We start from the raw sequence: 72,089 nt of genomic DNA, 5'->3' as shown, positions 1-72,089 counted from the left end.
CTCATGATGGTTGTTGTAGCTGCGTGTTGAAAATTTTGACACGAATACTGATCTTTGCTCATCTTTTTTTGTTTTTACTGATAATAGATGTTGTCTTTGAAGTTTGTCCGCTCTTTCTGCAGCGGCCTTCAGAATGGGTTCCGGATATCCTCTGTTTTTGAATTTAGTTAGAGTTTCTAGTTTGTGTTTCTTGTATGATTCTTCAGTTGAGGCAATTCTTTTTATTCTAACCAGTTGCGAAAATGGAAGGTGTTTTTTCAGTGGTGGTTGGTGGAAACTTTTGTAATGTAAAAGATTATTTCTGTCTGTACTTTTCGTGAAGACACTTGTGGTTAATTGACCTTCCTCATTCGATATAGCCACATCCAAGAATGTGATTGTATTTTTGTTAATAGTATATGTAAATTGTATTCGCTCATTGATCTCATTCAGCTGTTGTAATGCTTCTTTTAAGCTCTCTGTACTCCCCTTCCATAAGACAAAAATGTCGTCAATAAAGCGTTTATACAGAATTACATTGTTCTGCCACATTTGACGACTTAGTATGTTGTCCAGTTCAAATCTATACATAAATGTATTTGCGTACGTTGGTGCCGCACAATTTCCCATGGATGTTCCAGAGCATTGTACATAGTACTTGTTTTTCCATGTGAAGTAGCTATGAAATAAGGTGAAATGAATTAGTTCCATGATGAATATTTTTAGATGTTCACTTTTTTCTTCGTTCACCAGAAAACTTTCCACAGCTCTCATTCCCAGGTCATGTGGGATCGATGTGTATAGGGATTTTACGTCCACTGTTGCCATGATCATATCTTTTGTAAAATTACCCTTCTCCTCCTCCAAGATGGTCAAAAAGTGGGTGGTATCTTTTATGTAAGTTGAGGATTTTTGTACAATGTTTTGTAGATGTTTATCTATGAATTTTCCTATGGGTTCATGTATAGACCCTATAGTTGATACTATTGGACGTAGTGGCGATTTTGTTGCATGTTTGTGAATCTTGGGTGTCATATAAATATATGGCACAGAAGGATTGATGTTTATCAGATATTCTTTATCTTTTTGATTGATAATACCTTGTTCTAGAGCCTTTTCTAGGATATTCACCAAAATTTTCATAAATTCCTTTGTGGGGTCAATTTCCATTTCCATGTATGTATCCTGGTCTTTTACATGAATTTCCACCTGGTTTTCATAGTATTCCGTGTCCATGATAATGAGGGCGCCCCCTTTATCTGCTTGTCTTATAGTTATTTCTTGATTGTTAGCTAGTTTTTGTAAGGTTTGTCTCTCTTTTTCAGTAAGGTTTGTCTGCTTGGATTTGGGTTTCTTGAAAATTTCTTCTATCTCTTTCATTACTACTTTTTCGAAGGCATCCAATACCTTGTGGCTCACTGGGGCAATAAATTTGCTTTTTGTTTTTAATCCCATCATTATATCTTCCTTTGGTTCTGTTATTGTTGGTTTTTCCACAATATTCGTGAAAAAATGTCGCAGTCTTAGTGATCTCAAAAATTTGTACATGCATATTTTTGTTTCCAGTAGATTGGAATGGTATGTGGGTACATATGATGACCCTTTTTGTAACACGTGCATTTCATCAGAAGTCATGGTGTGTTTAGATATGTTAATTACTAAGGTTTCTGACTCCTTGTGTTTTTGGCTATAGTTTCCGCTGGTATTTGTTTTTTTGCCCCTCCTGGTTCTGTTTGGGGTCCTGTAGCCTTCTCTAAAAAAGGAGCTGGTGTTGTTGTGGTTTCTGTGTTAGATGTTGAGGGCATTGATTTATCTGAAATATTTGATTGTTGACTCTGTGGCGTTGTTCGTTGTCTCCTATTCTCAAATGGTGTCTTTCTTTGTTGTGCGTCGTCTGATGATGTTTCATCTGAGGATCTATCATAGTTTGGTTTCTGTTGTCTCCTTTTAGCGTAGATATCAGCCCATGTGTACACTTCTCCCAAACGATAATCAGTGGTGTCTCTTTTGAATTTTCTTAATTTACGATCGTTGATCTCTCTCGTGTATTCCTCCACTTTTTTATTTGTGTCTGTGAGAATTTGGTCCCATTCCTCTTTGGTTGTCATTTTACTCAAGTCATCTTTTAGCAAGTTTATTTCTTTTGTTAGATCTTCCAATAGTTTAGCCAATTCTTCCACTATGAACAAAATAAGGTCTAGCGAACATTTATTCAAAATTGCAAACCATCTTTCAGTGAACCTGGCATTGTTTTTACATAATGTTGATTTTAGTGATATCCTTAGACCACGCGGAATCCGTTGCGTTTTGTGGTATTTTATGAGCGTACTTGCGTGCAGTTTTTGGTTGATGATCTTTTTAGACATGTAGAGTAATTGTTTGATGTTTGCCTCTTTTGATCCTGTACCTTGACATATTTCCTCAGCGTCCTCTATTAGTGCATATATTCTGTCTGTGTCATCTTTGCTAAAAGCCAATGTTACAGCTCGTTGTTCTGTAGTGTGAGCGATATCTTCAAATTGCATGTTTATGGTGCTGAGAGACCACTTGCTCAGTCAAGATAAATGAAAAAACCACTGTGGGTGTGGCTCTGCACTCCTTGGTTTATTCTGATGGTTATTTAGTTCATTCAATTTCAACAATGTGGTTGGTGCTAAATGTGATGCTCCCTCTGAGCATGGGAGGTGCTATGAATTACAACACGCGTTGCTTGAACCCAAGCTTCACCTTCACATAGCACTCACTGATCCTTCGTTCAATGAAAAATACATTTCTTCACATATTATTCATGGTATTGTCTTTTTATTATTCTTCTTTTGGTTTATCATTTTTAGGTAATTATTTCATCATTACCCTCCTTTGTTTCATTCATGTATTCATTTCATATTTTTATGTACATATGCCCAATGCATTTCAAGCAATAAATGCCCTTCCTCAGGGGACTTCGTTCTGAAAGAATAACAATATGTCGGTACATTCTCAAATATCACCCACTGTATACAAATAAAGCATGAATAATCTCTAACTTTCCTTGATTCTCAAACCTTATACCCCTGTGATAAAAACAATGATCTCTACATTGTGACACGCATTTTTTCAGTTTACATTGCCAAGGCGCATGCATATGTGCACTCCCTTTAACTAGTGTCATCACTGACCTTCTCTTTAAAGTTCTTGTGACGTACGCATCTGAAAGTAAATGACCGAGTGTTCGTATTACTCACACTGTCCAGTTCATAAAATAACGCGTTTAAATCTATAACGCGTTTAAATCTATGTGTTTAAATCTAATATTCGCCTCTTCAAAATCTTACCGGGTACTTCGCGTTCCAGCGTTTATCGCGGTTCCTTATCCCTGCCGGGTTTGTGTGTGTTTGGCGTGCGACGCTCTATCATTAGTACTCTATGGTGCCGCCGCGTAATCACGTGGTGTGTGACTGGGAGAGTAGGCGAACTAGAAAACGGACGTGTTTTGTTTACATCTGGTACCTTAGCGGCTAACGAGTGTGTAAAGCTCCATGTTAATGCGAAAAACGCAGTGTAACTGTGAAAGCTACAAAATTTAGATCAACATAAATATAAATATTGAGACAAAAATTGAGGTGGTAACAAGACCATAGTTATAAACAATTATAAACAATTATGAACAATTTGTAAAACCATAACAAAAAGTGCATTGATATCTACTACATGTCATCCAGTCACATCAACTTCCTGTACAATTTGTATTCATGTTAAGCAGTCTATATGAAGCAGCTGAGTTCCATCCGTTCATTTAGTCCTTTTGGATGTAATGTACATAAAAAATTCATCCAGAGGTGAAGCTTGGGTTCAAGCAACGCGTGTTGTAATTCATAGTACCTCCCATGCTCAGAGGGAGCATCACATTTAGCACCAACCACATTGTTGAAATTGAATGAACTAAATAACCATCAGAATAAACCAAGGAGTGCAGAGCCACACCCACAGTGGTTGTTGAACACTCGTCAGATGAGTTACAACAACCTGTGTTGATTGAGGGACATTGCTGCTACTTTCTTGCGATGAGCCAACATTACTGGTCGATGGTGATTGAACAACTAGACTAAGTGCCTCTGCAGCACTCAAGGGCTTGGACTTAAGTTGGCGTGGTGGTGGTGGCACTGAGCCCATGGAGCGGGGGTGCTGCTCCCAGCTTGGTCCCCAGCAGATCCCGCTGCTGCTGCAGGCGTACTTTTCTTTTTATTCCCAAAAAATGTAGTGGGCGGCACACCAGTCTCCTTGGTAACTTGCTTCTTCTGCTCCTTACTTGCTAGAGGAGCTGCGGGGAACTTTTTTTGGGGCCATGTTCTTCAGATGTCAGAACAGCAGGCCGCAGTTGCACGAGTTGCAGAGTTGTGTTGTCTGTGGCCACACGTGACGTCGCGTGACATTATGCTGCACACACACGCTGCAGGACTTCCTCCTGGCACTGGTGGTTCTCTTGTGCACCTAAAAGCAATGGAAGATAGAGGAACATCAGTTATACACCCCAAAAAGTCGAAAAACACATACAAATCACCACAATCCCATACCATCCATGCCCTCAATGATGTTTAAATTCAAGACACCCCACAGAAAGACTAGGCCCATGCACCACTCACTACCCCTGGGCAAAAGGCCCCAACAGCAGCCAAAAACATCAAAAAACACACAAAGATCAGCACAATCCCATGCCATCCATGCCCTCAATGATGTTTAAATTCAAGACACCCCACAGAAAGACTAGGCCCATGCACCACTCACTACCCCTGGGCATAAAGGATGAAAGCTAAGTAAAATGGGTGCAGGCCTGAGAACACTGCCTGCCTTCAAAATGGCCCCTTGCCCCCCAGCACAGGGCCAGGGCCTGCCTGTACCAGCACTCAAAATGGCCCCCATCCACATGGCCTGTCCCAACAATACCCCCCAAAAGTCAAAAAACACATAAAAATCACCACAATCCCATGCCATCCATGCCCTCAATGATGTTTAAACTCAAGACACCCCACAGAAAGACGAGGCCCATGCACCACCCACTACCCCTGGGCAAAAGGCCCCAACAGCAGCCAAAAAAATCGAAAAACACACAAAAATCAGCACAATCCCATGCCATCCTTGCCCTCAATGATGTTTAAATTCAAGACACCCCACAGAAAGACTAGGCCCATGCACCACTCACTACCCCTGGGCAAAAGGCCCCAACAGCAGCCAAAAAAATAGAAAAACACAGAAAAATCAGCACAATCCCATGCCATCCTAGCCCTCCATGATGTTTACATTAAAGAGACCCCACAGAAAGACTCAGTCCATGCACCACTCACTACCCCTCGGCAAAAGGCCGCAACAGCAGCCAAAAAAATCGAAAAACACACAAAAATCAGCACAATCCCATGCCATCCATGCCCTCCATGATGTTTACATTAAAGAGACCCCACAGAAAGACTCAGTCCCTGCACCACTCACTACCCCTGGGCAAAAGGCCCCAACAACAGCCCAAAAATCGAAAATTCCAAAATTGTGGTTGCAGCAACTGTAATGCCCCAAACAAACTTACTTGTGAAATTTCTAATCCAAAAGTGATCCAAAGAAAGTCAAAAAGGCCTCAAATCCAAATATCCAGCAGCATCCACAAAAAGTAATCCTTCCAGGTCAAGATCCGAATGAAAGTGACCAGCACATGAAGAAAGCACTGGGAGTTGCCTGCTGGACAGGAACAGGAAGTTGGAGACTGTTGGGCACTTCCTTCCTCCCACCCCCCCCCAAAATGGACTCCTTGCAAAAAAAAGTGTAGGCAAATGTCAACCTGAGGAGTTATTCTGATAAAAATCTTAATTTTCAGAAGGTTTATGCTGCTTGCTGGTGGATTTCTTGTGCAGAATTGCTAATTTTGCAATTTCGCGAGTGCAAGATTGTTGCTGCCCGCCGCATCTATGTGTTCGCAATTGAGAACTCCCGCGATGCGTGATCACGGCGTACTCGCGTAGACAAACTCTCGCTGTGCAAGGTGGCAAGCCGCGATGACATAATCGCGGTCGCCAAACTCCCACGGGATCCCGCAGCAAGATCCAAAATGGCGCAGCACATGCAAAATATCGAGAAAAACAACTCTGCAAACGCTGAATGACGGTAAGTGAACGCCGCGCACCGCAATATTGTATCACCAAACAAAAAAAATCTGCTGCGTGCGAATTTGCGGATTTTCCGCAAATTCGCGAGAGTTCGGGGATTGCGAATTTACCGAAAATCCACAAATTCCGCGAGCGGAACGGATTTTACGCCCATGCTTAATCAGCATGGCCCTTATGTAACAGCAGAACAGCAAGGTTCAACTAAAGCAATTCTGGTGGACACCGGTGTGACAAAAAGCTCAATCTCTCGAAATATGGGCCCTCGGGCGGCTCTGTCTGGCCATAATACTGTTTCGTAGGTTTTTCTGTTATATCGATTATAAGCCCCATTTCAAACCCCTTGCGTTGACTATTGGTCCTTTTACTTTGGATTCACCATTTCTGTCGATATCTAATTGTCATGAGAATTTGATGGGTTTGTATTTATTGAAGAAATTGCATGCTACGATGTATTGTTCCCCGGCAGGTGTCTATATGACAATGGGTCCAGATGTAGCTCGTGCTAAACAGTGTTTGTCCAAAGATGGGCCCTTCCTGTTGAATTTAAGGATTTGTCACCTACTTTGTGATACAAATGTGGGACTGTTGCAGATACCACCAGTTTCAATACAAGTCATTATACTTTTATTCGACACATGTATCATAAAAAGTACAAACATGAAATACACACATAATTATAAAAACAGTTCATTATTTACAAAAAGACATATAAGAGTTATGTGGAAAAATTGACTTGATGAGCATTTTTTAAAATCTTAGTCCTAATGATCCAGGCACATGATACGAACTTTGCAACCCCACAAATAGTAACCGTAGAAGAGGTGTCGGAGATAAGAATACGCAAAGCTGATTTGTAATCTCTAACACCAAGATTCTTTAGTACTGGTTTTAACCATTTCTTCCTAGGTAAGATATATGCCTTACAGGCAAAGAAAAAGTGGCCCAATGATTCCTCGGAATTTGTACACCCTGGACACATTGTATCCTCTTCCCTCCTATTGTTCCATCTAGATGTAAAAGTTTTGAGGGGCAATGTACCATGTCTAAATTTAAGATATAAAGTCCTTTCCCGAGGAATCTGAATGAAGTCCAAAAACAGTTCCAGTTTTAGGGTGCATTTATGGGTCAAAAAAGTCTCGGTCAAATGGCCCCAGTTTGGGTTCTGAAGCGCCTTGGTCTCTATCCAATCCCAATATAATTTTTCACTACTTGTTTTGGTGGAGGTGATTGGGATACCCAAGCGTTGCTTAAACCCACACTTGCTACAAGCTTTTTTAATGCATTTAACCATCTGATTTTGCCAGAGGTGTTTAATTTTAGTATTTCATCTAGCACAAGGGCCTAATTAGCTATTTCGGGGGTCCTCCTCAAACGAACCCAATATAAGAGGGGACGGAGCTGGAGGATATCCCCAATAGACTTTCTACCCAGGTCTAAAAATAAATGTTTAAGTGGGGTAGAGGATGGAAGCGACACCAAGTCCCTCATAAACTTGTTCTCTGATCGGACAAGGTCGTTGGTATTCTCATTGCCCCACAGTTCCGAGCCATAAACAGCTGAGGCAATTGCTTTACCCTCGTAGACTGATAAGGCAGGGGCAACTGGCCTGCTTATAGAGAGGCGTTGGTTTTTTAAAATAGTGCCGGAGACCCTTTTAAGATTTAAAATCATTTTACATATATGGGGTTCCCATTTCAAATGGTTATTAATCCTAACACCAAGATAGTCAAACTCATCGACCACCTCTAAAGGAGATCCATTCAAGGTCAAGTGGATATTCCTATATTTCCTCTTAGCGGTCATGACCATTAGTTTAGTTTTGGTCGTGTTTATTGTAAGTCCCCGTTCCTGACAAAAAACACTAAACTGATCAAGAAGGGTTTGGAGACCTGTGGGGGTTTTTGATAAGAGGAGGGTGTCGTCGGCAAAGAGGAGGGATGGTGTTTTCTCCCCAGCCACGATGGGGGCATCGGCCGGTGTATCTTGCAGATGTTTCACAACCCCATTTATAAAGAGGGTAAATAAAGTAGGGGCCATCACACACCCCTGCCACACCCCTCTGTTGACAGGTATACTCTTAGTGAGTTGCCCCTGCGCCCCCCAGCGTATCTTTGCATATGTACCCTCATGGAGTTTGATGATAAGATTTAGCAGGTAAGATGGGAAACCCATATCCAGTAGGACATTCCAAAGTTTAACACGGGGTATTACATCAAAAGCCGTTTTGAGGTCAATAAAAGCCAGGTAAAGGCTCCCTCTGGCTATTGACACTGTTTTCCAGAAAACTGCACAGAATCTGAAGACTTGGTCAATGGCCCCAACATTGTTTCTGAATCCGGCCTGAAAGTGGGACAGAATGTTTCCTTCCATAAGCCAGCCCTCAATCCTATTTACAATTACCCTGCCAACTACTTTTTTAATTAACATCAATTAGACTAATTGGTCTGTAGTTGGCAGGGTCCTCTCTCTCACCCTTTTTAAAAACGGTAACAACTTCAGCACCCTTCCATGAGTCCGGTACCTGGTGGCCTAAATGAATAAGGTTCAAAACATTTACAATAAAATCAGCCCAAACCAGTGGGTTAGACATCAATAAATCACCCGGTATTCCATCCGGGCCAGGTGCCTTACCCGGTTTTATTTTAAGGATTGCCTCTTGCACCTCACGGGGCGAAAACAGTACATCAGTAGAGCCATCATTCCCATGGACCGTACAATCAGTACCTAGTATAGGGGATACTGGCGCAGCTTCTAAGGAGCCCACGCCATATAAATTTGAGAAGTGGGAATACCATTGGGACTCAGTTATATGGTTTGGTATGGGCTCAGCGCCTCGTCTATCCATGACGTTGATCAGTTTCCAAAATGCAGTGGCATTTTTCCCATGAGCCGCTTCCTTTAGAGCCTGCCAATGTTCCTCTTCCCAATCTTTTTTGGCTTTCATAATACTAGTGCGATACTCATTTCTAGCTAATCTAGCAGCTCGGGCATCCTTATTTTTAATAGCTAGTGAAATTGCTTTCCTTTTCTCTCTACAGGAGGCAGTGTACCAAGGGTTCCCCTTTTTTTGCGTGCATTTAAACAAATGACATCCCTTGGTTTTTTTTTTAGAAAAACGTGCTGATCTCCCCTATTAAGTCTTTATACTTAATTGCCAGCACCGACCCCTGAAGCTGGAGTGCAATTTGGTTCACTGGGGCCAGGGCAGATGAGGCAGCCAAAACTAGAACCCTAATATTCTCAAGTGTCCCCTCATTGCACCTAACCACATTCCATTTAATCCTGCGATTACAGTTAGAGGGGACTAGTTCTTTGGTAATCCGCTCATTGTGAACCTCCTCACCACTGTTGTCTCCCCAGAACATACCCATGCAAAGGGGATTATGGTCGCTATCAATCCTCTGGCTGACCTCCATATCAACCAGATTAGCCCATGACCCTACATCCAAAAGGATGTAGTCAATCCGTGACGGGGAACCTAATCGATTGAAGGTCATAGCGCCCATACGATCGGATGTGGTGCGGCCATTTAAGGCACATAGGTCATGTGCAGACACCAGAGCATTCTACTGTATGGTTCGAGCCGACCATTTCTTAATTGGGGCCAGAGATAAGGATGGAATTAACTGATTTCCTGGCTTATTATAACAGCCCAAAAATTCATCCTCATCAAGAGGCTCGAATGTACAATTAAAATCACCTCCCACTAATACTGAGGATTTAGGAGGGAGGGCAGAAAGCGTGTTGTCTAACAACTCCAGTGTTGGAGACAATTGGCCCCCTGGGAGCCCCCTGGCATAAATACAAAAAAGTTCAAAAGCATTCCTGGCAGACTGCCTTTTAACAGTTATATGTAGAATATCGTTACAGGGGACATAATTCACAGTAATTTTACAGTTCAAATCTATCCTGATCCAAATAAGTAAGCCACGCGATGGGCGCCCCCTCCCAAACTGTGTTGCAGGGACAAAAAACGTAGAATAGCCCTGTTTGTGTTCTGGCTCTACACACCAGGTTTCCTGGAACATGCAAATATGGAAATCATCTACAAAGTTGTTCCATTCCGGGTCAGGCAAGTTTTTCTTTAAGCCGGCTATGTTCCAGGACAAGATTTTAACAAGGGAAGGGGACAGCATAGGTGTATCCATGGCGGCCTGAGAATCAACATCCCCTGACAAGGGGTCTGGAATAGTGCTACCCTGGTCCGGTACTTCCTCCATAGTAGGAACGATAGAACCACTATCTACAGTGGAAAGAACCCCACAACCCCCGCCAACTTCAATGCACTGGGGTGATGGTCAGTCTACTTCTTCCAACCCACTAAATCGATTATAACAAGGGAATAAAGGGTAATTGAGCTGTGGGCCCCACCCTTCTCCATTAAAATGTGTATCCCCCTTCCACTGGTGCCCCCTCCTCCTATGGACTAAGTTCCATCCTTCCTCTACAGGCATTCCCCATTGTTGTGGATTCTGGTATGTACCACCTCTACCCAAGCCTTTCCTAGTTGTCCTCATCCAACTCCATCTAACATCCTCATGGCCCTCCTGCATATAAAAAAAAGCCAGGGGTTTGGCTGCTACCACTGACTTACTATCACAGGGAGGAGTTGAACATATAAATTCTACAAGTCGTGGGTCCTCAAACGTGATAACGACACAATCACCCTTTATACTTTTCTTCTTCCCACCTACCCAAGGTGCCCGTTCGACCATAAGTATGTTCTTGTTTAGGCCGGGTGGTGGAGGGTAATTTTTGTCAAGCCAGTGGCATATTTTATTTTTAATCGCCCAAAAGGGCTCAGAAGTGGATATTGGCAGCTCAGGAATCCCTGTCAGAACAACCACATACGGACAAGCATCTGGCGGTAAATTGATGTTACGTCGCGATGTGGTTTTTCTGGACTGAGACTGTGGAATAATGGGGGCTGGGTTGTTAGGAGTCTTTTTGGTAACTGCCTTTCTATTCGCTGCACTTGGACCTGTAGAAGTGGAGGGTTTGGTTTTATTCACTGTTTTGGTTGCTGGGAGGGAAGGAGCTGGGAGGATAATTGCGGGTGCTGGAGCACTCCCCGTAGGTGGATTTGTGACATTAATCCCAGTGTTAATAACAGGCGGTGAAACCACCGGAATAGAGGGGCCAGGGGTAGTCAGCCTAGGGTCTTGTAGCGCAAGAATAGTAGCTAATTGATGTTCTATGTTGGAAAGCCTATTCTCCAGGGGCGAAAGCAAGGATTTTAACAAACTAGACATAGATTCCATTAAGGAGTCAAGCCCGTCTCCTGAGTTAGTTAGTGAGTCATTGCTTCCACTCACATCCAGAAGACTGGCCAGACTGCTATCAGGAGTTATATCGTCCGGAACCCCTAGAGATAACAAATGGGGGGTAGAATCTAAGGGGTCAGACTCAGTTTGAACAGTGGGTGCCTGGACAGTCACATCATTTGCTGTCGCCACACCTGTATTGTCCCCCCCGGAGTTGGAACCCATAGACCCTTGTGAAGAAATGGCGGGATTGTCCATAGGAGGATTTGTTGGGTTCACATCAGTTGAAGTTAACGTAATGATGTCTGGCCCAACCGTAGTGGAAGAGTCAATAACATCATGATTAACTATCGCGGGTACACGGGGGATATTAGAGGGTAGTATGCTCGTGACAGGGGCATTAGTAGAAATTAGTGGTTGACTGCTGGCGGGAGTAGAATCATTAATGGAGTTCCCAGCAGAAGTAACAACAGGGTTTGACAAACTTGGCGGCGGGGAATGCATCATTGCAATGTTGCCCAATGAAGATCTTTTTGCGTGAGCAAGGTCCAATGATACTCTCCTTTCCATGATAGAAATGCCCTCGTCTATAAAAGAGTGTGTTCGAGAAATAAAATTATCTAGGGTGCCAATTACTTTTTTAGTTTTATCGTTTCCAGCTCTCTGGCTCCTAGTTTTACGAGTAGACATCTCTGGGAAGTTAAAAAAGGAAACAAGCTATAGTAAAATATCACAACAAATGACCCAAGGATAACTGTAAACACAAGGAGAGCAAAATAGACCACCCGGAGGAAAAGTGACCCCATTAGGTTCAATCAGAAAGGCAACTGTAGCAATCAATACGAACCAATGATACAGAGGACTAATAAGGGTGCGCCCAGACCAGGCACTGCAGGCCACGGAGGGCCACAGAGGGCCCGCCCTTTGCCCGGGCTTAGCCCCGGGCGCTCCCGCGCAGCGAGCAGCTTCCAAGTTTATAGTCCGGAACCTATAGGGCGGGGTGGGGCGGGGCGGTCAGGGAGAGCGGGGCCAGGTGACACGGCCAGAGACACCGGGACTCCTGGGAAAGCGAGTCCCGGGTCGCGCTCGCAGCCCTGCCGCCTCACCGTCTCACAGAACCACACAGGAGCAGCTGGGCGTAAGATCCACCGACGAGTCAGGTAGGTGAGCGGCGAAGCGGGACCCGCGCAGCGGGTACCGCGAGTTCTTGGTGGTGGGTCCTGAAGAAAACAGAAACGCCGTCTTCCGAGTCAGATTTCTGCAAAGGAGTGTCCCACTGCCGAGAGATCCTTCCCTCCTTTTCACCTGGGGCAGCTGGGGGCGGGGCGGTCAGGGAGAGCGGGGCCAGGTGACACGGCCAGAGACACCGGGACTCCTGGGAAAGCGAGTCCCGGGTCGCGCTCGCAGCCCTGCCGCCTCACCGTCTCACAGAACCCCACAGGAGCAGCTGGGCGTAAGATCCACCGACGAGTCAGGTAGGTGAGCGGCGAAGCGGGACCCGCGCAGCGGGTACTGCGAGTTCTTGGTGGTGGGTCCTGAAGAAAACAGAAACGCCGTCTTCCGAGTCAGATTTCTGCAAAGGAGTTTCAATACATGTTAAGGATGGGGCTATTTTGCCTCATATTCCCCAGTATAAAATACCACAGGCAGGTGAGCGAGCCTTGATGCAAATTATTCAGGACTTGATTAAGAAGACAGTGGTAGAGGAGACATCTGCCAATATTTGTAGTAGTACTATTCTTCCTATTCTTAAAAGGAAACCTTCAGGTTTTCCTGATGATCAGGAAGACGTTTATCATTTTGTGATTGATTTGTGTGAAGTTAATTCAATATTGGTTCCCCAGTTTCCTGTGGTTCTGAACATTACTACTCTTTTGACAATGATTCCTTCTACTGCTAAATCTTTCTCTGTCATTGACTTGAAAAATGCATTGTTTCGTATCCCTAGTCATCCAGATAGTAGGTATTTGTTTGGGTTTACATTAGCTGGTAGGAGCTTTATGTTCTGTCGAGTCCCTCAGGGCTATACTGAGAGTCCAGGTATTTATAGTCAGGCTTTAAAGAGTCAATTTGATTCCCTTTCACTTCCTACAGGTAATGTATTGGTACAGTATGTTGACGACTTTATTATCAATTCTGATACTGAGCAGAACAGTATTGTCTGTAGGAGGTCCCCTATTTAGGTCACCTACTGTCGAAGGAGGTTAGGAGGCTGACCCCATAGAGCGTATTAGTACCAATTGAAAAATGCTCATCCCACAGACTCAGAAAGATGTGCGCACTTTTATAGCTATCAATTCCACAGGCAGGTGATACCTACCTACTCCTTACTACCCAAACCCTTGCTTGCTCTAACCACTAAAGACTTGAATAAGCCCCTGCCTTGGATGCCTGAAAGTCAGTAGGTTTTTGAGCATTTGAAAACTGCACTTTGCTCAGCTCCAATACTTGACATCCCTGATTATACTAAATTGTCTGTATTGTTCATCCATGAGGTGGCTGGTTGTGCACTTTCTATTTTAAAAAATACATTTGGAGAAAAGCAACAGCTGTGCGCTTATTTCTCTGCTGTCCTTGACACTGTTGCACAAGCCCTCTCTAGTTGTCTAAGAGCAGTCGCGGCCATCTCAATAAGACAATCAGCTGAACTCATACTTCATACTGATCTCACAGTCATGTTACCCCATGCTGTGGACACGCTTTTGAACAAAACAAAGACACAGCACCTCACCAGTGCATGTCTGACTGGCTATGAATTAACATTGTTTGCAAAACACATCACGATTAAAAGATGTGCCACTCTGAATCCAGCCACATTACTGCCCCTCCCTTCCGAGACTGATGAAATTGATAAACATGATTGTATCTTCCGGAGGAAAAAAGAGACAACTGGATGGGTAGACTTCGCTGATGTTATCTTATCTGACGCACACGGAGAACTATATGTTGATGACTCTTGCTTTAAATTACCAGATGGCACTACAACTGCTGTGTATGCTATCACCTCGCTGCATACAGTAGTTGAGACATCACGAGTTCCCTATCAATTACCCCAAGATGCTGAACTTGTTGCCTTAATACGAGCTTGCGAATTGAGTGAGGGACTGGTTGTTAATATTTATACTGACAGCCAGTACGCCTTTGGGGTCGCACAAAATTTTGGGTGACTCTGGACAGAGACAAAGATTCTTACTTCGCATGGCACCAAGAGAAAACATGGGCACCTCATATTGAGGGTTTTGTCTGCTTTGACGCTTCTTAAGAGATTGGCTATAGTAAAGTGTAGTGCCCATCGGAAAGTCACTTTTTGCTTGAATCCAGTGGCAAAGTGAGCAAGGGACTCACCTCTGAGTGTACCCTGCCACACTTATGGCGGCCAAAAGTGGTACAAAAGGGGGCACACGGTCAGACTGATTTGCATATAGCCATGTCTAAACTGGGGTGGCAGAGTGGGCTAAAGAACGGTGATGGATTAAACCCAGATCTTTTCACTGGGTGTGAGTGTTTGATTGGTTCAGATGCTCCGTCCATTACCACCCCCCTTTGTACCGCTTTTGGCCGCCATAAGTGTGGCAGGGTATGCTCAGACGTGAGTCCCTTGCTCACTTTGCCACTGGATTCAAGCAAGCCGGGCTGAAGACGATGGAATGCCAGAAACCGGTCCTCAGAAGCTGGTTTCCAGTCCAGGGAAGGCATGGCTTGGCAGTTCGGGCTGGACTGTTCCCATGAGGCACAGGGTCAGACTGATTTGCATATAGCTATGTCTGAACTTGGGTGGCAGAGTGGGCTAAAGAACGGTGATGGATTAAACCCAGATCTTTTGACTGGGTGTGAGTGTTTGATTGGTTCAGATGCTCCGTCCATTACCACCCCCTTTTGTACCGCTTTTGGCTGCCATAAGTGTGGCAGGGTATGCTCAGACGTGAGTCCCTTGCTCACTTTGCCACTGGATTCAAGCAAGCCGGGCTGAAGACGGCTGGAATGCCAGAAACCGGTCCTCGGAAGCTGGTTTCCGGTCCAGGGAAGGCATGGCTTGGCAGTTCGGGCTGGACTGTTCCCATGAGGCACAGGGTCGGACTGATTTGCATATAGCCATGTCTGAACTGGGGTGGCAGAGTGGGCTAAAGAACGGTGATAGACTAAACCCAGATCTTTTGACTGGGTGTGAGTGTTTGATTGGTTCAGATGCTCCGTCCATTACCATCCCCTTTTGTACCGCTTTTGGCCGCCATAAGTGTGGCAGGGTATGCTCAGACGGGAGTCCCTTGCTCACTTTGCCACTGGATTCAAGCAAGCCGGGCTGAAGACGGCTGGAATGCCAGAAACCGGTCCTCGGAAGCTGGTTTCCGGTCCAGGGAAGGCATGGCTTGGCAGTTCGGGCTGGACTGTTCCCATGAGGCACAGGGTCAGACTGATTTGCATATAGCCATGTCTGAACTGGGGTGGCAGAGTGGGCTAAAGAACGGTGATGGGTGTGAGTGTTTGATTGGTTCAGATGCTCCGTCCATTACCACCCCCTTTTGTACCGCTTTTGGCAGCCATAAGTGTGGGAGGGTATGCTCAGACGTGAGTCCCTTGCTCACTTTGCCACTGGATTCAAGCAAGCCGGGCTGAAGACAGCTGGAATGCCAGAAACGGGTCCTCGGAAGCTGGTTTCTGGTCCAGGGAAGGCATGGCTTGGCAGTTCGGGCTGGACTATTCCCATGAGGCACAGGGTCAGACTGATTTGCATATAGCCATGTCTGAACTGGGGTGGCAGAGTGGGCTAAAGAACGGTGATGGGTGTGAGTGTTTGATTGGTTCAGATGCTCCGTCCATTACCACCCCCTTTAGTACCGCTTTTGGCCGCCATAAGTGTGGGAGGGTATGCTCAGACGTGAGTCCCTTGCTCACTTTGCCACTGGATTCAAGCAAGCCGGGCTGAAGACAGCTGGAATGCCAGAAACCGGTCCTCGGAAGCTGGTTTCTGGTCCAGGGAAGGCATGGCTTGGCAGTTCGGGCTGGACTATTCCCATGAGGCACAGGGTCAGACTGATTTGCATATAGCCATGTCTGAACTGGGGTGGCAGAGTGGGATAAAGAACGGTGATGGATTAAACCCAGATCTTTTGACTGGCTGTGAGTGTTTGATTGGTTCAGATGCTCCGTCCATTACCACCCCCTTTTGTACCGCTTTTGGCCGCCATAAGTGTGGCAGAGTATGCTCAGACATGAGTCCCTTGCTCACTTTGCCACTGGATTCAAGCAAGCTGGGCTGAAGACGGCTTGAATGCCAGAAACCAGTCCTCGGAAGCTGGTTTCCGGTCAGGGAAGGCATGGCTTGGCGGTTCGGGCTGGACTATTCCCATGAGGCACAGGGTCAGACTGATTTGCATATAGCCATGTCTGAACTGGGGTGGCAGAGTGGGCTAAAGAACGGTGATGGATTAAACCCAGATCTTTTGACTGGCTGTGAGTGTTTGATTGGTTCAGATGCTCCGTCCATTACCACCCCCTTTTGTACCGCTTTTGGCCGCCATAAGTGTGGCAGGGTATGCTCAGACGTGAGTCCCTTGCTCACTTTGCCACTGGATTCAAGCAAGCCGGGCTGAAGACAGCTGGAATGCCAGAAACCGGTTCTCGGAAGCTGGTTTCCGGTCCAGGGAAGGCATGGCTTGGCAGTTCGGGCTGGACTGTTCCCATGAGGCACAGGGTCAGACTGATTTGCATATAGCCATGTCTGAACTGGGGTGGCAGAGTGGGATAAAGAACGGTGATGGATTAAACCCAGATCTTTTGACTGGGTTTGAATGTTTGATTGGTTCAGATGCTCCGTCCATTACCATCCCCTTTTGTACCGCTTTTGGCCGCCATAAGTGTGGCAGGGTATGCTCAGACGTTAGTCCCTTGCTCACTTTGCCACTGGATTCAAGCAAGCTGGGCTAAAGACGGCTGGAATGCCAGAAACCGGTCCTCGGAAGCTGGTTTCCGGTCCAGGGAACGCATGGCTTGGCAGTTCCGGCTAGACTGTTCCCATGAGGCACAGGGTCAAACTGATTTGCATAAAGCCGTGTCTGAACTGGGGTGGCAGAGTGGGCTAAAGAACGGTTATGGATTGAACCCAGATCTTTTGACTGGGTGTGAGTGTTTGATTGGTTCAGATGCTCCGTCCATTACCACCCCCTTTTGTACCGCTTTTGGCCGCCATAAATGTGGGAGGGTATGCTCAGACGTGAGTCCCTTGCTCACTTTGCCACTGGATTCAAGCAAGCCGGGCTGAAGACAGCTGGAATGCCAGAAACCGGTCCTCAGAAGCTGGTTTCAGGTCCAGGGACGGCAGGGCTTGGCAGTTCGGGCTGGACTGTTCCCATGAGGCACAGGGTCAGACTGATTTGCATATAGCCTTATCTGAACTGGGGTGGCAGAGTGGGCTAAAGAACGGTGATGGATTAAACCCAGATATTTTGACTGGTTGTGAGTGTTTGATTGGTTCAGATGCTCCGTCCATTACCACCCCCTTTTGTACCGCTTTTTGCCGCCATAAATGTGGCAGGGTATGCTCAGACATGAGTCCCTTGCTCACTTTGCCACTGGATTCAAGCAAGCTGGGCTGAAGACGGCTGGAATGCCAGAAACCAGTCCTCGGAAGCTGGTTTCCGGTCCAGGGAAGGCATGGCTTGGCAGTTCGGGCTGGACTATTCCCATGAGGCACAGGGTCAGACTGATTTGCATATAGCCATGTCTGAACTGGGGTGGCAGAGTGGGCTAAATAACGGTGATGGATTAAACCCAGAACTTTTGACTGGGTGTGAGTGTTTGATTGGTTCAGATGCTCCGTCCATTACCACCCCCTTTTGTACCGCTTTTTGCCGCCATAAGTGTGGCAGGGTATACTCAGACGTGAGTCCCTTGCTCACTTTGCCACTGGATTCAAGCAAGCCGGGCTGAAGACGGCTGGAATGCCAGAAACCGGTCCTCGGAAGCTGGTTTCCGGTCCAGGGAAGGCATGGCTTGGCAGTTCAGACTGGACTGTTCCCATGAGGCACAGGGTCAGACTGATTTGCATATAGCCATGTCTGAACTGGGGTGGCAGCGTGGGCTCAAGAACGGTGATGGATTAAACCCAGATCTCTTGACTGAGTGTGGGTGTTTGATTGGTTCAGATGCCCCGTCCTTTACCACCCCCTTTTGTACCACTCACCCATTAGGGTCTGAAGGTGCTTGGGGGATAAGAAGCCCAGTTCAGTCGACGAGCCAGGTCTTGAGCATCTTCCTGAACATGTTCGGGGAGGGGGCAAGTCTGATATCAATTGGGAGCTCGTTCCAGGTCTTGGCCATGATGTAAGCAAAGGTTCTTCCACCTGTTCTGGCTCTGTGGATTCGTGGGGTTTCGGCAAGGGTGAGGTCGGCAGAACGAACGTTTCTCTTAGGTACATGGAAGGAGATTCACTCATTTAGGTATTGGGGTCCGGTGTTGTGGAGGCATTTGTAGGCGTGGGTGAGTATCTTGAAAGTGACTCTCTTCTCAATGTGGAGCCAGAGGAGGTTCCATAGGTGTTGGGTGGTGTGTTTGTGTCGAGGAATGCCAAGGACGAGTCTGGCTGCAGGGTTCTGAATGGTCTGGAGCTTGCGGAGCAGAGACTGGTTGAACCCAGCATAGAGGGCGTTTCGAAGTCCAGTCTGCTGGTTATGAGTGCATGGGTGACGGCCTTCCTTGATTCGGGGGTGATCCACTTGAAAGCCTTTCGGAGGATGCAGAGGGTGTTGAAGCATCTGTAGGAGACGGCGTTCACCTGTTGGGTCATGGAGAGGGAGGAGTTTTCTTTCCTCTTTACTATTCCTTTTCCCAAAAATGAAAATATGGAGTGCTCTTAGATATGTATTCATGATTTGTTGATTTATGTGCCTTATTCCTTATCACACAAAGTTATTTAGCTCATGCTAAAAGGAGGGTCTGTTGAACTAAAAATCATGTTTTTGCATTGCTTTGTATAAGTTAGCATTGACGGCACCATTTTGTGTATGGGCGCCATTTTTGGTCATAATCAAAACCTATCCTTGGCCACGTCCAAGAAACAACTGTCTCTTCATTATGTTTCTTCGGAGCTGAGTTTTGCTACACTAAGGCTTGTACTTTACTTATTAGCGCATACATTTCTCATAAGATACAGGCCTTCTCCAACTAGTCTGAAGACGGGCACGCATGCAGTGGCCTTGGACTCTGTAACTTTGTAAGATATTAGTACTGATATTGTTTTTTTTTCTTTTCTCTCTTGTTTGTATTGCTTTGCAGCACCTGCCTGGAAAATTCCACTATGGGCGTGTTCTAGCCCAGTTACGCAATTTACTAAATGTATCTCTATGCTTGTGGAATGTAGTCCCTCTGCAGCACTCCTAGTGATTGGGCAGACAGGGCTCCGCTCCGAGTGTACTTTGAACTTTGAATAAACAGTTACTGATTTGTATTCTCTACTGCCTGACCGACTCTTCATTTGGTATGGAAGGCTGGGAGGTGGTCGTGAGTGACCCTGGTGACCCTAATCGGTAAGCTGTTGACCTGTTTCTTCACTATTTTGCCCTAAATGGGTAGTAATGAAGTGGGGCAGATCAAGATGAGGCTTCTTAAGCAGGGGCTTTACAATGGCGTGTTTCCACTTTTTGGGTACTATCCCAGTGCTCAGAGATAATGAGATTAGGTCTGTCATTGTGGAGAGGACAGGATCCCCACCATGGAGAAGTGTGTAAGGGGGGCTGGATCAAGTTGGAACCTGATTTAATGTTCTTCAGGAGAAGACTCGCATGTTCTTTGCTTAGGACCAAAAAGGTGTCCAGTACTGGGGCAGATTACATGCCAGGATGGACTAGACTGGAGTGCTGGCCTGTCCTACCAGAGGCATCCTGCCTAGTTTCGGGGGCCACCCCTTTGGCTCAGGTGAAATTTGTTATATATGTTTTCCACTTTGTTTTTGAAGAAAGTGGCTAACTCATTGCCTCTTTCCTTGGAGGATTGGTGCGTGGGGATACTCTGTTCAATCGTGGTAAGGGGCTTCATGATTTTAAATAGCTCTTTGGGTGAATTAAAGGCCATACTTATCCTTTCTTCATAGTATTTAGCCTGGGCTTCCTTGATATCATTATGATATTGCCGTATGGCACTTTTATACATCATTTTAAGGCCTGGAGCTCTGTTCTTCCTCCACTTCCTTTCTAGTCTCTTACACTTATTTTTTGAGAGGCTAGCTGGCTATTAAACCAGGTGGCTCTTATGGGCTTACATTGTGCTTTGGTTTGTGGTTTCTGAAAGCATCACTGAATGATTAATCCAGTCCAACGCTTGACCTTCGCTAGGGTCATCTATTAGGAGTGGTGTGGTGGATTTTAGGAAGTTAATCCATTTTCCTGGAGTGACCCTTGGCCATTTCCTGCCCGACTTCATGTCCCCAACCGACAGTGTATGACTGAGTGATTTTGCGTACAAAAAAGGGATGTAGCAGTGGTCAGACCAAGGAACTTGGACCGGGTTGAGCGTCTGTATTTTAGTGTCATTGGAGAAGATGGGGTCTAAAATGTGCCCTTTTTCATGAGTGGCGACGTTCACCAGCTAAAAGAGTGGCAAGGCTTTAAGCCTGAGTGCAATCTATTGGCACCTGGATTATTGAAGTCAATGAGGTGAATATTAAAGTTAGCAAGTGCTGTGAAAGCTCTTTTCCCTATAATAATGCTGGCTAGGAGGTCAGAAAGGGCATTTAGAAATGTTGTAGGTGGGCCTGGGGTTCTATAGACAAGGGTTCTAGAAAATGGGGATGCGGTGGCGAGTGTAATTCGGAACTTCATGGCATCGCAATTGGTTAGTCTCAGGGGCATGATAGAACAACTAAACTGTTCTTTATAAATGATGGCATTCCCAACGAGTCCTGCTTGCTAATGCTATAGCCGGGGCAGAGGGTCATATTAATTTCAGTAGTTCAGATCTCTTTTAGCCAGGTTTCTGTAATGAACAGTATGTCGATTGTTTCTTCCTCTAGAAGAATCCCCATCTCTATTTTATGCCCGGGGATGGATCTGCTGTTTATGAGCCCCATTTTTCAGTGTACCCTCTTTCCCTTCATTTCCTGCGGGTTGCTGTGTAATGTGGGTTCCTGTCCAGGCTGAAACTACAATTCTGACAGAGCGCTCTGTTTCAAAGGAGACTGTCCGGCTGAATGGTATTCTCGCACTGTTGGAGCAAGGCAGACCTGAGCTGACACAGCTTGTCAACATTGTACCTTAAGAGATTAAAGCGCTGTGTGGGATTTGCCCAGGGTTCCTGGCCCCTGGTCCCGGTCGGGCACGTTCAGGCGCAGGCAGGCTTGCCTTTGGCATGTCAGCAGCTCGCGCAATAACTACACTCCACGCTGTTACTTGAAGTGTAAAAGGCCATTTATTAGGACAAGGTTGCAATCATTTAGACTTATTAACATTACATCAATGGATGAAAATATACATTTCCATAATCATTTAGACTTATTAACAGTACATCAATGGATGAAATATACGTTTCCATAATCATTTAGACTTATTAACAGTACATCAATGCATAAAATATACGTTTCCATCCCATCCCCACGCATTCTCCATTCTGGCTTTCCAAAACCCTCTCACCTGTCTGATTCTTCACCCATTCACTCGATAACCTCCTTCCTCTCCCCATTCTCACCTTCACTTGCCCTCCAAGCATCCTCTGTTGACTTTGCCTTTATTGCTCATTACCTCCCGTGCCCCACTATCAGTCACCTGTGTACCGTTCTCCCCCCACCCGAGGGGTGGATCTGCCCGTATGTGACTCCCCACCCCTCCAAAGTACCGTAACGCCTCTGCTCCGCAACCTGCCCTAAACATGGCATCCCTAAACCTCGAAAACCACCCCTGTCCTACCCTGAATCTGTAGGGTGGGCGGGTGGACAAACATAAACTGTCCTCCCGGTGGTGCACAGGTGTCAGGAAGAGGCCGGATCTTCCTCTCCTGACACCTTATATGCCCTCCCCAATCCCACCCCTTCCCTTAACCCCTATAGTCCCGCCCTCCACCTTGTCCTTCCGTGCCTTGCGCGAAAACCCCGGGGGAAGACTGGTCTGCGACCCTACTTCCCCCGGGGGCCGCATCGCGCAATAACTACACTCCACGCTGTTACTTGAAGTGTAAAAGGCCATTTATTAGGACAAGGTTGCAATCATTTAGACTTATTAACATTACATCAATGGATGAAAATATACATTTCCATAATCATTTAGACTTATTAACAGTACATCAATGGATGAAATATACGTTTCCATAATCATTTAGACTTATTAACAGTACATCAATGCATAAAATATACGTTTCCATCCCATCCCCACGCATTCTCCATTCTGGCTTTCCAAAACCCTCTCACCTGTCTGATTCTTCACCCATTCACTCGATAACCTCCTTCCTCTCCCCATTCTCACCTTCACTTGCCCTCCAAGCATCCTCTGTTGACTTTGCCTTTATTGCTCATTGCCTCCCGTGCCCCACTATCAGTCACCTGTGTACCGTTCTCCCCCCACCCGAGGGGTGGATCTGCCCGTATGTGACTCCCCACCCCTCCAAAGTACCGCCACCCAGGGAACCCCCGGAGGGCGGTTACCACTGTCCTCCCGGTGGTGCACAGGTGTCAGGAAGAGGCCGGATCTTCCTCTCCTGACACCTTATATGCCCTCCCCAATCCCACCCCTTCCCTTAACCCCTATAGTCCCGCCCTCCACCTTGTCCTTCCGTGCCTTGCGCGAAAACCCCGGGGGAAGACTGGTCTGCGACCCTACTTCCCCCGGGGGCCGCATTGTCCACGCTGCATCTGCCATTAATAGGCAAGCACAGGCAGTTAGATCGCTAACATATCCACTCCATGACCGAGAGGAGGAACAATCCTCTCTGGGGTCAAGGTGGAGTATTAGGTGCTGTAGTGTAAGTAGTGCGAGCGATATAAAAACAATTTAACCACAAGTTTAAAAATGATTTTGCCAGATAAAACAACGAGTGCAAGTGCTCATTAAACAATTTAAAATGATTTGTAGCACATAAATAAAACTGTAGTAATAATACGATTCAAATTCATAAGCCATAACATATAAATTAAGCATCACCAAAGAGCGAGAAATAGACTTAATGTACTATATATTACAATTTTACTACCGACAATATTGATTAAAATATAGAACATAGAGGTGAAAGGTTTGGTTAGATATTCATTTTTTATTTAAATTACTCATATTTGAAAGGGGGAATTAAGGTAACACATCCCTGTAATCTGATTTCTTTCCCTAGTGAGGGGAGAAAGATTCCTAATGTAATGTTCGACTACCTTGAAAGCAGCTTTAATTGCAATGAAAAAACAGATATGTGGGCTTATTTATTCACGATATTTCTAAACATATAATGGCAATATGGAGTGTCCGTAGTATAGTGGCTATGACAATGGCGTTTGCTCTTCCTGTATTGGATCCGAGGAACTTGGACTAGGGCAGGGTGGTCTATAATAAAATAAACGGATGCTCTTTCTAGACGTTCAAAAATATTATTGAAGTGAGCTCAATAGTGAAGAAGGCTCATGTAGAACAGGAGGGCCTTGCATACACGAATGTTGTTCAGCATTTTGAGACACAAATGGAAGAGATACAGAATCTAAATTCCAGATCTGCTGGTCCCAGTCTGCTCAACCGGGGCAAGTGAGCTTTGAAACTGTTTAACCAGGAAATTAATCATCTGGTCGTAATCAACACATTTAATTTTCAATAGGTCAACAGCAGGAAATCGATCGCCTCAAGCGAATAAGATGCCGCCACAAACTTAGCAAAAAGAGAAGGGAGTTTGATGCCAAATGGATTGGGTTGAGGGAAGCCGCAAGGCCCAAAGACTCAAGAAAGTACTAGCACTTGATTGCAGAACACTGTGAGTCAAGGCTAAGGTCTTTACCCACACCAATTCCAGAGAAGGAGTGGGTGGATCATATCTCTTTACTATATAAAAACAATGGCTCAGTAGCTCCAGTAGCGATACGCATGGAGGAGTCTTCTCTTCTGGAATATGGTCCCCTGTAAGGGGATGAGGTAGTAGGATTTATAAACAATGCCAGAACCTTTGGCACACAGGGGCCAGATGGATTTCCGATTGCGTTAATTAAAAAGGAGTAAGCTGCATGAGGTTCTTTTCTGGCGCCATCGTTTAAACATTGTTTTCTAATGAGTAACATTCCACCCTATTGGAAAGGGAGTATTATTGTCCTCTTTTACAAAAAGGGCCCGAAAACTACACCAACAAGTTTTAGACAGATTGCTCTGTTGGATGCTTCGGGCAAGTTGCTTGCAAAAAGTGTTTTATGTCATCTGCAACAATGGGCCCATGATCGGAACATTTTACCTCCAGAGCAAGCTGGCTTTAGAAAGAATCATGGTAGACCATTGTAGAGAAATATGTCTTCATGCAAAGCATGCCAGTTTATAGGGCATTTATTGAATTCTTCACAGCATTTGACAAAGTTGATCACCAAACTTGACCAACTTTCCGTACCACAGCACCTCTTATGTCTAGTTATAGAATTACACACAGATACTTGGTGTCAGGTACTGATGGGAGGTGCGCTTGGGCTATCATGTAAGATTAAAACGTACAATGGGCTAAAGCAGGAATGCTTGTTGGCCCCTTTATTGTTTTCTTTGTACATATATGATCTCCCCGCTGCCTTGAACTCAGTGAGGGGGGATGCCCCCAAGATTGGCACAATGTCCGTTGGCTCTTTATTATATGCGGATGGCGTTGTGGTCTTTGATTTAACACCTATTGGTCTACAGCGTCTTCTGGATGCCCCAACTAATTATGCAGAAGCCCACTTTATAAAAAAATGTAATTGCTATAAGCACAATTTTGGTCTTCCGTAAGAAAAGCCAAAAATTAAAGAGATGTTTTACGTGGTCACTGGGGTCCGAATAACTGGAGTTGGTGGACTCATTTATATCTGGGTAAGGTCTTTTCGAAAATTGGGTGAGATCTAGACCACATTAATTTCTGTGTTAGCAAGGCTGCCTCCCAGGTGGGAGCTTTAGACAGACTCTACAAAACTTGTGGAAACACCATTTTGGTCATGTTTTGTCAGTTTTTAAGGTAAAAATTCCCCCTTCATTAATATACACTGTTGAGGTATTGGACACAAAACACTGGCTGTCTTTTGACAGGTCGGAGGTTGAATCCTTCGTCAAATTTGCAACCTAATTTCTCAGGTTGCTAGACATGTCTTACGCCTGGAATTTGGTTTAGTTTCCTCATATGTTCTATCGTGGGCTGCGGTTTTGAGATGGGGTAATTCTCTGTGTTGGGGGGAGGACGGTACTCTCAGGGCTGCTTTGAGATTGAAAATCTTCGATAAATTGAGAGAACATTCAACATTTTGTAGGTCCTTTGTTCAAGCAAATGACTTATTTGGGCTTACTTTGAATTTTGATTCCCCCAGGCCAAATACTGCATTAAAGCTATTTTAAAAGACGTTTGCAGCATCTATCAGCTTGGCTAGAGACATCAACTTGAGCCAGTCCAAGACTCGTAATGAGGTGGTTTGTGGGTGTGTGTTGGGGAATAGTCCTCAGCGCTATTTAACATGGAACCTTCCTCATGGAATCAGAAGGCTAATACTTTTATTAAAAAATAATTTGTTGCCCTTAAGAGGTGTTACCGGTATTCGGGACAAAATTCCTAGTGAGGAGAGAATCTGTAAAATGTGCCAAATGCAAATTCAAGATTTTAATCATGTGTTATTTCTTTGCACAAAGCTACAAAGGGCCAGGCATATGTTTCCAAGACCTGTTTATAGCAAATATAATATACATTCTGCCCAGGAGGCCCGTTCATTTGTTTTGCCCCCTCCAAATGAAATTGTCTGTTTTAAGATATATCAATTTTTAGAACATTTCTGGTTATTTATTAGATAATTTTAAATGCAATTTTTTCACATTGTAATATCTGTTGGTTGAATATGGAAGAATGTTTGTATTGTACATAAAGTTTTTCTTTCTTAATTTATTTGTGCACTTTTGTGGACCTCCGTTGGAGTTCCATATCAAAATAAAATAAATTGAATTGAATATAATAGCAACAAGCTTTTCTACGGCATGGGCCAGGGGCTTAAATGACATTTGATATCCTGTGAATTCTTTACACCTCTCATACAGGCCCCACAGTACTTTGTAAATATTGCTGGCAGATGTATTTTCCCTTCCTGGTTGCTGATAGTAGGTGAGTTGTCAAAATGAAGCACATGCCCCCTTCCACCTCCCCCCATCACCACTAGCTGTAAGACGCTCATCAAGGTTGACGTCGAGTGCTGATGGCCACTGAGGTTTCTGCTGAGAATGTCAAAAGTGATTTTAAAGAGCTACAGCCATTTCCAGCTTCCCAAATGATACTCTAAATATTTTGCAAGATGAATTGAAGGCATAAATTCGCCAAGAGTTGCACTGATGATGCTAACATTGATCAACTTTAGTGATCGTTGGGCAAGGAAATAATAATCCGAGTTTGACTGTCCTGATTTCTCTTTAGGCCTATGACAGCACAGTGAGCCCACGCAGCCCAACGCGAGTCTAGTTAGTTGCACCAAAGATGCTTTACAACATGTGAAACTCTGCTAAGACAAAGGCAGAGGCTGACAAATGCCCACACAGATTGACTAGTGACTGAGTGATTATCACTGAGAAACAGGCGAGGATTAGTTGTAATCTACATAAATCTGGATTTCGAAAATAATTTCTACAAGAACCAGAGGTGTAGGAAGGCTCCTACATCCTCTGTGGCACTGAGGGGGTACAGCCCCAGACTCTTCGAAGGGGGGGGGAGAGGGAGGGGGGCAATTCAACACAAGTGCAATGAATATGTGTGAGATATGGGAGGCTCAACTGCCCCTCATCATACTCTGCGGGGGGCATCATTTTCAGTTACGCCCCTGACAAGTACAACATTTAATGTCACAAACGATCCAATGGAAAAAAACAGGTCACACGATTAACATCACCAGGTATTTCAACCTGTTTTAACAGTGATTAAACACCCATTCAACAAGGAACACGCGATTAATCACCGATTTCGGAAGGATCACATCTTAACTCGATATCTGAACAGAAATTGCTGCTGTAAGGATTTTGACACAGATATATTTGTGAGTGTTTATATGTAATGTGTGTGAACCTTAAGCTCTGTAGAAAGTGTAGGTTGGCTGCAATCTAAAGACTAGTCAAAGCAATAGTCAATGTATACCACTAATCAATCAATATATACTGTATTCGGTTTTAAAAGTCCTAAAAGTGCAACAAATAGAAAGGTAATGTATACAAAGCCAATCGTTATAAGAATTCTAAAATACATACTATTAACATAATAAAAACAGTAAAATAATTTGATCACAGCATATGGGTTAAGTAAGGCATCAACACTGTTTTCCTTATCTAATATGCAGTCTGATCAAATGTTGTTACTACCAGACAAATCATCTCAGAAGAAAGTTGTTGGATGTGCAAAGAGCTTGTCTACATTGCCTAAGACCTAAAGTTTGTAACATGGGCAGGAGATAAAGAAACAAGCATTTGAAACGCATTAGGTCTCGCATTTACGAAAGCTAGAGCTCTTGGTGTTAGAAATGACAATGTTATTTACTTTTATTTTTAGTATGTAGTGGGTTGATGATATTTGCATAGCGCTATTGCCATTCATATGACGTTGTGGCACTGGAGAACCAGAAAATGAGAAGTAGCTTATGACGGAGGGGGGAGACCAGAGTAACAATGGCATTAAATTATCTTGAAGTCACAAGATTTAAGCAGGACTATGTATTTCACGAATATGACACATAATCCACCACCTGCTGCATAATCTCACATTACAACTACAAACACAGTGTAGCTCAAACAGAAAAAAAGCATTACACGTGGTTCTGGGCACTGGTATGCTCTCTGAAAAGTGTAATCTCGCCGTACAGTTGCTGATTGTTGAATTCAAATTATAAACTGGTACTAATGAGGTTAATCTTTTCCCAGCCAGTAGTAATTGACCAATAATGTGTAAATATTACAGTGGTCTTGGTACCATTTTAACACAAAACAACATGGTCCTAAATAGGTTGAACGGTTATACGCTAAAATGGGAGAAAGCAGACCCTATCAAAGTAACAAAGACGGTGGTAGAAGGGGCCTTCTCTTCCATTCTAAAATGTCTTACTCTAGACTCAACAGACTTGGAGGTTATTGCCCACTTTGCTATAATTGTTAAAGTAATAAAAGAGGCCCTGTGGGTTGAACTAAAGCACAAAAGTAGACTAAAAAGGCTGGTTTAACTATGAGTGCACGGTTGCCTATTCCAATCTGAAAAAAGCCCTGAAGAAATCAGCCAGGATCCCACATGAGATAGCAGGGCTAAGGAAGAAATATAATTACAGCTGAAGCTAAGAAAAAAGGAATTAAAAAGCCAATTATGGGACCAGCTACATGAGAGCTGTATACACAAGAACTCAACCGCTTTTTGGCATGTTGTTAGGTCCCCTTTTTTAACTGACAAAAAGGATCACCCAAAGCTGGAGGTAGCCATAGAGAAGAAGGATTGGGTTCAGCACTTCTCGAAGATCTTTTCACTCAGCACGGAAACCTGTGAATTTGGAGATCTCGGACAAAAGGATCATTCTCTTTGTAGAAAAGTAACTAGTCCATATCCTATTGACTTACAATTCACACTGAACCAAATTGAACAGGCCCTGAAAGCCAGCAAAACCGGGAAGGCTCCTGGCCCTGATGGGGTCCCTGTTGATTTGTTTAATGCTCAAATGGACCTTTGGACCCCCCTCTTAACCAGGGTCTTGAATGCAACCTGCAATCTTGGGTTGCTGGATTCATGGTCGAAATCCGTCCTGGTTCCTATTTTTAAAAAGGGGGATAGGAATTTGGTTTCTTGCTATCGCCCAATCTCCCTTTTAGACTCCTTTGGTAAAGTGGCAGGTCGAGTCATTTTAGAACTTTTGCAAGACTGGGCTGAAGATGGAAGTATCATATCGGACCTCCAGTATGGATTTCGCCAAGGACTGGGAACAATTGAGCAGGCATTAAACCTGTCACTTTTGATCGATAAGTATGTCTCTATCAAGGGAGGCGATCTGTATATGGTCTATGTCGACCTGTCGTCGGCATTTGACTGTGTCTCTCATTCCAAGCTTTGGTCAATCCTGCTGGATATGGGGGCCCCCCCGAACGAAGTGCAATTTTTGAGAGAACTCTACTCAAACGCCACAGCACAAGTACGCTATGGGTTGGGGGGGAACTAACGGAGGAGTTCTCGGTACAGAGGGGTGTGAGGCAGGGCTGTGTCCTGGCACCCTTCCTCTTCAAACTGTGCACAAATGGATTGGAAGCAGAAATGCTGAAGGGGTCTCAGGACCTCCCAATGGTAAACAATCGCCCCATTCCAGCACTCCTTTATGCTGATGACACCGTTATATTGGCACGCACTCCCATGGAATTACAAAAGAATTTGGACAGATACTCTAACTTTATGGCTAGCTTGGACCTGAAAATTAACATCACGAAAACCTTTGTTATGAGGGCAGGGTCTGGACACAAGCACAAAATGAGGGGAATTCATCTCAAAATGGAAAAAATAGCGGCAACCCAAACCTATCTCTACCTGGGCATAACTGTCGATGATAAACTGTCTTGGAAGCAAGCGGTAGAAACGCGCAGACTGCTTTTCCTAAGAACTACCTCTGCCTTGATAAATTTTGCCAAGAAATTGGGAAAGAGAGCTCCCCCCGAAATGATTATGATTTACAAGGCCAAGTGTCTATCCGTGGCTTTGTATGGGGCTGGGCTGTGGTGGTTTGTGCCCACGGGTAGCATAAAGAGAATAGAAAATTCCTTTCTACGATTCCTCCTTGCAGTACCGAGCAGCTCAGGTACCTTTGCCTGCCACTTAGAGCTGGGACTCACGTATGTAACTGATCTGGCCAAAGTTGAACCCTTGCTTCTATGGCGAAGGATCGGGACTTCTGAAAAAGTGACTTTGACCCAGACTATCATCATGGAATGCCTGTCTATGGATAATTTTAAAAACTCAAGGTGGCTGTGTTACGTTGCTGGGTTTTTTCATGATTTGGGATGGGATAAATACTTTAAAGACCCTTGCTCAATTCGTGAGATCCCAAGGAAGGCCCTCAAAATGAAATGTCTTGCTTATCTTGAGAAACAGAGACTGGCGCTAGAGGTTTCTAAACCCTCGGTAACACATAGCTTGATGATACAAGCAGCGCCTACTATCCAGCCGTATCTCACTTACAGCACCACAAGTTATGAACGATTTTTACTGGTCAGGTTCAGGATGAACTTCTTCCATAGGTTGGTTACCTTCCCCACTAGGAATAATTGGGCCAAAGACCTTACTCCCTGTCCTTGTGACAATATCTCATCACAATCCACCTTGCATACTATTCTCTTTTGCAAAGTTTATAGATATCTTAGGAAAAAATGGCTTGTCCTATTTTTAAGGAACAATGGCTTTAGACAGTGTCGTCCTGCTTTGCTTTTTTTTACAAGTGTTACGGGGGAATACATGGTTTTTATTGTGGCTAGTTTCCTTAAATGTCTCCTTATATACCTTAGGACCATGGACCTAAGTAACGTACAAGGCACTATTGAACCTAATCGTTAGAAACTATGGCCCACATGCATCCTTGTGTCATTTTGCATTTCTTAATTTGCGAAAATTAAGGAATCGCAAATTAAGAAGTGCAAAATGCTATGCATCATTTTTTTCGGTATTTCTTTGTGATTCGGTAAAAATCGCAATTTTTACCGAATCCCAAAGAAATACCGAATTCTAAAGTTAATTTTCGCAATTCCCATTGATTCCTATGGGCCAAAAGGCCCATAGGAGTCAATGCAAATTGCGAGTGGCACTTAGAAAATTTCATGGGTGCAGGGGGGGTCCAAAGGACCCCCCCATGCACCCCTGAAATGTATTTTTCGCATCATGTTGCACACACACATGTCCTAAGGACATGTGTGTCCGTAACATGAATGTTGAAAAAAAAGCATTTTCAACATTTTAAACACTTTTTCCAAATTTACCGAGTGGTTCAACCACTCGGTAAATTTGGAACCCTAATTGCGAATTTCCACTTCTAAAAGTAATGATGCATTGCTTTTAAGAAGTCGCACATCTGCGACTTCTTAAAAGCACCCGCAATTTTAGAACTCGCAACAATGTTGCGAATTCTAAAATTGCTTCATGCATCCCAAAAAGCACTTTTGCATTCGCAAACGGCTGATTTTAAGGAATCGCACCGTTTGCGAATGAAAAAGTGCTTGATGCATGTCGGCCTAAAACCACTCGTCTAAACGTATGTATCTCTCCTATTGGTTGTTAATCACTCTTGTTTTTAAACTGTATATTGTTGTTTAATCCTCTTTTAACATATAATGTACTAATGACGGTTTTATCTCATTAATTATTTGTTGATAGTATATATATATATATAAATGTATATTTGTGTATGCTTTTATGATTTACAACCAAAATCGAAATAAAGCAAACTTGACTTGACTTGACTTGACCAGTAGTAATTGTCACAGATATTGTTTTCAGTAAAGCCCTCTCACCCACCCCATGGGCCTTTTATGTGCAATAAAAAATAAGCCTTAAAATAAACATAGATGGACAGATAGACACACACAAACATGCAAGCACAGATATAAAGAAACACTCTTACACAGACACAAATGCACACATAGACATGAACACTTTTGGAATCAGTCAGCTTCAGCCGCATACACAGATATATGCAGCCACCCTAGCATACACCCACACTGCCACACACACACATGCATGCAGGCACGAGCACTTACAAAGACAGACACAATATGCATATACATACACAGCATTACCTAGAGGAGATACATTTACACACTACCACACGCATGCACATATATGTAGGCATACAACACAGGCACTAACACCCACGCATATGTGCACACTCAGACACACATACATGCTGGCATGCATGCACACATTGAAGGACTGGGTTCTTTAAGACCCAGCGGTGCCAGGGCACAACACCTGAAACCTTCGTGGGTAACCTGCTCCGGCGTACGAATCACAGAGACACGGGACACTTCCTTCGGCGTCAAAGATTCAAGGTTTATTTGCTGCAGGGAACACAGAAATCACGACAAGTACACCACGTGCAACTTGGGGAGACTGCTTCAAATTGGTTCTGTGGATCGCTCCTTTTATACAGTTTTTACCCATAAGACAACATGGCACACAAAAGTTTACAACCCGGTTCCCATCATTATCCCCCAGAGGGGTCGCTTTGGTCACTTTGATACACATGAGGTCCGGAACATAAGTGCGGAAACATTTGGCGGTTCCCAACTGTAAAAACCCATCTTCCCAACATTAGCGAATTCCAATCGGCAGTAAAACAGATCGAAATAGGAACAAGGACAGGTGTAGAGGAAGACGGAGACAGTGGGGAGATCGGAAAGGGTGTAAAAGGGGAGGTATCGGGAAACACGAGATACAGGCATCAAAGGGACGTGCCTAATGAGATGCACGGCTGAGACAATAAGTCCGTGCGGCAGGATGAGCCTCGAGCGGCGCCATCTGCCTTACAGTAGCATGCCCCTCGTCATAAAGACACTCACAAAGAACATGTGTCTTCCGCAAATATCTTGGGAGTCCCAGGGTCGCGAAGCGGACAACGTCCGTTCGCTGGCTACTTGAGGGCAAGAGACAAAATGGATGCCGTATCTAAGATGGAACCCGTGGGTACAGATGAAAAACCCATATAACAAACGAACGGTTTAAGTTAGCACAGCGAAACTGCGCACACTTACTAAACTCGTCATTTGCGGTTCATAGATATCAGACTCGACCATATTCGTATGAGTCGAAAACACCACTTACAATTGTCACGGAACCTCAGACGCTCCTTTTGCCCTCATGTAGGCAAGCACTAGTCGGAATCATATTCGATATTCATCAAACCATCGAGATGTTGCTGTAGCATAGCTCTGTCCAACGAGTCCCCTTGGTAACAGGTGGTTGTCTTATACACGTTGTAGCACAGAGGCCACATAAGGCAGGACCACACTGCACACAAAGGCAACACATGAACAGGAACACTACAACGACTCCGATGATCATCAGAATCTTCCAACCCCAAGTCGACATCAGGCCCCAAAACCACCCAAGTAGCGTCCAATCCCCTACATCCACGTGTATGGATTCGGAGATCTTATGCAACCTCGAGATGGCTTGATAGACAGTAGGAGCGTTATCTGGAATGAAAATGCAGCAGCTCGAATGGATCACCTTACATACCCCACCTCGATCTGCTAAGATGACATCTAAAACCATACGGTTTTGTAACGTCATAAGTCTCTCCGCCTGAAGTTCAGTGGTAATATTACCAAGGGCACTGGCAGTAATATTAGCTGTCGATTCTACCACTCGAGTCAACTGTCTCAGGTTCCTACTATTAACCATAGGTCCCCAAAACGGGAGGAAACCCTTGAAAAAGTCTCCTGCCTCTTGACCGGCAGTATCCTCTTCGCTAATTACGCCTCGCACAACTCTAGTCTTATGATAATCGGCATCTACGGTAAACGTCGGAGGCAACAGATTTGCAATGAAACATGAGCCCATGAAGTCAGCGGGCAACCATGTGTATGCACGATCATAACAGATAAAGTATGTACCCTTGGCAGCCAGAAACACAGGGGACGAGAACATCGGCAGAATGTAATTTTCAGTGCAAGCACTTGCTCCAAGTCGGGCTTGCGATCTTCGACCACGACCCATGAGACAAAAATTACCAGTGTGGGGTACGACCCATATCGGAGGCGAGCTTTTAAGCTGCTTTTCACTAGTGAACGCACTATATTCACCTCTACTTAGGACCCTATAGGCCTGTATCTCTTCTTCGGGAATAAGCGAGGGATCATAGATATCACTATCTAAATCCTCTATTGCTATCGACAAAGGTTTTTGATACGAGGTAGGACCAGAGTAGGGGGAACGTGGTTCTCGAACGGGGTGGAAACCCAGTGCGCTTCGGAACATTGTTTGAAATGCTCGAGCTGACCCTTGGGAACTATACGGTAACACCAGATATGGAATTCCCTTATCCGTAGTATGTGGCATCAACCCACACACCCAACAATTAGTAGTGTTAACCACTAACTGATGCTGATGAAGGAGCTGAATAAAGGAATTGTTGCGGAATTCTACACGTCTAGCCTGTTCGTGTTCCGGTAACATATGAAAGGAATGGGGAGAAACAGTAGAGGTAAGTTTAGGATCAGGAGTAGGAGTAGGTGTAGCAGAAGGTAAGAAGTAAGACATCGTGTAATACACCCCACCCGCCAATAATGCAGAAGCAGTCAAGAACAATACAAACAGTTGGAATATAAAACATTTGGTACGACTGAGTTGCTGCAGCTTGAATCTGTGAACCTGAGCTCCCTCCAAATCATTCAGCTTCGAGAATGCCATTCCCTACGACCGTCCGCAACGTTTCTTGACGCACTTCGTTCTGTGTAGCAATAGTCAATCCCTAGGAGTTCCCAGGAACCGACGGCCTTTAACCTAGCGTCAAGACCTACTATCCAGAAGGAAGTACGCGCGCGGCCCTACGGCCTTCAATGCACAATATATATGTATGCAAAAACAAAGTCTCTCAGCTGTGGAAGCAAAAAGTACAAGGAATGGAGCTCAATATATATACAAAAATGATTACAGTAATACGAAGATTCAAAACTGATCACGGAAAACGAGATAATGCTATTGGCAATACAGAAAAGCAGGATCTTTTATTTGTCCTTAGTGTGAGATCGCAAAAAGTATCGGGTTTTCCCAGGACGTGTCTGCTCGTCAAACAAAGGATCCGTTGAAGAGACAGCGTCCTGCTGATCAGTTGAGTGTTCTGGTCTTGAGTCTTTTGATGCTAATTGTTCAACAGTGTCTTTCTGCTGCGCTGAGGATTCTTTAACAGGCTGTGCGTCGCTAAAAGGCACAAACGCCGGCAATGTTTCTGTTTCAGATGACGCAATGCCTCTCCTTACCCACGGGTCTGCCGGCAAAGGGATGGGGACTCTTTTGGTGTGGGTGGCATGCACCCAATTCTTACGCCCCTCGAGACGAACGGCAGTCCTCGTGGCCAGGAGCACTTGATAGGGTCCGGTAAACCTCGGGTCCAGGTTATTCTTGCGTGAAAAATTTCTCGTCACCACCCAGTCTCCGGGCTGGAGCTGGTGGCCTGGACCCTCCGTCTGCGTTGGCAATGCGTCGTAAACCTGTTGGTGAATTAACCTCAGTTTAGCAGTCAAGTCATGTAGATAATCAATCAACATTGGGTACTCAAGATCAGAGAACATTCCTGGCCTAGGAACCCCCCACACATTCGCGGGACGGCCGAACACTATTTCATAGGGACTAAGCCCTACTCGGGAGTGTACAGTCGCCCTAGTTGACAGTAATGCCAAAGGTAAAGCGTCAGGCCACGAAAGACCAGTCGTAGCCTGAATCTTCGCTAACTTTAGCTTAAGGGTGCCGTTGTACCCTTCAACCAATCCAGCTGACTGGGGATGATTGGCGCTGTGGAATTTCTGATTAATTCCAAGGCCCTTACACACACTCTTCATCACACTACCCACAAACTCACTTCCGTTATCTGACCACACGACTCTAGGCATTCCATACCGAGGAAAATATTCCTTCAGCAGGATTTTCGCAGTAGACAAAGCAGTATTGTCTTTGAGAGGATAGGCCTCGATCCATCGGGAGAATGCGCAAACCACAACTAAAACGTATTTTAGGTTATTGCATCTCTCCATATGGATGAAGTCCAATTGAATCACCTCAAAGGGACATGAAGGGGGAGCAAAACTGCCAGGAGGAGTTGGGGTTCCTTTGCCAGGATTGTACATCATGCACACCATACAATTCTTCACCAGACGTTCAGCACATTTCGTAATACCATCATTCTTCCATACAGGGGATAGCAACTTACAAATACCTTTCGTGCTAATATGTGCTAACCCATGCGCCATTGTCACAACGGCCAGCACATACGCATCAGGCAACATCCATCTTTTCGGATCAGTCAAATCAATCCAACAACCATTCGCATCCAACTTTCCCGTACTTTCTTTCCACTTCGTCTTTTCAGTGTCGGTGGCCTCATTCTGAATTGCTTTCACACTCTCGATAGTGTCCTCACACATACTCGATTCTGTAGGCCACCTAACCGAACTCGTCACATACATCCGAGTGCTAAGGTTCCGGGCAGTCTCCTTAGCAGTCTCATCCGCAAATGCATTACCACGACCAACATCATCCGTCACCTTACGATGCGCACTACATTTAACAATCGCTACTTGCGTAGGCAACGTCAATGCATCCAAAAGATCATTCACAAGCTGGCCATGCTGAATCTTCGTACCATGCGACGTCAAGAAACCTCTCTCTCTCCACAATCGTCCAAAACTGTGAGCGACGCCAAACGCGTATTGGCTGTCGGTAAACACATTCACACGTTTCCCTTTTGCTAACACACATGCTCTAGTGAGAGCAATCAATTCTGCAGCTTGGGCAGAATTCTGATTCAACCTCGCAGTCTCAACAACAGTATTCAACGTTACAACAGCATAAGCAGTAGTCACATCGCCATTCGGCAATTTAAAACATGACCCATCCACATACAAAGTACCATCCGGATCTTCCAATGGGGTGTTTTTAAGGTCCACTCGACCTTTTGTTTCTTCTTCGGTCCTCAAGTAGCAATCATGTTCTGCTACTTCATCTGACTCTGTGCTAATTGGTAACAAAGTTGCCGGGTTCAGAACATTACAACGTTTTATCTGAATGTGGCTTGCCAACAGCGTCAACTCGTACCCAGACAACCTCGCACTCGTCAAGTGCTGAGTTTTCGTTCGATTCAAAAGAGTATCGACTGCATGCGGAACCATCACCGTAAGCATATTATCCATGACCAATCCTGCTGATTGTCGGATGGAGACCGCAGCTGCCGCTGTTGCTCGTAAACAACTCGGCAATGCTCTAGCTACTGGGTCCAAGGTCGAGGAAAAATATGCACATGGACGTTGCTTACCACCAAAAGGTTGCGTCAAGACACTCAAAGCACAACCTTCCCTCTCGTGAACATATAACGTAAACGGCTTACTGTAGTCAGGGGTACCTAACACAGGAGCCGAACACAATGAATCACGCAGTTCAGAAAAACTTTTCTGACATTCTTCCGTCCATGGTAAAGGAGTTGAAACATCCTAGCACGTAAGAGCCACCAATGGTTTCGCTAGCAATGAAAAATTAGGAATCCATTGCCTGCAGTACGATGTAATACCTAGAAAGGCGCGCACATCTCTTTGGGTTTTTGGCACAGCCATTCGCGCAATTGCTGCAATTCTCTCTGGGGTCAACCTCCTTCCCTCCTTTGACAATAAGTGACCTAGATAGGTTACTTCTTGACAACAATATTGGAGTTTAGTAGGTGACACTTTGTGATTTAACTCACAGAGATGTTGCAGCAACGACACCGTAGCAATTTTGCAAATGTCCTGAGTATCAGCAGCCACCAATAAATCGTCGACGTATTGGATTAAGGCCGCACCAGCCGGCAACCTAAACGCATCCAGTTGACCCTTCAAGGCTTGGCTGTAAATAGATGGACTTTCACAGTAGCCCTGAGGAGCGCGTTTGAACCGGAAACTGCGTCCACCAAGAGAGAAACCGAAAAGGTCCCTGCTCTCCTCGGCAATCGGGATGCTGAAAAACGCATTTTTCGGGTCAATCACCGAAAACCATGATGCAGAAGCTGGAATCAGAGTCAGTAGCGCCGTGATGTCAGGCACAACAGGGAATTGAGGAACCACAATTTTATTCACCTCCCGTAAATCGATAACAAAACGATAAACAGGCGGTTTCGAAGGATCAGTACGTTTAAGAATGGGCAGCACAGGGCTGTTGCACACGTTTCCCCGAGTCTCCTCAATAACGTCTTTCTCGATCAAATCATAGATGATCGCTAACAGTGCTCGTTCACCATCAAGGGAGATACGATATTGGGGAATACGTGGCAATCGCACATTAGATTTCAACTGAACAACATAAGGGGAGATATCAAGTAGGCCCACGTCATTCGGACCCGTTGCCCACAAAGACGCAGGAAGAGAACTCAATTCCGGTGGAAGCTTATCGAGAGACAAATACATAGGAGAGACAACCCTCTCTCCTAACGTAAGCTTTACACCCGCAGGAGAACAATACAAAGTTGCGTACAAACGTTTAAGCAAATCCAGGCCCAAAAGATTTTCACCACAACCCGTAGTCAAAATCAACGGAGCTTCTAGCTCACGTGGCCCAATTTTAAGGGGCAAAGGGCGCGAAACTGGATTGCTAACAGGGGCGCCAGAGAATCCAACGGAAACATTTGTTAAGCCAGACAAAGGTGCGCCAGGGAGTTTCGAATGCATGATAGAACTTTTCGCTGCACCAGTGTCCAACAGAAAAGGCTCAACGATGCCCGATGTAGCAACTGCGACGTAAGGCCCTCTCTGATCAACCGGAACTGATACCACTCCCTCTCCTTGTCCTTGGCTGTCCTAGTAATTACTGTCGTCAGTTCCCTGATCGACGTAATAATCGTCTACATTGTACTGCGCAGATCGACCTTGCGACGATCCACGTTGATCGAAACAATTATCGGAATTTGATGAGTTATCTGAACGATCGTTCTAAGCACCACGACCTCTACCACGCGATGCCTGCTGCGAACCACCACGACCTCCTCTAGATGAGTTACCACTGTTACGTTCATTCAAAATAGGGCAATTGAATTTAATGTGTCCCTCCTGTCTACAATAAGCACATTGATTGTACCCTAACGAGGATCTTTGGGAGGAGGAGTCATTACGAGTTTGGGATCTGTTCGATTGCGGCTGCGATCTATTCTGTTGTGAATTATTCTGATTCGAACGTGGAGGATACGCTTGCTGAAGCAACACTTTAGTTTTTAGCTCTTTCGTCTTTTTATCAGCACGGTCGCTCTCTTCTTTCTCTCTGTTCTCATAATATTGTGCCGTAGCCAATATCTGAGCTGAGGTGGAAACGGCCCATGCACTTTCCGAATCCCTCAATTTATTGCTCAATTCGGGCAGTAAGTTTGAAACAAATTTATCCACAAACAATCTTTGACCACCCTCAGTACCCATATCCTGTCCACTATGGTCAACGAATGCCTCCTCAAACCTCGTAAAGAAGTCGGAGACACTTTCGTCCTTTTTCTGCTTACAAGCTGACAATTTGTCCCAATTTACTCTCATAGCTGGCATAAGGGTTTTCATTAACGCTATTATTCTTTGAGGAAGAGCAGTAATCATCTGCTCAGGTTTAGCTCCACCAGTTTGTAAACCATCCGCCGCCACAATGGCAGCCCAATCACCACCTAATTCATTCGGATGATTTTCCTGCCGAATCTTAGCCCATACAGGTTGTGGTACGACATTGCCGAACAACATATCGATATCGGCAAGATTCATGATTGTAGCATCTACGAGCTGCGATAATTCTTTGTAATACCCTGCAGGATTTTTGTGAGGGTCAGGCAAAGATTGCTTTACCTGCAACACTTCCGATCGCTTCCACGGGAGATGTATCCATACTCTCTGGAAATGCGGCGGAATAATAGGAATAGCAGTAGCATCGCCTGGCATCCACACTGGTGGAACTTCCCGCATGGGATATTGGCCAGACTCGTCTGGCTGTCTTTCAATATCCTCAACAAACAATGCATGAGGGATTGGAGCGGGACGAAAAGATAGCAATCGCTCGACAGCACGACGAACGTTGGTATCCACTATCAGCCCATTTGCGAACTGAAGCTGAAGATCAGACAGAGCGGTGAGCACCTCGTCAGGCGCATCAGCCGCTATCTGATCATGAAGGAACTTACACATTTCATTAAACACATATCTCTGGGTTGGTATATTGAATTAATTTTGGAAAAGGTGATGGACAGAGTTTCTGAATGATGCAGAATACTCCTACCCAGTCAAGAGATCAGGGCTTGATCCATCACCATTTTTTAGCTCACTGCACCATCCCAGCTTCAGAACCTGGCTATATGCAAATTAGTCTGTTCCTGTCCCAGTGCATGATGGGAACAGGGCAAACCAAACTACCAAGCCAATTCTTTAACTGGGAAGGAGACAAGCTACCGGGGACCGGTTTCTGGCATTTCAGCCTCATCGGCCCGGCTTGCTTGAATCCTGATGGTGCAATGAGCTAGGGACTCACGTCTGAGTATACCCTCCCACACATAGTGTGGATAAAATCAATTTTGGAAAAGGTGATGGACAGAGTTTCTGAATGATGCAGAATACTCCTACCCAGTCAAGAGATCAGGGCTTGATCCATCACCATTTTTTAGCTCACTGCACCATCCCAGCTTCAGAACCTGGCTATATGCAAATTAGTCTGTTCCTGTCCCAGTGCATGATGGGAACAGGGCAAACCAAACTACCAAGCCAATTCTTTAACTGGGAAGGAGAAAAGCTACCGGGGACCGGTTTCTGGCATTTCAGCCTCATCGGCCCGGCTTGCTTGAATCCTGATGGTGCAATGAGCTAGGGACTCACGTCTGAGTATACCCTCCCACACATAGTGTGGATAAAATCAATTTTGGAAAAGGTGATGGACAGAGTTTCTGAATGATGCAGAATACTCCTACCCAGTCAAGAGATCAGGGCTTGATCCATCACCATTTTTTAGCTCACTGCACCATCCCAGCTTCAGAACCTGGCTATATGCAAATTAGTCTGTTCCTGTCCCAGTGCATGATGGGAACAGGGCAAACCAAACTACCAAGCCAATTCTTTAACTGGGAAGGAGACAAGCTACCGGGGACCGGTTTCTGGCATTTCAGCCTCATCGGCCCGGCTTGCTTGAATCCTGATGGTGCAATGAGCTAGGGACTCACGTCTGAGTATACCCTCCCACACATAGTGTGGATAAAATCAATTTTGGAAAAGGTGATGGACAGAGTTTCTGAATGATGCAGAATACTCCTACCCAGTCAAGAGATCAGGGCTTGATCCATCACCATTTTTTAGCTCACTGCACCATCCCAGCTTCAGAACCTGGCTATATGCAAATTAGTCTGTTCCTGTCCCAGTGCATGATGGGAACAGGGCAAACCAAACTACCAAGCCAATTCTTTAACTGGGAAGGAGACAAGCTACCGGGGACCGGTTTCTGGCATTTCAGCCTCATCGGCCCGGCTTGCTTGAATCCTGATGGTGCAATGAGCTAGGGACTCACGTCTGAGTATACCCTCCCACACATAGTGTGGATAAAATCAATTTTGGAAAAGGTGATGGACAGAGTTTCTGAATGATGCAGAATACTCCTACCCAGTCAAGAGATCAGGGCTTGATCCATCACCATTTTTTAGCTCACTGCACCATCCCAGCTTCAGAACCTGGCTATATGCAAATTAGTCTGTTCCTGTCCCAGTGCATGATGGGAACAGGGCAAACCAAACTACCAAGCCAATTCTTTAACTGGGAAGGAGACAAGCTACCGGGGACCGGTTTCTGGCATTTCAGCCTCATCGGCCCGGCTTGCTTGAATCCTGATGGTGCAATGAGCTAGGGACTCACGTCTGAGTATACCCTCCCACACATAGTGTGGATAAAATCAATTTTGGAAAAGGTGATGGACAGAGTTTCTGAATGATGCAGAATACTCCTACCCAGTCAAGAGATCAGGGCTTGATCCATCACCATTTTTTAGCTCACTGCACCATCCCAGCTTCAGAACCTGGCTATATGCAAATTAGTCTGTTCCTGTCCCAGTGCATGATGGGAACAGGGCAAACCAAACTACCAAGCCAATTCTTTAACTGGGAAGGAGACAAGCTACCGGGGACCGGTTTCTGGCATTTCAGCCTCATCGGCCCGGCTTGCTTGAATCCTGATGGTGCAATGAGCTAGGGACTCACGTCTGAGTATACCCTCCCACACATAGTGTGGATAAAATCAATTTTGGAAAAGGTGATGGACAGAGTTTCTGAATGATGCAGAATACTCCTACCCAGTCAAGAGATCAGGGCTTGATCCATCACCATTTTTTAGCTCACTGCACCATCCCAGCTTCAGAACCTGGCTATATGCAAATTAGTCTGTTCCTGTCCCAGTGCATGATGGGAACAGGGCAAACCAAACTACCAAGCCAATTCTTTAACTGGGAAGGAGACAAGCTACCGGGGACCGGTTTCTGGCATTTCAGCCTCATCGGCCCGGCTTGCTTGAATCCTGATGGTGCAATGAGCTAGGGACTCACGTCTGAGTATACCCTCCCACACATAGTGTGGATAAAATCAATTTTGGAAAAGGTGATGGACAGAGTTTCTGAATGATGCAGAATACTCCTACCCAGTCAAGAGATCAGGGCTTGATCCATCACCATTTTTTAGCTCACTGCACCATCCCAGCTTCAGAACCTGGCTATATGCAAATTAGTCTGTTCCGGTATATTGAATTGACAAAATGTTTCGAGGACAACACGGGGTGGACTCCTAATAGGATTTACCATCCAACCCATCGCCATATTATATAGCGCAACGCGTTCTCTGTTTCCAGGAAGCTGACTACCTCTCTGAGGACCGTCGGAACCAGCGGACCCATGAACAGGTCCGAGCGAATGGAAGAAGCTAGCCGCAAGAGGAGAATTGCGACTACGAATAGAGGGAGAAGAATAAGACACAGGACTAACAAGAGAAGGAGTAGAAACAGTAGCAACAGCAGGAGTTAACAAAACAGGAGCAGGAGCAGTAGCGGGAGCAGGAGTATGTGGAAGCGGAGGAGCAGTAGGGATAGCAACAGACGGAGGAGCAGGAACAGTCGGAAGGGCAGGTGCAGGTTGAGGAACAGGCGGAGGAAGAATAGGCGGAAGGGTAGGTACGGCAGGGACCACAGGAGCTGCGGTACCCTGTACGTACGGAGGTGGCGACTTCATAAGATAAGACATTAAAGGATCCTCCACTGGCTCTTCCTTCTTTTCCGGCTCCGTAGGCAAAGCGGGATAACATTTATCTACGGTCATACGCTGTAATCTGTCAAACACTTCCTTATCCTTAACCTCCTTATCATGCTGGAACTGCTCTGCTTTCTTCACTATGGTAGCAACATGATCTCGCTGAGTACGTTTATTCTGTCTGATTTCTTTCTGTCGGGCTTCTTTACGCCACAACCGAAAGGCATCAAACATGGCCGGCCTTGACTTTTTCTCAAACAATTTAATCTCTAGATTATCTAAGATCGGGGCCTCGAAGCTACCATGAGGTGGCCAACGGAGGTCGCCGTCCTTCTTTGTGTATTTAATCCAATAATCGTTAAAGGTAATTGGGCCTAGCCCATGTTTACTATAGAGCTCATACGTGGGAGTTCCAACCGGAGGTATCGGACACGAGTCCTCCAGTCGGGAATCCGTACCACAAGGCCTGAAACAACTAAACAAAGTACTGCGACCAGGCATCTTGCACACTAGCCGAGTTTCACAAACTTCAAGGGTTACGGGATTTACCAAGTCCCAGCAAAGAACAAAACCCTCGGTTTTTGGCGGCTGCAGTCGTCAAACAACACAACAAAGTACGCTAGCAAAGTGTCACCGACAAAAACACTCACACAGCGTTAACAACAAAAACACTCGCTAAAGTGTCAACAACCAAGAACTCTGGGAGCGACCCACAAATACTTAACTCAAAGATCGATGGCGTCACCAGGAAGGCCCGTCAGTCGTCTCGCTATACCAAGGTCTACGCCAGGCGCCAAAACAGGTCTACAGTCAGGGCAGCAGTCCGTCGCAGCCGTCCGGAGGCGGGAATCTTCGCGGGAAAAGTCTTCGGGCCACTTATTTCGACAACAGGATCGATGAAGCGGAGTGCACCTTCCCTCGGAGATTTCACACGAAGTTCCTCACGATCGTCGGGCTTGGACCGGTACCACTGATGCAGCCCCACGTTGGGCGCCAACTGAAGGACTGGGTTCTTTAAGACCCAGCGGTGCCAGGGCACAACACCTGAAACCTTCGTGGGTAACCTGCTCCGGCGTACGAATCACAGAGACACGGGACACTTCCTTCGGCGTCAAAGATTCAAGGTTTATTTGCTGCAGGGAACACAGAAATCACGACAAGTACACCACGTGCAACTTGGGGAGACTGCTTCAAATTGGTTCTGTGGATCGCTCCTTTTATACAGTTTTTACCCATAAGACAACATGGCACACAAAAGTTTACAACCCGGTTCCCATCATTATCCCCCAGAGGGGTCGCTTTGGTCACTTTGATACACATGAGGTCCGGAACATAAGTGCGGAAACATTTGGCGGTTCCCAACTGTAAAAACCCATCTTCCCAACATTAGCGAATTCCAATCGGCAGTAAAACAGATCGAAATAGGAACAAGGACAGGTGTAGAGGAAGACGGAGACAGTGGGGAGATCGGAAAGGGTGTAAAAGGGGAGGTATCGGGAAACACGAGATACAGGCATCAAAGGGACGTGCCTAATGAGATGCACGGCTGAGACAATAAGTCTGTGCGGCAGGATGAGCCTCGAGCGGCGCCATCTGCCTTACAGTAGCATCCCCCTCGTCATAAAGACACTCACAAAGAACATGTGTCTTCCGCAAATATCTTGGGAGTCCCAGGGTCGCGAAGCGGACAACGTCCGTTCGCTGGCTACTTGAGGGCAAGAGACAAAATGGATGCCGTATCTAAGATGGAACCCGTGGGTACAGATGAAAAACCCATATAACAAACGAACGGTTTAAGTTAGCACAGCGAAACTGCGCACACTTACTAAACTCGTCATTTGCGGTTCATAGATATCAGACTCGACCATATTCGTATGAGTCGAAAACACCACTTACAATTGTCACGGAACCTCAACATTCACACACTCACACTCTTGTGTTTCTTGTCTCATAATGTTACATGTTGCAATATATATCTGGATACAATGACAAAAAAGCAAAATACCAGTCAGGTGGCACACTATGCTAAGCACAGATTTTTAAGCCACACCCTTAATTACACCAGCCACGCCTCTTTGAGAGACCCCCCGAGTAGCAAGCAGTACCACACTATCTACCCTATCTCTGCCTACACAGTGCTTGCTCTGTCCTCCGGTGCACCCGCCCTAAAGTGTATACATAACAGTGGAGACGTGTTAGTGGGCACACTGCCACAGTGCCTTGACACCCAGGAAGAACAGGGCAAGAAACACTGGCTTCCTGAGAGGAAACAAGCAGACAGGGTTCAACAGAAAATCGGGTGCCGTGCTCAAACATAAAGCATGGGGCATATGCATAATGCTATGTGCTCCTGCATGATGCACCCTGGCAGCGGAAATAAACAATTACAAAGCAGATGGGGAGGCGGTGTGAATAGAAGTCCTCAACGGATGGAAAGCAATAATTTAAAAAGAGTTCTCCCAAAGTTCAGATAAGGATGCATGCACATGGAACCGGTACTTGGCCGGTGCTCCTCAGCCTCAAATGGCTTAGCGAACGAGTTAGGAGGTGTACAAGAAGAGTAAAACTGGACTGAACCTATGGCAAGCAGGAGGCGGAAAAAAGTGGTTTGTATTGAAGACAGCAGGTGTTGCAGACAGCGCATGCGCGCTGATGCTCGACCTACAAAATGCAAGGTAATGCGCTTTGCAGTGACACATTGTCACAAGGGCAGCATGGAAGTTCCGAAGCACAGGAACCATTTAAAGGGAACACAACGATAAGGTGGACAGTGTTTAACATAAAGCGAGTTAAGTAGAATCTGTGATGCGAGTTGGTTACAAACTGTAGTTTATTTTCCATTACATCAGGGTTCGAAGCAATCAAGTGAGCACTTCCAGTGGGTTTCTCGATTTCGCTCTGTAATCTAAAGGTGTCATATTGTCATGGGATTCAAAAACATTACCTTCACATGATCTTCAGAATGTGCATTGATAGAGGCAGGATTTATAAAGATGTCACTTGCACCAGACCTGCCAGACACTTTCTAGCTGTACAGCTGTAAGGGAATTCTTGACAATTACATAAGTGTCATACAATCTTGCAAGATTTTCTTTGTTAGAGTTGCTTCTTCTTTTGCTCATACAGAAACCCAAAGAAAAAGCTGGCATAATTTAATTACAATGTCTGAATATATCATCCCCAGCTCATCATGACAAATGTAAATTGAACATATCAGTGCTACAGCAGTAGCCTGCCTGTAAAGCGGTCTTGTAATCTTTCTCGTGTCACAATATGCCAGAACCCTACCCGTTATGTTGGCCCAAAAATATATTTACTAATATAGACCATAATCAATACATTAACTGTCTTAGCTCCCAATATAGGAAAAAACTAAAAACGTCTTCTATTATTTTAATAAGTTGTTGTGCCATTTTATACACAAATGCCCCAGTTTAACCTTGAATAAAAGGGTATACCAAGGAAGGCAAAAGTGTTTACATCTCCCAGCAGGGAGTCACCTATAGTATACGGACACTTCTTTGTATGCTTTGGGCCATAAACTATTGTATATGGCATTGGTATGTTTGTCAGTAGATATAGATAGCTTGGCCCTAAAGTCAACAAAGAATTTAAGCAGTTTTTGGAAGCTTATGGTCGTACTTGTTAGTAAAACTGATTTGTCTGCATAAAACAGTATCAACAACAAACTGAAATTTGTTAATAATGATGATTCTAAGCCATTGATGTACAGCGCAAATAAAAAGAAAATGATGGGTAAAATGCATCTTTGTCTGACACCCCTCTTCCCTTTAGATCAGTCAGATCACTTGCCAGTGGTCTCAAACAGACCATCGCTGAAACCTCTGAGTGAAACTGCCTAAAAAACCTGACGATTATTTCCTCCAGCCCTGTGGGTGTCATTATAGCCAGTAGCTTGGTCAATTGACACAATAAAAGGCACAGGGTGACATTATAGCCAATAGCTTGATCCATCTGACATAATCAAAGGCACAGGACCCTTTTTTCACCACTTTATATTTGGAGATAAGAAGATATAATTTCAAAGACCGGCCAACCGTGCCGAAACCTTGTCTAAAGCCATATTGGACACTTACCTGGATGTTATTTTGCTCTAACCTTACCAGCAAAATTCTGCCTAATATTTTGATGGAATGGTCCAACAGGGGTTTTGGCCAGTTGCGCCTCAAAATATCAGGGTCATCTTTCTTTAATATTGGTACTATTAAGGACTCCGACATTGATGATGAAATATTGTTCCTGAGAACTGCCTTAAATAACTCAGTAATGATGGAATGCACAGATCTAAGTGGTCCTTATATACATATATATCCTTTAGAACCCCATGTGGGTGTGACCATTGCCTGGCAAATGGGACTCTGCTGAATTGCTGAAGTAAAATCTGTTACCACAAAAGGGGCAATCAATTGGTAAGTTTAAGTATTGGGTATTCCCTCATTAGCCCTGGTTAGTTGGCATGGATACGGAAGACAAGTAAACCCCTGTAAAATGCTCAACACAGCAAGTGGGTGAAATCATCACATCAATTTTAAATGTTGCCAACTGATTGAACAAGGGTGAATTTACGACCTTCCAAAAGGTACCACTATCTCTGAGTGTATTTGCCTTAACCGATGTTTCCTCTCTAATCAGGGACCTTCTTATCTGAATAACCACTTTGTAACAACACCTGATGAACTTCACCTCGGAGAGTATGTGTGGTGTGGCTTTCAAAGATTTCATGAGTTTAAAGAGTCTTAGTGCAGGCAGAGTCAAATCAGCAAAATAACTTGGACTGTTTCTGTCCACCCACAGTTGTAAAAAGGCACCTGATGTTTCCACGAATCAAAAGGATGTAAAATTAATATGGCCTCAGCTTTATCATCCACACATGCCCAGCAAGCTGCTGTATTTAAAGGAAACCAATCATATCAATTTAGTATAATATACTTGGACCACTTGATCATGATCCCCTTCAATTTAATGAAAACTCCACTTCTAACCTCGCTATTTGTCTCGAGATGAACTACAAAGTCACTTACAAAGGGTTACAATCACTTTTACAATTAATCAACTACAAAATTTGCCAGGTGATCTTTTTGAGTCTCTGAAAAAAGAATAAAATCAATTGTGCTTTCTGCACCCCTTCCAATGAAAGTTAGGGCTAACAGCGCTACAGAAGCGCAGATATTGAATTTGTACTTCATTTCTAAATATTGAGTACTTGTCCATAGGTATTGTGTATGAAGTGCATTTGTGCCTCACCATGTAGAGTGCTAAAATCACAGACTCTGTCATTTTATGTTATTTATTTAACACATTTTATTGAAAGCATTGACAAAAGAATTGTGTAGGGTCACTATTGTTACATTGGCCTTAAAGGCCTAACTTGTACAAAATATTCAAATATTATTTTTCTTTTTCAAAACAATATCAACTGCATATACATTACAATGTAAACCTTCCCCACCTCCACCGTACATGAGTCAATACCTTTGTGCATAAGAAATGTGACATGGGCAGCGTATCTGAGAACTTTTGCTGCGGCACTATCAATTTGCCTCTCTTAAGCAGTACGGGGATACTTATCCTTCATGTATCATCAGATGTGTGGGGATGGACTATTTTCTCGGGTGGTCAGCGGTGTCGGCACCAGTGAGCCCTCAGGAGAGGCGTGCCTTGTGTCCGAATCTGGGTCTTTCAAGGAGTTCACTAACATCTCCCAGGCGCGTTCTACTTCTATGGACCTTATGCCCCTCCTAGCTTCGTAACTGTAGTGTCCAGCCCCAATAAAGTTGTAGTATCCAGCCCCAATAACTCAGGCAGACACAGTGTAGTAGTATCAGGGACCTTCTTTATTGTATGTCCTTCTTCTGCAAATCCCAACGGCTCACTACCTTCCTGCCCACTTGGTCTCCCCAGCTCCTCCCTTTCCGCCCGCCCTCGTCCCACACTCGGGCCGGTCCTAGTGCCTGACCAGTTTGGTCACTGGGCACTTTCACTTTACATCAACGTCATTACATCTCCCCCCTCTGTGAATAAAAGAAAACAAAACAATATACACCACAGCAAACAGTAAATTATTTTTTTTTTAGAATTCTTCGATAAAGCGAGACGGTTTTGTGATCACGCGTCTGGGGCGTGACTGGAGGTTGGGACTGTCTCGCTCATTCTCATCGGCAGTCTCCATCAATAACTGACTGTGAGTTGGCAGTGTCTCTTGGTCTCCCGGCTCCAGTTTCGGTTCGGTCAGTAGCTCTTTGACCTTGGGTTTGCACTTTTTGAAGTACGTCACATTCCTATTAAGTCTTTTCCCGTCGGTTTCTGCAGTGATCATGGTTCCTTTTTGTTGTATCACTTTGAGTGGAACTTCATGGTATTGGCAATCAGTCTTTCGGTGCTGCTCTTGTCGTGCCAGCACCCAGTCTCAGAATGGATAGAGGATTTTGAGGACTTCATGAAAGCATCCAAGCTGTCAGACCTCGGAGAGAAGCTGCTGTTTCTCAAGAACCTGATTGGCAGAGAAGGTGGACGACTCATAAAAGAACTGCCAGAAGACTCCTCTGATTCTTACACTAAAGTACGTGAAGCACTAGACACCAAGTTCCTACACAAAAGGAACGTCGACTTTGAGCGGTACACTTTCAACTTGGCCGCGCAAGAGAGAGGTGAACAAATGGGGGCATTCGTAATGCGTCTGAGACGACTGGCGAAACACTGCGACTTTGTCAAATTCTCAACTGAGGACGCACTGCGACTAAGAGTGATAGAAGGTTGTCTCTACGAGCCACTAAGATGCAAGCTACTCAAGAGAAGCTACACGTTGGAAGAGATCGTAGAGATGATGAGAGTGGATGAACAAGCTGATGAACACGCTAAGAAAATGGAAACCGGGAAAAGTGAGAGACGGGAACAAGTCTTCAGGATGCAGTCGCAACAAGAGCACAGAAGGTCTCCACCACAAACTCGTTCCTCCAGATCAAAGAGACATCACCACCAGTCAAACAAAGGACACAAAAACACGAGTCACACGAAAGGACGATCAGACAGACAACTCAAATGCTACTGATGCGGATACGACTTCCCGCATGCAGATCCATGCCCAGCACTAGGACAACAATGCCGAAAATGTGGCAGAGACAACTACTTTGAAAGCATGTGTGGGGCAGTACCGAAGAGTGACCACGGGGAAATACACCAACGACACCCACCTTCAAACAGTCGTCATCATGTCAGAACAGTCCAGGATAGACGAGACTCATCCTCTGGTTCATCACAATCTAGCTGCTGCTCCTGCAGGACATGTCAATCTCGGCAATCGTCATCAGGAGAATCTCGATCCCCATCGCCCACCCCCTGTGTTCGAAAGGAATACCTTTACAGTGTAGCTGACCTTGTTCAGCTGAAAGAGTACCAGCGTTTAGACATCAGGGTTGGCTCCCATCCCGCCCAATTCGTGCTAGATAGTGGAGCAACGCTAAACTACTTACCAGTGACAGAGTACCAACGCATGAAACCACCGCCAAAGCTAGTTGATGCCCACGTACAAGTGTATACGTGGATGGCCAAGGAGCCACTTACATGTCTTGGGAAGTTCAAGACCGAACTGTCATATGAAGATCAAACAATACCAGCCTACATCCATGTCATCGAGGGGCCTGAAGCAGACTGCCTCCTGAGCCTAGCCACGGCTGAGCGATTGAAATTGGTGGACATCCTATTCAGAGTAACTGACAAACCAGCACTCATTAAGAAGTTCCCCAAGCTCTATCAAGGCCTGGGAAAAATGAAGAACTGCCAAATAAAATTGCACATAGATGAACAAATCACACCTGTGGCGCAACACCACCGAAAAATCTCATCCCACCCTCGTCGCCAGTTGTAGTGTCCAGCCCCAATAACTCAGGCAGACACAGTGTGGTAGTATCAGGGACCTTCTTTATTGTATGTCCTTCTTCTGCAAATCCCTTCCTGCCCACTTGGTCTCCCCAGCTCCTCCCTTTCCAACCGCCCTCGTCCCTCAATCGGACCGGTCCTAGTGCCTGACCAGTTTGGTCACTGGGTACTTTCACTTACATCAACGTCATTACAGTAACCCAGCCACTTTTCCAGTTCCCTCTGCCATCCGGCTATTCTGAGTTCCCTGGGGGCTTTCTAATTTCTTGTTTTTTCACGTTTTGGATATATGAAGGCTAGGTCCTGAAATCTGCTGGTGATCTTCGTTTTAGCTTTGTGGGAGAACCAATTCAATGCAATGGCCCATAGTGCAGGGGACCTCCTTGGAAATTGTGTCTGCTACTTCTGTTGTGACCTTCTCCTAATATTGTACCAAGGAAGGACAGTCCTATTTCATGTGTTTAAACTCCCCACCTATGGTCCCTCATCTCAGGCAGGTCGCTCCCTCTGCATGAAAATACTTAACGATGAGGCCTGGGGTGTGGTATGCACTTTGAAGGGAAAAATATTTAATCAGCTTGAATTGTGCATTTCTGGAAAATTTAGATACTCTTGTCAAGATATTACTCCAGTCTCTTTTAGGCATAGGGATTCCGAAAGAAATCTCCCACTGGGCCCTCAGAATCGCAGACTCTGTCATGAAAATGCATGCAGTTGCCTATATTGAGGTCACTAGCCCATATATTGAAAAAGCTATACATTTTCCATGTAATATACTTTTTTTTTTAACACTTTATTTTCCAGGTTTTCTCACATATCAGCAGTATACAATGGTACACCGTCTTATGACGCATAATAAACATAGGAGTTGTAACAGCACAGTCAATTATAGTAAATGTAACACATCAGTTACATGAAAAACAGTCACCATCTATGCATTCCTGATATTACATTACCCTCTGTCAGTCCCGGCTTCTCTTATAACCATTGCATGTAATTGCCTCCGTGTTTGAATCTACGTGACCTTATATTACAGTAGCCCTGAATTCTGTGCTGTATAGAAACAGCAACAAGCTTGCGGAATATGCTCCATCATCCCACCCCCTCTGGGACTATGCCATTCTTTATTTGTGAGTTGGACGTCTGATTCAACATATGCCCGGTAGGGCCCCCATATGTCCTTCGGGCGCGACGAACTGGGCATGATGCTGGCATAGATCTCGCTGTTACAATAAGCCAAACTGCATAACCATCCCTGCAGGGTAGAGGCAATCCGTCGGCCCCATAATAAAGCTATCTCCCTTTTAGCTAGCAATAATCCAAGGGATGCAAATCTTCTCACTTTTTCGGAAAATTAACCGTGTATCCCAGCCGCGCCACTCCTCGAATTGGAACAATTGTCAGCTTAGTCATGATGCCTAGCATGTTGTGGACTTGCTCCTAATAAGACTACAGTTTGGGGCAGGTCCAGGAGAGGTGTGCAAAGTCTGCATTTGGTGCTGAGCACTTCTGGCAATTGTGGGGTCTCGACAGATATATTCTGTGTGCTTTAGCGGAAGTCAAGTAAATTTGGTATAGGAATTTGAAATGCAGGACCTTATGCCGACTGTTGAGGGAAACTTCCCTCGTAACCGCGCAGCATTTTTCTCATTGTTCATCTGTAATGGCCCGGCCCAGATCTTGCTCACTTGCATTTCGAACCTCGTCATCTCTAACCTCGCACATGCTTGTATATCTTGGAAATGAGGTGAGTACCTGTCTCACTTTCTATGATCAGCGTGAGTGGTGCAAAAGAGATGGGTTCTACTGGGTAAGTGTGTAGTGCGGCACATATAGCTGAGCGGATGCACCCTAATATAAAGCCATTCATAAAGGTGATAGATTGGAACCAGGGGTCTTCAGACACTGAGAAAATATGTTCCACCGGGCATAAGTCCCCCATTTTTGTGATATAAAATTTTGCTAAAGTGCGTTGCATCAATTTTTTCCTGGTTATTGGCAGCCAAGTGGGGTTGCGGAGGGGTAGGGCCGACAAGTATAATGTGGTGGCACCAACTATCCTTCGTAGTTTGTCCCATGTCCAGCTGGTGGCGGAGACAGTCCGTATGTCTTGTGGATCTTTAGGAACGCCCCTCAGTAGTACAGTAGCTAGCGTGTCAGGTAAAACAAAATCCGCTTCCAGCGATAAAAATGGGATCCTTGCATCGGGATGAAACGAGGCCATAGCAGCATTGAGCTGCTAAATAATAGAGATGAAGATCTGGAACACCATATCCCCCTCTATCGCAAGGTAGGGTAAGCAATTGCCAGAGGACGCGTGCCCTCTTACCCCTCCATACCAGCCTTATGAGGTGTGTACGTAGTGTAAAATAAAAACATTGGTGAGTGGTACTGGGATATTATTTAAAAAATACAAAACTTTAGGACGCACCACAATTTTAAGTATAGTGACTCTACTAGCTATGGACAGAGGCAGACGCAGTCAGCGTTCCACTTGGGCTTCCAAGGGGCATACTGCACGCCCATAGTTCAAACAGAGGATTTGCACAGGGTCCAGGTGGATATGTATGCCTAAATATTTTACCGAGTCTTGACACCATTCAAGGGGGAATCCGCAGTCCTATGGGACCGTGCTTGTTGTTAATGGAAAGATCACTGAGTTGTGCCAGTTGATGCCCAGCCCAGAAAAACAGCTGAATCTGAGTATTTCTCTGATACGTGGTTCTAAGTTCTCCTGAGGGTCTCGAACATAAAGTATAGTGTCATCTGCGTATAACAAGACTAATAAGGGGCCAGTGTTGAGTTGTAAGCTTCTGTGTAAATGACGTTCTTGAAAATGGCAAATCAAGGGATCCATGGCCAAAGTAAAGAAAAGTGGGTACAGGGGGCAGCCCTGTCGGGTGCCTCGAGACAACGAAAAGTGCTAGGATAGAGTGCCGTTCAATCGGAGTCTCACCGATGGCCGACTATACAGTAGTGCTGTAGCGGCTACGAAGCCCGCATGCATGCCCATGCGGCACATAATTGAAAGAAAAAAGGGCCATTCCAAAGGATCAAAAGCTTTTTCCGCATCCAAAAGAATAGCAGCAGCTGGCACTTTTGGGTTAATTCTATGAATTACAGCAAATAACATACTGGAGAATTAAGGAAGTGGATCAATGGGGAATAAAACCTGATTTGGCAGGGGATATGATGAATTCCATTAATTGGGAGAGCTGATTAGCGATCATTTTAGCTAGTATTTTATAATCTAAGTTCAAGAGAGAAAGGGGTCTGTACGAACTACAGAGGGACGTGTCTTTGCCAGGCTTTTGGAGGAGAATAATGACTGCTTCCTGTAGTGTGGGGGGCAGCACTTGTTGCTCAAGCATTTCAGCATATACCTCTATCAGCTGCTGTGCTAGTATATCTTTATCGGTCTTATAGAAGTTTTGGGTGAAGCTGTCTAAACCAGGGGCAGAAGAGCCATGGAGTGCATTAATCGCACCTAGCACATCAGCTTTGGATATGGGCTCTGCCAAAAAATCCTGCATGTATTTTTCTAGATATACCAGTGCAATCTATGACAAGAACTCTTCTTGGGCTGAAAGATCACTCCCTATTATAGAAGAGTATAAAGTCATGAAGTAGTCCAGGAATTCATCTTGAATAGCTGGAGTAGAAGAGAGCGTTTGATTCGTGGACGAGCGTAGTAGAGTGATGTAGCGTAGTAGAGTGATTTACGACCTGCTGTACGGGTGGGCGGAGCATCTGTGCATGTACCCTCCCGGGTCGCTCAGCTTCTCCATACAGTCTGGCAGACTGGTATTCGCCCAAGAATAATATTTCCCAGTCCACTGTCTCACGAAATTCAACAAGTAGGGACAACCATTGACCCTGTGCATCTGTGTCAGAGGTATTTAGTGACGCGGCGTCTAATACCCTGATTTGGCGTTCAATGCGTGCAAGTGTATTACGCAGGTCTTTAAGCACTCCAGCATGCTTGGCGATGTATATGCCCCTTATATATGCCTTAAAACCCTCCCATAGAACCGCCCATGTATCTACTTTACCGGTGTTAATGGAGAAGTAGTCTTCTATGGCTTTGTGAACCTCTACATTAAAAAGATCATCATGGAGGGCGCGGATCGGGAATCGCCACTGTCTCTCGAAACCCTCTGGACGGGGGACATTCAGCTGAAGCTGCACTGGGGTGTGATCCGAATAACTGCGCGGCAGTGTCGCCAGCGATCCGAATTCAGCTGGCAACCCTGGGGGAGATTAGCTGAAATCATTCCTGGTCCAAACATTAATGCTGGCTCGAGTAGTCGGTATATTTCGTAAATGCAGGATTGCATTTGCGCCAAATATCTAGCAATGAGAGTTGCTCACAGAGATCCGACAGAGCGCGGTGCACACGTGGTTTGGTGTCTGGAAAGGTGGAAGTGCTGTCAAGGCTTGGGGTCAATAGTAAATTGAAATATCCCCCCGACCAAAATAAAGCTGGGTTCCAACCTTGACAACTGGGCATGTAAAGAGTGAAAAAAATTAGGGGGGTCAGTATCCGGGCCATAAACATCCACCTAAGTCATGTAATGTCCCAAGAGTGTTCCTGTGACGATGAGGAAGCGTCCCTCACTATCCCCTACCACTGAGCTGAGGCTGAAGGGAACTCTCATGGATAATGATGGCCATGCCCCTGGCATAGGTACTATAATTCGCAAAATATCTATGTGCTCCCCAGCTAGCAGCAAAGCGGGTTGTGTCCGCTTTCAGCAAATGTGTTTCCTGCAAATGAGCAATGTCTACTTTGTGTCGCATCAGTAAGTAAGAACCTGTCGACTTTTACGGTTGTTGTTCAGCCCCCTGATATTCCATGACATTAGGGACAGGCTAGAGGGACCTTAAATGTTACCTAACCATGTCATAGGGGAGAGGAGTTGGCCTAACGGCTAGGGCGGTCGCCCTCGAATCTAGGCAACTGGATTTGAGTCTTGGCAATGACGCTAAACATCCTGTGATTCTGGGCAAATCACTTAATCTCCCCTTGCCTAACAAAAATGAATGTGTCTCCTCATGTAATGCAAATGGTGCTACGTAAAACGCTATGATACCCAATTCGTGTCAAGTTCGCACTATATAAAAAGAAATAGAAAGTGCATAGCAGACATATCATTGTGTGACAGCAGAAAAGAACTAGAAAAACATTGACAGTGACCATCACTGCTGTGACTGGATACATCTAAGCAATGAAAAGTTCCCTCCCTCCCACCACCCATCCTCACCTCTACCCAAGCAAGACAATCCCATAACAAAACATTAAACTGGAAGTACTAAGTAACTTTCCATTTAAATGACGAACCCCGAGAAGGGCACTATTGCAAAACATGTACAAATCCAAGGTGTACACCTTGAGGGGTGACAACACCATGTCAGCCGACCAAATAAATGATATTGCACAGAAGTATAATGTACATTAACTCTGGCCCATTTATCAATCAGGATGGAGAGACATTGCCATGTCGCTAACCGGTAGCAGAGCTGGAGAATATTTCAACACTTTGGTCCGATCCGCTGTGCTGAAGGGAGGGCCCCCCACTCCTGGGCCCAACCCTTTGTTGTTTTGTTTGTAGGAGTGACAGAATTCCTGAGCCTCCGTAAGAGTGTCAAAGATGCGAGCTTGGCCGGCTATATCGACCTTTAGTCTTGCAGGATACCACATGCCATATTTTAAACCCCGATTTCTAAGGGTAGCCTTCACCCCATTAAACTTCCGGTGGGCATCTGCACAATCACAGTGAAGTCTGGGTAGAAGAACAATTTAGAGCCCTGCCATATGGTGTCTCCTCGTTCCCTGGCAAGTCGCCTTATCGAATCTCGATCTTGGAGGTTCATGACTCGGCAATGTTGGGCCATGGGGGGCACCCAGGATTGGGCCGGGGCCCGATGGACTTATGTGCTCGCTCTATCACAAATCTGGGGGTGAAGGACTCCTTTCCAAAAATGTCAGACAACAGGGTCTCTACAAATAGATCAATCCGGCTCGCGGTTGCAGTTTCGGGGACATTCAAAATGCAAATGTTATTGTGCCTGCTGCGTGCCTCGAGGTCTTCATTCTTTATAGCCACCTCCTTGAGGATACGCTCGACACGCTCTAGACTCTTCAGGGACTACGCTGTACCATCCTCGATGTCAGAGATGCGAGCTTCAGCTATGTCCAGGCGTCGATCATGTGTTTGGGTTTTAGCCACCATGTCTGCCAAGCTCTTGTCTAGTGCGTCAAACCGTCCATCCAGAGCTCTGAAACCTGCCCTCATTTCCTGAAGCATCCACACCAATAGCGCAGGAAGGTCCTCCACATGCTCCGCATTCTGCGCACTCTCAGCCATTGCGGGGTCTTCCTCTGCAGGTTTGTCTGTGAGCTTTTCAAAGATCAGGGTTTTCTGTTTGGGGTCTTTGCGGCCCATCCCGCGGCGCGGCATCGTGTTGGAATTGCAGGGTGTCCAAGCAATACTTTGCTGTATTCGCAGCCAATGCAGCTACCCAAAGTTAAACCAGCCACCTGCAGCGTACCTCCTGAAGTAATGATGGCAGTGGCGCAAGCTATCGCTGGCCCAGTGTGTTGACAAGGGAATGATACCAAGAGCGGGGGAAGCTATAGTGCAGCAAGTTACAGGGGTAAGTCCAGCTGGCCGGACCCGTTGACCCCTCGTGTCTACACACCCTTGTCCCAAACCAGAAGACAGTGCCCCGCTTATGGAGCCCCAGGAGGATGGTCCAGTAGCTGAAGAGCAGAGAAATGGGCCATGCGCCAATGCGCCTGTCAAAGATCCAGATCAGGCCCCCGATCCAGGATGTGGAAACATTGGCCAAATGAATGCAGACATCCAGCAAGAGGGCTAGGCCTGTCCAGCACAGTGGGTACAGGGAGCAAAGATGTAACGCCCTCAGCGCCTCCTTGTAGCAGGGAACCACTGCATGTGAATGTAGGCCCCGCACGTCTCACAAAGCCATGAACTGGGGCAGATCTCCAACAGTTGTGAAGCCGGGGAGCTGAGGAGAAGGGACCACACAACCGGGCGGCCAGCCGCAACGAGTCCGGGGCTAGAACAGAGATGACCCCCCCCCACCGTCTCTTACACCTCCGCACCCTCAGATAGGCACCAATAAGGTTCACAGTGGGCCCTGTCCCCAGCGGGGCCTCGAAAAACATGGCGAGCATGTGCGCTTGTGAATGGGCAGTTGGGCACAGCCAGTTGTTCTCATGTTCAGCCCAGTTAGCAGCATATCAGTGGGGAGTCACCACTACCGCCCTGTGACCGGCACCATCACCGAAGCTACGGGCCCACACTCACCGCCATGAATGCCGGGTGTTGTCTCGCCACTCGTCCACCCACAGAAGTAGGGCCTGGGGAGATGAGCCCTTCCTCCCAGTGTCTCGAGCCCTCGATCGCCGCTACTCAATATCCGAGGCACCCTCAGGCTTCAGAGGCGGACCGCCGAGACCAGGACTGTTTCATCTATGTGGTGCCGTTCCAATCATGACCAATGCCGCAGGCAGAGTCGGGGATAATGCTGGTACGTTTGGCCGGCCGACGGAGCTCAACAGCATGCAGCCATCGTGGTCGCTTGTGTGGCCATGCCGCCCTGTAATATATGTGTTCACTGCACTTTCAAGCATGTGGGGTATATAAATATGATTATTATTAAAAACATTGTTATAAAAGTTAATGATCAGGACATTCATGCCTGTCTCAAATATAATATGCACCAGCTGGAATTGGTCTGTGTCAGTATAAGACTAGATCACTCTCCTTTGACAAAGTACAGACTTTAGATTTACCAAATCTTCTTTCGCCCTCCCGACTCTTGATGGTGCGGCTACATTATGAAAAGAGGAAAAACTCTCAATGTGAAATATGCTTAACGCACTGGTTTCTTGCATGCAAATGAGGTCGAACTGTTTAACATAGTTCATCCATTCCTTATTCTGTGAAGTACTTTTGACAATTCAGGCTGTGATTACCTTGAACAATTTTAAATGAAATGCCCAGTTGAGCCACACAGTTTGTACTATTATCTCATACACAGGCAGTTTCAGAGTTGCCAAATCATTCGCTTTCTTCAAGTAATGCTAGCAGCTCAAAAGGATTATGCGTGGCAATATTTGGTAGTGAGGCACTGTTATGAAGGTCCTTGCTAAGAGGTAGTAATGGCCTGGCATATGTAGGACATTAGTAGAAATGACTCATAGGTGCAACCCTCATCCAGTAGGACCACCAGTTCCTTGAAGCAGCCTATATAAAATGTTGCCTGCCATGATCGGATTCTTGAAATTAATAACAACACAACCACCTACAGATGTCTTAGGTACGATGCCTACCCATGGCACGTTTATAAAGTCTTCAGTGCACTGCTGTGAGGGCCCTAGGTGTTTGGTTAGCCAGTGGGTCAATTGATTCTACGCTCCCTTCAGCCCTCTTTTAGTTAGCTCCTTACTGGTGTTGCATCCTTAAGAACCACTACTTAGGAGGTGGTCTCTGGGGAGGTTGTAATGAGTGATATGTATTTTCTCTTCAGGCACATTCAGTTGATACTTCGTAGGTGCCATAAGCCTCAGACTGTGTAATTCTGCCAGAGTAATTGTAGATATAAATTTCGTGGTCTGAGTGGACCTCCCCAACCCTTTCATTCTCATGTAAGGCAGGTTTGTTTTTAATGGGATCTGTTCTACACTGGGCATGTGTCTTGTCCAATAAAATGTCACATGGCCCTTTATTGGTGGATATGAAATGTGTCTGTTTCTCAAAATTTAGCTTTTCTGTCTGCGTGTTGCAAAAACCTTTAACTAGTGCTCTTTATTGCGCTGATGGATAGAGTTAATGAATACAGAATTTGCTTGCCAGTGCAAGCAACTTTCTGCAGATTAACAGCAGCATTGCCACCCTGCTTACAGTGGCCTAGATACAAAAAAGGTTCCATTGGATATGGTCTGGGCTTTGGCTGAGTGGCACACACCAACTCCCACTCCCACACCAACCTCTGACATTAAAGAAATAGTGTCCAAAATAATTTGCAAAGTGCCCTTCAATACAAATGAATTCCCTGCCGAAACCACAGGGTTGGTAATACTTTCTACTATTTCAGAGTTTCCGGCAACTTCCAAGTACCAAGTTAGGTGATTGATTGTATTTATTATTGTATTGTATTGTATTTATTATTTGTATCGCGCAACTGTCACCCTACGGGTATCCTGGCGCCCAAACAGGAAGTAGTCAGATGGAACAACAATACACTGGCTGTCATGACATGTAAAACAGCCGTCAGTTCTATTAAATGGAGTCAAGGGGATTAAACTTTGGCAAACAGCCATGTTTTCAGACTCTTTCTAAATCCAAGCAGGGTGTCAATTTGCCTGATGTTCTGGGGAAGCTCGTTCCACATCCTAGATGCGGAAGTGCAGAAGGCTCTGCCTCCCATCCTCGATCTCCTGATCCTGGTGGTTGCTGCCAAACCCAGGCTAGAGGAACGCAGGGACCTGGTAGGCTTATACCAGTTGAGCCTTTCCTGTAGAGGAATAGGTCCTGTGTTGTGCAGGGCTCTATACACAATACATAGGGACTTAAAAGCGACTCTACTCCCGATTGGCAGCCAGTGTAGATCTCTGAGCGCCAGCGTAGTGGAAGAGCTGCGAGGTCTTTTAAGTGCCAGCTTGGCCGCTATGGACTGGACCCTCTGGAGCCCCTGTAAGATGTATAAGGGGGCCCCTAGATATAGAGAGTTACAGTAGTCCAGTCTGGCCAGGATCACGCTCCTAACCACTAGCGGTCTAGACTCATCAGGCAGAAGGGGCAAAATCTGTCTGAGCGCTTTGAGCAATCCAAAGCAGACACTGATGGTTTTATTGGTCTGAGAGGTCATTTGGAGATCCGCATCAAACATTACCCCTAAATTGCGCACGGTCTTGACTGGGATGCAAGGATCAGCTCCCGGCGCAAGCCTGATCTCGTAGGAAGGTTGCTGACTCAGTTTGGCTGACGAGCAATAGACTACCTCTGTCTTACCCTCGTTAAATTGGAGGGAGTTTACTTTCAGCCATCTGGAGACCCTGCTCATGCAGTTCTGAAAGGTCTCCATTGTCACCGCCTGTCGTCCTTCTAAGGAGAACACCATTTGGGTGTCGTCAGCGTAATTTTTCATATCTATTCCATAAGATTTGATCATGGGGATCAAAGGCTGCAGATAGATATTAAAAAGAATAGGGCTGATCGAGGAGCCCTGAGGTACTCCATGACTGACAGGGGACTTGGAAGATGAAAAGGATGCTAGAGTCACCATCTGTTGTCTGCCTGTCAGGTAGGATTGTATCCACCTCAGGGCCTTGCCCTTCACGCCCTGTTTTTCCAGCCTACTTAGCAGAACTGCATGGCTAACCGTATCAAATGCGGCCGACATGTCCAACAGCACCAAGACTGAGGAATTGCCAATGTCGGCTCACATTCGAAGGTTGTCCAACATGGTTGCCAATGCAGTTTCTGTTCCGTGGCCTGGGCGGAAGCCAAATTGGTCCTTGTCCAGTAGACAATTGTCTTCCAAATATCCTGACAGGGATCTGCTGACCAGCCTTTCCACGATTTTTATCGGGTAGGGCAGGAGGGATATGGGCCTGAAGTGTGCCGGAATAGTAGGGTCCAGCGAAGGCTTTTTTAACAGGGGAGTAACCACTGCCTGTTTCCATGCTTCCGGCACTGTGCCTTCCTCAAGGGATTGGTGACAAATCTGATGCATCCAAGGGAACAGCTGTGGCCCATATTTCTTCCAGATCCTATGCGGAAGGGGGTCTAAAGGCGATCCTGATGACACATTATGGGCCAGGGTAATAAAGAGCTCCTCTGTAAGAGGGATGAAATTTTCCAATGATGACGATATTGGTTTAGGTTCCTCTTCTTCTATCTGCACCTCTTTTCAGCTAGTCGTTTCCTCCTTCAGTCCCCCTACAATTTTAGCAATCTTTTCCTCAAAGTGGAATGCAATCTCATCACATAGTTCTTGGGTAGCAACCACCTTATTGCTAATACAAGTGGGGTGTGAGAGATCCCTTATGATGTTAAAAAGGGTTTTAGTACTGTTAGGGGACTGGAGAATAGTGGTGGCATAGAAGAGTGCCTTAGCTTTGGCAATAGCTCCTTTATATTTTGCCTGTTCCATTTTCAGCAGTTTTTTATCCGGTACCGAATAGCATCTACGCCATTTCTTTTCTGCCTGTCGTCGTGCATTGCGTAGGGATTTCAGCTCCTCATTAAACCAGGGAGCAGATGGTTTCCTCTTATTTTGTATATTTTTCAGAGGAGAAAACGTATCCAGGGTATTTATGATGTGATTACAGTATTTTTGATAGTTCAGGTCTACCGATTCCTCTGGATCATAGGATATGTTGCTTATAACGATAGGCTTTGTTTTATCCTGTGGTAATTTAGACCAATTCCGTCCCTTCCTATAAGTCACCGGGCACTCACTTCCGTTCCCCTCAGTGAGTATGGAGATCTGTAAATGGATTAGGGAGTGGTCGGTTCAGCACTGAGGTAGGATATCAGCCACCATAGTCTCAGTCTGGTTGGCAAAGACCATATCTAGGATATGTCCCCCTGAGTGGGTTGGTTTTTGTACCAGCTGATCAAGACCACAGTTACCACAAATGTCCTTCAAATCCCTCAGATGACTCCCCAGGGACCCATTGTCCCATAGATTAAAGTCTCCCAGAATCAGCATTCTGGAGTGAGACAGGGCAAGGGCAGCAATAGTGTCAAACAGCGCCTGGTATTGTGTATCCGCACCTGGTGGTCTATAGCATAACAATCCAGTCAGGATCCTACCTTTTGGTTCTTGCATGGAGAACCCCAGTAGCTCCACCCCCGCCACCCCGTCAATCTGTAGAGGGGAAAAATCCCACTTGTCTTTATAAATCATTCCAAGCCCCCCTCCTCTACCCAGTGGCCTAGGTTTATGGAATAGCTTGTACCCTTCCGGGCACGACAAGACCAACTCAACAGAGGTGTCCACACTAGTCCACGTCTCCGTGATGAATAGGGCATCTAGGTCCATGTCAATTAGTAAGTCTGACACTTCCTGGTGATGTTTTACCAGGGATCTGCTATTGATCAGCCCACAATCCAACATTACTGAGGACTGTGGTAGAGCATTTAGAGATGTTCCCTCCACACTCTTACCTATGGCCAATAGCTCGTCCTTGGAATATCTAAAATCGGCAGGGGTCTTGGCCCTAAGCCCGTCCGGAGCACGGACGGGCACAGACGGGCTTTCCTCTGGCGCTCCTCCGGCGTGACGCTGCGCACGTGCGCTGCGCGCTGACATACTGATCTTTAAATAAGGTGTGGCAAAGGGCACTCACAAACACTAGAACGCTAGCCCCTGGAGCGTTTCTAAGCCCACACCCAAAATGGCGGTCGGGAGTGAGGCAGCGCTAATTCACCCGATTGGTGAGTCCTGTGGGGTCTCTCTTAGTTTTTAGGCAATGTGGACACAGGGGGAGCGTGGAATATAAATGTAAATAGCCACGAAGTCAGTTTCAATAATGTAGCACCACAACACAAACAATTTTCAATTTTGTTAAAAACGAGCAAATCCTCCTAAAAACGATTTTTTTAAAACTGCACAAGTTTTACAATAGCAGCAGCAACGTGACAATCCTGTTTGTTGTCCGCGCGAAGCCGACTGGTCCCCTAAATAGTGTTTGTCAAGGGCACTCACAAACACTAGAGCGCTAGCCCCTGGAGAGTTTCTAAGCCCACACCCAAAATGGCGGTCGGGAGTGAGGCAGCGCTAATTCACCCGATTGGTGAGTCCAGTGGGGTCTCTCTTAGTTTTTAGGCAATGTGGACACAGGGGGAGCGTGGAATATAAATGTAAATAGCCACGAAGTCAGTTTCAATAATGTAGCACCACAACACAAACAATTTTCAATTTTGTTAAAAACGAGCAAATCCTCCTAAAAACGATTTTTTTAAAACTGCACAAGTTTTACAATAGCAGCAGCAACGTGACAATCCTGTTTGTTGTCCGCGCGAAGCCGACTGGTCCCCTAAATAGTGTTTGTCAAGGGCACTCACAAACACTAGAGCGCTAGCCCCTGGAGCGTTTCTAAGCCCACACCCAAAATGGCGGTCTGGAGTGAGGCAGCGCTAATTCACCCGATTGGTGAGTCCTGTGGGGTCTCTCTTAGTTTTTAGGCAATGTGGACACAGGGGGAGCGTGGAATATAAATGTAAATAGCAACGAAGTCAGTTTCAATAATGTAGCACCACAACACAAACAATTTTCAATTTTGTTAAAAACGAGCAAATCCTCCTAAAAACGATTTTTTAAAACTGCACAAGTTTTACAATAGCAGCAGCAACGTGACAATCCTTGATCAGTGTGGATTCAGAATATTCAATATTCAATCAATCAATCAATCAATCAAAAAATGTATAGAAGGCACTACTGACCCGCGAGGGTCTCAAGGCACTGGGGGGGGCGCTACTGCTCGAAGAGCCAGGTCTTGAGGAGTCTTCTGAAGGCGAGTAGGTCCTGGGTTTGCCGAAGGTGGGTAGGAAGGACGTTCCAGGTCTTGGCGCCGAGGTTGGAGAAGGATCTGATGCCGGAGGTTGTTCGTTGGATGCGGGGGACGGTGGCGAGGGAGAGGGTGGCAGAACGGAGCTGGTGGGTTGTTGTGTAGAAGCAGAGTCTGTTGTTCAGGTAGGCTGGTCCAGCGTTGTGGAGTGCTTTGTGTGCGTGGGTGAGGAGCTTTAAGGTGATCCTCTTCTTGACGGGAAGCCAGTGTAGGTCTCTCAGGTGGGGGAGATGTGGCTGTGGCGAGGGATGTTGAGGATCAATCGGGCGGAGGCGTTTTGAAAGCGTTGTAGTCGACGCAGGTGCTTGGCTGGGATTTCTGCGTATAGTGCGTTGCCGTAGTCCAGTCTGCTGCTGACGAGGGCCTGTGTCACCGTTCTTCTTGTTTCGGTTGGGATCCACTTGTAGATCCTGCGGAGCATGCGGAGGGTGTTGTAGCAGGAGGAGGAGACGGCGCTGACCTGCTTCGACATGGAGAGTGGCACATTGGGTGCCCACCAATCTTTTTCTACCAACACAAATTTATCGTTGAAGATGCCCATGGTGCTGGGGAACTTATCAAAAGAGGAAGTTCTCCTGATATCGCCAGTCCCTTGTGTAGATGTTATGTTCACCATTACGAGAGGGGTGTCACTACCCTAGCATTAAGAATTCCAGGAAACCAGGGGGTGGCCCAGACAGCCCAGGTAAATGATTGAGCTGATTTTGAAGAATGCGCTGCCCATTAATGGAGCCAGGAAGTTGTGATCGAATTTCTGTAGGCCGTGGATGACACGCTGCACTACATAGCATTCCCTTAACACCTTAAGTGCTGCCCCTATTCCAACGGCCGACGGCACCACTACCTCGGGAGTGTTGCCGTCGGCCGTTGGACGTTCCAACTGCACCTGCGCAATGGAACGTTCAGCACTGGAGCTGGACGTTCCATAGCTGCTAAGGTGTTAAGGAGAGCTAATGTGGAGTGTTGAGGGTTACCATTATTCAGATGCAAGAGTATGAGGACTTGAGCACCAGTTCTGAAAAAAACTTTCTGGCACAAATAATTTAATTTTCTTCGTAAGACAGAGCTGCTTCCAGCCAGGACATTCCATTGCATTATGTGTTGATGGGGGATGATGGTGTCCAGGGTGAACCCAAGTGACTTCACATTCATTGAATGTTGTAGTTTGAACCCGCAAGGTTCATGTCAGTGAGCCAGGTTTGCTCAATTTCTTGTTCTTTTCTTGGCAAAAAACTTCTATATTGGTGGGGTTGAGCATCAGGTATGCACTAGATATCCATGCCTAGGTGAGGTGCAGTCAGTCTTTAATTTAATTTTAATTTAATTTAGTATTTGTGTGGTGCAACGAATAATCCCCAGGGGATCTCTCAGTGCCAGGGTGGCAGACAGCTAATGACAACATGGATGAACAGTGCTCATTGAAATAACCAGGTTTTAAGACGTTTCTTAAATTGTGCCAGGTTGATGCATGCTCAAATATCTTCTGGCAGACTATTCCAGTGTTTCGGGGCTAGGTGGGAGAAGGCACCCCCTCCAATCATGACTTTCTTGATTCTCAGGGACAGAGCAGCTTTTTAATGCTGGATCTCAGCTGGCATCCCGGAGTATACCATTCTAGTTTTTTTGTTAGATATGCCGGGTCTAGCCCGTGGAGAGATTTAAATACCAGGCATAAGAGTTTAAAATTGGGAGCCAGTGCAGTTCTCGTAGCAGAGGCAATGATGGGGTTTGTGCAGGTTTGTTGAGGGCAAGGCGTGCTGCTGTGTTTTGGACGACTTTTAACCTTGATAACAGATCTTCCCTAATCCCTACCAGTAAAGAATTTGCATAGTCTATTCTACTGACTAGAAGCGACTGAATAAGAACCTTTCCGGAAGAGAGGGACATCCAGGCATTGTATGCCTGGAGCAGATGAGACTTCCAAGTAGAGTTGTCATACTGGTGACTTTTGATGCTTCTATTTGTTAGTAAAGCAACAAGGGCCCTCATGTAGAGGTTCAAGATACTAGATGTCAGGATGGATCACCGGCAAACCACTCAATCTTTGGGATCTTTAGGTGCCCAGTGTAACTTCATTATATAGATTACTGTTTTGATGCAGTATGGACAAATATTTTACTGTCTTCATTACAAAGTAATCTTAGTAAGGAGCGATTGGTTATATTTCTATTGTTAGGTGACCATGTAATTTGGGTAGGCTTTAATATATATGTCACATTAGAAGTTTCCAGCTGTAATCACCCTGCGAATGTCTACAGGCTAACCAGTGAAGGCAATGTATTGTACGATTTTCAAAAGAAATATGTAGGAAGCAAGTCAAACTATTAAATTGTCTTGTTTTCTTTCTTGTTGTATTGTAAATAAAATTAAACAAATGAAGTTCCAAAAACTGATATTTTGGATACCTCCTATAAAAAATGCAAACGGTAATGCATAAAACTACCACATGTTATAATCCCATAAGGAATTGCAGCTACGGTTTAGCATAATAATTCATAGTTCAATCATGTCACTGATGACGCATGCTCAATCATGTTCAGTTATTTTTGGTTAGTTTACAATCTCCTCACACCAATATTGATAGTGTATGATGTGGGCTCTGGTGTCAAAGGAAGAAAGAGAGTAATCTGTGACATCACCCAATGTAAAAAATGCACCCATACCGTAATGGTTACATCGCCATTTGAGATACATTGTTAAGAAACGTGAAAAGAAGACTGGTGCTGAGGGACTCTTTTTCAACGAAAGGCCCAATAATTTGTTTTCAGCCACAGGCATGCCACAGAGGCTAAATGCTATCCTGCATGTGGTGCAGGTAGATTATCTAGAACCGCTTTGTGATAAGGAAAGGACACTGTTGGTCATCTAGTCTAACTCGAGCTTTTCTATTGTGCATATTTGAAATACAAATGATACAAGTCAAATGTGACAATGGGATCTGACTTTTGACTAACATTGACAACAATCTCTATAAGACAGCCTGGGTGCCGCCATGCCCACTCAGGAGATCCATGAGTGTAAAGACAGTTAAATACTTTTAGCAGATTAATATATGTACTTAAAAAAGCAAACAATACATTTGAAAGAATTTGAAATTTGAGGCTAAAAATTAAGTTGGTATCTTTAGCCAAATTGTGTGAAGGCGGTGTTTCAAACAGAATCTAGTCTGGGTGGCTGGTGGCCTTAAATGAAGATTTGGTAAGCATCAACGAGTGGAGATCATGTGCAAAGAGCAAAAGGGATAAATAAATATGCTAGAGTCTAGCCTATTGCTGCGCCTTTTAGAAATAAAACCAAATATTGTAAAGCTCCAACTTTTCGATTAAAATAAAATTCGGATTTTTGTATTGTGTGATTCAAGGATAATAACGTTGCAGGCCTGTTGCTCAGTTTAGTTCCCAGACTTGCTTGTGCTCAAATGTGGGTTCTAAAAATATTGAGGGCAGAGAAAAACAGAAGAGGTTGGTACACCACAGATTGGTTTTTATGTTTGAAAGGAATGAAGGACAGGGGTCCTGATGAAAATAGAATCATTTCGTAAAAAGATGGTCACAAATGTCCACAATGACTTTATGGCCTGCTGGAGCCAGCAAATCAGCAGGATGCATTTAAATGTGGTATTTTGTATGCACAATATTTGCCTTGAAAGGCCATTTAGCAATCGCAAGCTCTGTGATTTGGTGAGTCGCAGTGTATGCGACCACTAAATGGGTTTGTACTATAAACTCATGTCAGCTCCGATAATAATGTACGTTCCTTTAAACACTATTTCCCATAATACTGAGAAGGAGCAACGCCGTGCATTGTTAAAAACACGAATAACTTTACATGTTGTAGGCTTTGAGGTAAAAAAGTATTAGATGCATCTTTTACCATCATGGAGTTATGTTTTTTTAGCTGTAGCAAAAGTGGGCCGAACAGGTCCTGCACCTCAGATCATGTCAAGTACATATTTCGCAATGATGCTCTTTCACGAGAGCGCATTTCTACCAAAAAAACTATTCATTTACCTGCGGCTGCCATTTCTTAGCACACTCAAGTCTTACAGGGAATTATTTCCAGTGGATATAAAGCTACTCGGAAAGGCCTTTTTTATTAGTATTTGTTTCAATTCAATTCAGAAATAACAAACGTACTCACAAAAAACAATTGAGCAACAATTTATTTGTTTACGGAAGACAGATTCCCAGGTAATTTCCTGTTCAACGACCAATTTAAGACCTTTCCTTCGCTATTCCTGTCGACTTTTTTGCTCATTATTCTCCATGATGGGATTTTTTCGGCTTCGTGCCACCCTGTGCAGGCAGCTAATCCGACGCGGTGCTAAGATCACAGCCCCTCGGATCTAATTCCTATTGGGTTAATCAAGAAACTTACTGAAGCAGGAGCTTTTCCAAGACCTGCCAAATCTGAATCCATGGATCAAAGGTCACCGTCCCCTGACCCCTTCCCCCCATCTTGCCTCGGCGAGGGTTTGCATGAATGCCCCTATTGTGCATTTTGCAGTGTCAGTGGGCCTGTACATTTGCAATTGTTTAGATAAAGAAGAGGCATTGTGATGCTGAAAATGAAATGCATTTTGCCCCCTCTCTGCAATCTAAAGGTTGTCGCCTCCTTTCAGTGCTCGAGTGCCCCCGTGATTACAATAGTAGTGAGGTGCTCATTGTGCCTGACAGCCTGATCCCCACGTTTATGACAGAATGTAATTAAATGCACCAGAAGCCTGCATTAGTGATGCCAGCGGGGAGCCCCGCGAGCTCCGTTTCCCTGCGGTCAGCCAAGCAAGGACAAGCCGGCCTTTGTGTCGAGGAGCAGACAGTTTGGGCCTTGTCTGTCTCTGCGCCATGCACTGACCGCCTTTGCACCCCGCCTTAACGGCGAGACCTTTTACTTAACCCAGGCTTTTCAGCTCAGCCACAGCTCTTGAACTTTATTAATATTTTACTAATGATTCATAGTGAACTTAATCCCCTTTCGCTTGGGAAATAAGGCGGACCGACAGACAATAAAGTCAGCCACTGGATCTCAGTTAGCAGGAGACTGACCCCGAGGGGGTGGGTGCCGTTTAAGCGGCAGTCTTCCAAACTATCTACTGATTTACGGACTTTCTGTTTCTGTGCAAAATGCAAATCTATGAGAGAATTTATGTTTCATGAATAGAATAATACGTTTCCTACGTTAGAGCTTCTGTTGTTTTTAGGAACATAACAAGGGTGCCATGGGGCCCAGATGCAAACAAGGAAACTAGCCTCCTTGTCTGTTGTTGTGGGTTGGAAAACGCAACAATTATCAGGATTTAATGGGTCCCTTCGGGTTCTGGGGCCTGGTGCCACTGCACCTGTTGCATCAGTGGTAGCTATGACTCTTGCAAATAATGTCACAGTGTTGTAGATACTGGTGAGTGAAGCGACCTCAAATCAAAGTACTTTCTTCGCCAGTTAGTGCCAAATTAAAACAATTTGCACCAAAAGATGAATTTGTGGCTGGGCACCGACCATTCTGATCCACTGAAACAGGGGTTGTGGATAGCATTTTCCACTTACTAAAGCATATGCCCACGGTGGTGGATTTCTTTGAATATCCCCAAACATACATATTTTTGGACTATGTTGACCAGGCTTCCGGAATTTGCCTGGATAGTCATAGTTTTCCATTTTTCTGAGAGGATTCAGTGAACACATAGAGAGACAAGTTTTCATGTGTTTCATTGAGGATTAGTTAGCCGTCTTTATCTGACGGCAATTTAAATAACCAAGGTGATACCTTGTGTAAAAGTTTAATTCAATTTCCCTAAGTGCCTCATTGCCTGTGTTTTCTATGTTGGTGAGTGCTGTCAAGCCATTTTGTGCCCGTCAGTCAAAATTGGAGTCCTTCTTCTACGTTTAATGAGGGTCGTATTTTTTGGTTTTCTAAATCAGGTGACTGTATTATGGACGTTCACAAATTTATAAGACAACCCATGCTATGTTCTTCCCACATTCCATCCTTAAGTGTGATTTACTTCTACAGTTTTCTCAGTAATCCCGGCTGAGAAATTCGCAGTAGTAGATCCACTCGTGTTTCTCCCAGGTGGAATTGATTTTATTTGTAGTTTTAAACATATGCTCATGACCAACAATGCATTTGTTAGTCATGCCTCTAAATTCTGATTACAAGTTGGTTGGATTTATGTTCAGGAATACTGGCTATTGAAAGTATTTGACCGTGAAATGGGGAATAACACGCAGACCTCAATTATCAGGCCCAAATCTTCAAGCCATATACCCATTTTGGGGACAAATCTACTTCCATTTACCAACCACTGTAGACAGGTAGCAAAAGGGATTGAGGCACTGTGTGGAGCAGTGGCTAGGAGGTGGAGTTTCAGAGTGACTCACAAGGTAGCAGTAGCTGTGTGAAGGCGGAAAGCATTTTTTGCTTCCCTGTGCCACAGGAATGGGTCTGAGTTGTCCAGTCACTCAGACCTCATGTGATTTTACCCGTTGGATTTTCCAGGCAGTTATATTGGGTCTGGTGTTCTGCACATATGAAAACTGGATGCCAGAAAACTGGACGGTTTTATTTGTGTATCACCACTTGGCTAGAGCTTATTATTGGTGCCAGAGATTTTGGCACGGAATACTGAGTCCAATCTATTTTTCATCATCTAGGTGCAGACAGCTTTGGCTGTCTAGTGAACCGTATGCCACCAACTCTTCAAAAAAGTACAATAAGAAGTAAAAAAAGAGTGATCTTTGGGTCAACCTTATTCAGACATTGTTTTTCATGTGATTAAAATGGCCTGCCATTGCTTGGACAGACAGCCTACTAAGTATATATCCTAGAGGAATACATTGTAATATTGTTTTCAATTAAATTTTGGTGATGGTACTCAAGTAGTCCTTTTATTAGAATGGTACTATGTTTCATAATATGTTGGTGCTGGTGCTCAAGTAGTCCTTTTATTAGGCTAGAACCAACGTCTGGCATATTTTTAAAACTAAACACAAATATGTCCATATTTGGCACCCCTTTCTGCAGCAACTACTTTAGTATAAGAAGAAACATCCACATATAACAAGCATTGGCATAGCCAATAGGTCTTGCCAATCGGCAAGCTT

This window comes from Lissotriton vulgaris, chromosome 2_1 (genome assembly GCF_964263255.1).
Source record: "Lissotriton vulgaris chromosome 2_1, aLisVul1.2, whole genome shotgun sequence".
NCBI lineage: Eukaryota > Metazoa > Chordata > Amphibia > Caudata > Salamandridae > Lissotriton > Lissotriton vulgaris.
The sequence above is the reverse complement of the archived record's forward strand: the minus strand, read 5'-3'. Positions refer to the sequence as shown.